Source organism: Acomys russatus, chromosome 26 (genome assembly GCF_903995435.1).
Source record: "Acomys russatus chromosome 26, mAcoRus1.1, whole genome shotgun sequence".
In the NCBI taxonomy this organism is placed as follows: domain Eukaryota; kingdom Metazoa; phylum Chordata; class Mammalia; order Rodentia; family Muridae; genus Acomys; species Acomys russatus.
This window is the reverse complement of record NC_067162.1, coordinates 34,048,773-34,119,063: the sequence shown is the minus strand read 5'-3', so window position 1 is coordinate 34,119,063 and position 70,291 is coordinate 34,048,773. Positions and strand designations below refer to the sequence as shown.

Sequence of the window (70,291 nt, the reverse complement as noted above, 5' to 3'; positions counted from 1 at the left end):
AAGTGAAATGAGAAATAGAAACTTGAAGTAGCTTGGGGGCAGATCTGAGGGAGGAAAGGGCTCTCGGGAAGGTGGCGGAAGGGTCTTGGGCTAAGTCCACGTCTTAGATTGCTTACATAGAAATAAGGCAAATATAAGTGAGCTGTTCTCATTGTTCTTTGAAAATGAGACCTTTGCGCTGTGCTGCCCTCTCAAGGTGAGGAGGAGTTCTGACCTGCCCTTTCCTGTGTAGCCAGAACTTGGGAGACCCCTGTGGCTTTGGAGCCCTTTAAGTCTGGTACTGAGAGTGCCCTGTATCTTCTCTCCAAACTAGTGACCTGCTAGCTAATTTCAGCTCCTCTTCTGGCCACACATTGTTTAGGGCAGGCGGTCTGCCCGCTTGAGAGTCTGAGCCTGTGCAGCGCTTTGATCAGGGCTCTGGACTGTCTGTTAGGACGATGGACTCTTGTGCCGTAGTCCTGGTCCTTAGGCCATTGAGACACAGTCATGGCTGCCCAGGCTGCTTTGTTGTCTAGGAGGTTGAGTGCTTCTTCTTGCAGTTGTTCATATTCTTAGGAACCTGAGGGACAGTGTGGGAGGTCACACACTGTGGTGTTTCCCAGGACTGAGCAGAAGTTTGCAGATCACATGAAGGAGAAGAGTGAGGCCAGCAGTGAGTTTGCAAAGAAGAAGTCAATCCTGGAGCAGAGACAGTACCTGCCTATCTTTGCCGTGCAGCAGGAGCTTCTCACCATCATCAGGTACTGTCCCCAGGCTCTGTGCCCAGTGCAGACCCCGCTGTCCCCTCTTCTGTGTCCCCACTGGCCATCACATCTAATGGGAAACGGAAATACTTTTTCCCCCTAGTGGATTGGCTTAGAGTATGCTGCATGAAGTAAGATGACGTTAGTTCCTTCAGTGCGTCCACTTCAGCTTGACTCTGCTCCTGACATTTCATGTGGTGGCCCCTTAAAAGGCTGGTTTCTGGTGAAATGCTCTCTGGTCAAGCTTGCTTCTTGGAGAGCTAGACTTCACTAGAGGCACCAAGGCTTTTTTGGGCTTCTTGGGGAATTTTCTCAAGACCGGCTTTCCACCCAGGCCGCTGAGTGCTCTGCGTGCTCTTCCTTGTAGAGATAACAGCATTGTGATCGTGGTTGGGGAGACAGGGAGCGGCAAGACCACTCAGCTGACCCAGTACCTGCATGAAGATGGCTACACAGACTATGGGATGATCGGGTGTACCCAGCCCCGCCGCGTGGCTGCCATGTCAGTGGCCAAGAGAGTCAGCGAAGAGATGGGGGGGAACCTTGGTGAAGAGGTGAGCGGCCATGAGGTCTGAGCCACGTAGCCTTGTCTTGATCACTTCTGCCACTTCTGCTACTTGTGCTGGAGGCTGTGGTCTGTAGGGGCTACTGAGTGAGTAGTGGCCATTTCTGAGCCGTGTCTCTGGCCCCCAGGTGGGTTATGCCATTCGCTTCGAAGACTGCACTTCTGAAAACACCTTGATCAAATACATGACTGACGGGATCCTGCTCCGCGAGTCCCTGCGGGAGGCTGATCTGGATCACTACAGTGCCATCATCATGGACGAGGCCCACGAGAGGTCCCTCAACACCGACGTGCTCTTTGGGCTGCTCCGGGAGGTAAGGGCAGTGGGGTCTATTCCTTCTGTGGTTGAGGGGCTTTGGGGGAGTCTTCCTCTGAACTCTCAGGTTGCCTGGTCAGTCCTGCTGGGGCCTTCACACTCAGCTGAGCGACTTGTGGTTCCTGCTGTAGGTCCATGACTTGTCTTTTGGATTATAAACCTAGCACACTGTTTGCCGGCTTCGCCTTCTGCTTTACCTGTGGGCATGAGCTGAGACTGGAGGCCTCAAGCCCACAGGAGCCCCTCTTGACCCCCTTCTCTTAGGTTGTGGCTCGCCGCTCAGACCTGAAACTCATTGTCACATCAGCTACTATGGATGCAGAAAAATTTGCTGCCTTTTTTGGCAATGTACCCATCTTCCACATCCCTGGGCGAACTTTTCCTGTTGACATCCTCTTTAGCAAGGTACAAAGCCTGTGTCCTTGATATCCTCTGATTAAAAGTCAGCTGGGGAGGATTTAGTCAGTGCCGTGAGGCAGATGGGCAGCCTACAGCTCAGGTGGACACAGAACTGTGCTCTCAGGAAGATTTGTGGCCCTGTTTTTAAAGTAAGGAGCCTGGGGAGACACCACTCTACTTGTGAGGGCCTTAGCCATCAGGTTCAGCCTGAGACTGGCATTCCTGGGTCCAGTGCTGCAGCTCAGTCAGGTGACAAAGCTGTGTCCTCTGGGGGATGCTGACTATGCTGCTGTTGTACCCCTCTCCTGGGGCTGCAGACCCCGCAGGAGGATTACGTGGAGGCCGCGGTGAAGCAATCGTTGCAGGTGCACCTGTCTGGGGCCCCTGGGGACATCCTTATCTTCATGCCTGGCCAAGAGGACATTGAGGTGCGTGCTATGGTCACACACTGGGGTGGATGGGTGAACCCTATGCATGAGAGCTTAGGGCTCCAGGGTCTCATAACTCCTCCCTGTGCCTTAGGTGACCTCTGACCAGATTGTGGAACACCTGGAGGAGCTAGAGAATGCGCCTGCCTTGGCTGTGCTGCCCATCTACTCCCAGTTGCCTTCTGACCTCCAGGCCAAAATCTTCCAGAAGGTACAATGGGGGAACTTCAGTTTGGGTGTCTCCTGGTGTCCCACAAAGGGGGCAAGAGGAGGGATGTTTCTTTCCTGGAAGAGCAGATGGGAAGTGGAGTCTTCTTGCCTCCCCAAAACTGACCTTTCCTCTGTGTGTCCTGATTGGCCCCAGGCTCCAGATGGCGTCCGGAAGTGTATCGTTGCTACCAACATTGCTGAGACATCTCTGACCGTTGACGGCATCATGTTTGTTATCGATTCTGGCTACTGCAAGTTAAAGGTAAGGGATGACACAGGAGGCAGGATTCTGGGTCTTCACCCAAAGTAAATTCAGCACAGAGCCTCTAAGTCAGGCCCTGGTCCCCTCTGTTCATTACATGAGAGTGGCAGAGGTATGCTGACATTTAGTGAGCACTGACTTTGTCACGTGTTTGATTCAGCCAACTAAATCCTGTGGTATTTGGTGGTATAGATGATTCCAGTAACTCCGTGGTACCCCCAGAGCTGGACTGATGTAGAAACCTCGGAGACTTCCTTGAGTCTCCTAGCTCCAAATCAATGGCCACCTGCATTGCTGAGTTCTTTCCTCTGTGGTGACTGGGTTTGCTTTGTCTCAGGGCTCTTTTCCTTTCCCCTGGCTCCGTCCTTAATCAGCTCTTTTGTGTCCCCTACTAGGTCTTCAACCCCAGGATTGGCATGGATGCTCTGCAGATTTACCCCATTAGCCAGGCCAATGCCAACCAGAGGTCAGGGAGAGCTGGCAGGACGGGCCCAGGTCAGTGTTTCAGGTAGGAGCCCCGTGCTAGCCTGCTGCTTAGGGCAGTGCTAGGACTTCCCACCACAGCAAGGTGGGGCTTGTCTGGTGCCATCCTCAGAGCCAAGGCTGGGTGCTGCCTCGCTGCCTCTCGATGGGGCTGCTGAGTGGAAGGAGTAGTCTTTCCAGGGAGTGCTGAGCTCTGAGGCAGCTCTGTAGAAAGGAACCTTCGGTAGACAGCAGCAGGGACAGCAGGCTGCCCTCCACACGGTGGGGCTGAGTAAAATGGTGAGGCTCTTTTACTTGCCCAATTATTCTTCTTCCTGTTCTTATAATGAAAAAAGAATGCATTCATTAGAAGTTCAGCACATACATACAGATGTTAAGACAGTTAAACCTTGCTGTAGTTTTAGTCTCAGGCACCCAGTTGCTTCCACAGGCATATTGGAGATTCTAGCAGAAGAGCCAGGGTTAGAAGAAAAGGGTTGAGCAGACAGAAGTGGGTGACTGAGGAAAGAAGTCTGTGGGGTGGTCCCTGCTGCTAGGGTGTGTTGGCTGTTGAGGCTTATACCGTGTGACTCTCGAGTGGTTTCTGCTGACTTTCTGTTGCATGGGCCCTGAGTAGCTAATCCACGGGAGAGGCTGGCAAGCCAGCACAGGGCAGGTGCAGCCCAGTCATTGGCTTCTCCCTGGCAGACTCTACACACAGAGTGCTTACAAGAACGAGCTCCTGACCACCACTGTGCCCGAGATCCAGAGGACCAACCTTGCCAACGTGGTACTGCTGCTCAAGTCCCTGGGGGTGCAGGACCTGCTGCAGTTCCACTTCATGGACCCGCCCCCGGAGGACAACATGCTCAACTCCATGTACCAGCTCTGGATCCTGGGAGCCCTGGATAACACAGGTGCCAGGAGCTGCGGAGGTCTCGAGTGACTGGCACCTTCCTTCTCGCTGCACTGTTCACTGCATTTCTGGCCTTTTCCTCCCCTCCTAGGTGGCCTCACTTCCACGGGGCGGCTGATGGTGGAGTTCCCACTGGACCCAGCTCTCTCCAAGATGCTCATCGTGTCCTGTGACATGGGCTGCAGCTCCGAGATCCTGCTCATCGTGTCCATGCTCTCGGTGCCTGCCATCTTCTACAGGCCCAAGGTGGGAGGCAGCGCCGGCTTCACTCTTCCCAGAGGGCTTTGGGCTCATTGGCAGGGGAGTGGGTCTGTCCTCTGCGTTAGGGGCACGTGATGGAGATTCTGTCTTTGCTGTCTTCTCATAGGCTGGTTGTGGGAGGTGGGAGGTTTAGGTCAGTGGGCCTCTTAGTGTTTTGGAAATTTGCAAGACCATCTTTGATCTCGTACTTTGGCTCTGCCTGCGACCTAACGTTTAGTTTATTAAAATTATTTTTATTCTGTATTGTTAGGCAGGTGTAGTGTGAGGATCCCTGGGATATGCCCTGTGGATCTGGTCTCTCCGTGCCTGTCTTTAAAGGTCCCTGTTTCTTTTCCTAGGGCAGAGAGGAGGAGAGTGATCAAATCCGGGAGAAGTTTGCTGTTCCAGAAAGTGATCATCTGACCTACCTGAATGTCTACCTGCAGTGGAAGAACAATAATTACTCCACCATCTGGTGCAATGACCACTTCATCCATGCCAAAGCCATGCGCAAGGTGGGTGGCAGCCCAGACGGCACAGTCGGAGGATGCGCGGTGTGGGGGCGGGGAGGGCTCCAGAAGGCACAGTCTGGAGAATGTGTGGTGTGGTAGAGAGGAGGGCTCCAGAGGGCACAGTCTGGAGGATGCGCGGTGTGGGGGCGGGGAGGGCTCCATCCTGTCTTTTCTGTATCCTGCTTTAGGTTCGGGAGGTACGGGCCCAGCTCAAGGATATCATGGTGCAACAGCGGATGAGCCTGGCCTCATGTGGCACTGACTGGGACATTGTTAGAAAGTGTATCTGTGCTGCCTATTTCCACCAGGCAGCCAAGCTCAAGGTGAGTCCAGGAGCCACAGAGCTCTGGCTCCTTTCTTCTTGTCACCTATGTGAAGGCAGAATCCTTTCTCATGCAGGCTTGTAGGTTTGGGCTTCCCCTAAACTGTGTCAAGACAGTGTTGTTGATGTGGCCACGTATTTTCTTTTCTAGGGGATCGGGGAGTATGTGAACATCCGCACAGGGATGCCCTGCCACTTACACCCCACCAGCTCCCTCTTTGGAATGGGCTACACCCCCGACTACATTGTGTATCACGAGTTGGTCATGACCACCAAGGTGAGTCCATCCAAGGAGTTTCCCATATTGAGGTCCATGGCTGGAGCCAGGCCTTTGCACATCTGTGCCTTGTATAGAGCTCTGGAGACTTGAGGCCCCTGTTCTTTCCGCTGGGCCTTTGAGGCTGCTTTCAGCTTGGGGTTTGGGTGGGGCGATTATGAAGTTAGCCTCACCATGCCAGAGGATTGCCCCTGCTGCCTGCTGGCAAGAGCAGCCCCTGCTAGTGCCATCAGAGGCCTTTTTGCATGGTGGGGCTTTCTTGTTGACTGCTGAGGGCATTCAGACATGGGATGTGGATGGCGAAGGGATGGCAACCCTAGTGTCCCTTGCATTTTCCAGCCTCACAGGCCTAGCAGTAGGACCTTCTCCTGTGGCTCCTCACTGTGGTCATGCTGGGAGGGTCATAACTCCCCAGTGACCTCTATCTGTTGCCTTTGTGCCCATAGGAGTACATGCAGTGTGTAACCGCTGTGGATGGAGAGTGGCTGGCGGAGCTGGGCCCAATGTTCTACAGTGTGAAGCAGGCAGGCAAATCTCGGCAGGTAAGGGTCCTTTCTGTCTAGGGAGATGTTGCTTGCTTGTGGGATTTACTTCTGCCTGCCATAAAAAGCTCGTCTTCATCGACTCCTCACTTCTCCCCATCTGTGGCAGCCATGCCCTGCCAGCCTGCCTGTCTGATGGCCTGCACTCCTCCAGCTGGTGGGCCGGCTGGGCCTTCTTTACCCTTTAAACTTAATTGAAACTTCAAACATTTGTAGAACTAGACAGTACTATAAAGAAGCCACTGCAATTAACTAAATCTCGCATGTTCCACAGTTGACATCAGTCTTGTTTTACCCACTCCCACTCATCCCTTGTCCTCTCAGAACACAACAGTGTGCCTCCCAAGGTGGTTATTTTACCCTGAGTACCTGATGACCTCAGGGACCTACTTCAGCAACATGACTTCTGGGCCAGTGTCACTTAAGTCTCCAGTTTTGATCCGTAGTTTTCCTCATCTCAGAGATAAGGTCTCACGATGGATTTACTTGAGTCAGGATGGGATGCTGCAGTGGTGGCTGTGTGTGTTCACACCTTTGTCCTGGGACAGGATCTCTTTTCTCTCTTTACGACATTGATTTATTGGAGCAATTGTCATCTGTCCTATGGACTGTTTCACTGTGCATTTGGCCAATTACTTCATTTAGTGGTGGTAACTTGCTCTCTGTCATGTATACGTCAGCAACTAAAGGCCTGCTGGGTTCTGGTTCAGCTGTGCTGCAAGGATGTGCATATGTGGCAACAGTTTTGATGAAGCTCAGATGCGTTCATGGTTCTGGTGGTGTCAGCTTGTCTCTTTCCGGTTCCTCTACCCATGACTCCATCTCACAGATTTGGTGTCTACTTTAATCTGTTATTTAGGGGTGCAAAATGTGCCTCTGCTTTTATATCCCCACTTTTTCCCATAATTCTCTCCGTACTGGGACAAACACAGCTTCCTTTCAGTCACATGGCAGTGTGATTTCTGTGTCCCTCCTGTCATGGTTGTTAACTTGGTTAGAGGACCGTATGCCCTGGGCTGTGGTTGTGGTTCAGTTCTAAACCACTAGCATGCCCTCAGTCTCCAGCATGGCCAGGAGGAAAAGGGAAGCCTTGATTTGGGGTTGCCTTGACAATTCTTAAGGTTAGGGAGATGGCTCAGAGGGTAACAGTGTGTGCTGTGTAAGCCCGATGACTGAAGTTCTGATCCTCAGCACCCACATAGGAACAGCTGGGAGTGGCCATGTGTGTCTGTAAGACAGGTGGGTCCTGGAAGCTCCACAGCCAGCCTAGCTGAGGGTGGGCCTAGGTGAGCTCAGGTCCAGGGGAGTAAGGTGGAAAAGAAGCAACTGCTACCACCCTCCCCCCAGCCACCCACACACGCGTGCACATGTGTACACACACACAGACATGCAGAGTGCGGAGGGCTGACTGGCTTAGACTAAATTATCCAGTGTCTAAGGTGCCCTTGGTGCTGGGTTCTTAGAGCTGGCCCCAGGCATAGATGCAGCCTCTGCAGCCCATTTGCCTTTCTCTAGGAGAATCGTCGAAGGGCTAAAGAAGAGGCATCTGCCATGGAGGAGGAGATGGCCTTGGCCGAGGAGCAGCTGCGCGCTCGGCGGCAGGAGCAGGAGAAGCGCAGCCCACTGGGCAGTGTCAGGTGAGGTCGTGGGGATGCACCCAGGGCCAGGCAGGTGCTAGGTTGGGGAAACTGGTGCGGAGATGGCTTTGTCCGGTGTGGTCCCACGTGGGTGGTAGTTGGACAACCTGGAGGTGCAGATGTCCACTGCAGTTCTTGGTCATCATCCTGTCGGTTCAGGCCTGAAGTGGGCTGGAGTCTTGGCCTGGGTCTTACAGCTTCATTGTTAGGCAAGGGGGTTGGAAAAAAAAATACCAGATAGAAGAGGGCCTTGGGCGTCTGTACCTGTTCTGGTGTAATGCATGGAGTCAGGTCCAATGTGACAACTAGGGCACAGTCCTCCAGTCCTCTGTGGGACTGTCATCATGTCTCATACAACAGCAAGATTATTCTTGAGATTTGGGGATTCCCACAGACTTGCTCCGGTTTCTGGTATGTTTCAGGAACCCAGGACACAGTTCAGTTAATAGTTTTTATATTACTGAAAAAGAAGTGGAGTTAGCCCAAGGGAAAGGTGTGTAGAAGGGTGAGCAGATCCTAATGTGAAGGCTCATTTGTCCTTGGGCACACTGACTTGTGACAGTATTACTCATAGGTTTTGCCAATCACACACAGTTAGTAAGCTTTGATGATCATAGCTTTTAACTGAGTTAAATGTCATAGACGCTGGTGTGGATGACTGAATCATTGCCTTGGTGTTGAGCTCAGCCTCTGGTCCTCTCCCTGGCCCTGCCCTTCATGGGTTTGGCTGTTGATACCACATGGCTCAGAGCCCCATCTCCCAGCACATGGCTGGTCGTTTTGGCTGGGCCAGCCAGATCCATCTCACTCAAGGCGAACATGAACTATTGGGAGTAGCAGAGAGGCCCTAGGAACTCGAACTGGGACAGAGTCTAGTGCAGTGCTTCGTCACACAGTTGGAGTGTGACCTGCTCAGCTAGGGCCACAAATGGAGTTGGTTAAAAAATCCATTGCTAACGTTCCTTAATAGATGTCAGAGTGGAATGACTGCCTTTCCTGGTCTCCTCAGTGGAGATGGGGAAACAGGGGAGCTGGTGTGCTGTGGCTGAGGTCCTGGAGCCTGGAGGCTGCTGTGCAGTGGGTCAGAAAGAGCCAAACCTCGAGCCCTTGGGGCCTGTTGGGCCCTGCTCTGGGAGAAGCGTTGTTTCTTACCTCCTTTTTCTGTGTGTCCAGGTCCACAAAGATCTACACTCCAGGGCGGAAAGAGCAGGGGGAGCCTATGACACCTCGTCGCACACCAGCTCGCTTTGGACTGTGAGCTGAGGCTGCCCAGGAGAGGACGCAGCCAGCTTGCCCTAAAGCCCTGGACAAAGGCTTTCCTCTGTGTGTTCATCCAGGCTGGGCCACAGGAAGTGCACTCCTGAAGTAGGGCCTGGCAGGAACAGAGGGCAGAGTGAATAAGAAAAGAAGCCTGCCTGGCAGCAGGGGTGGCTGGACCATCACACCCACACAACCTGTCCCCAGGGTGCTTAGCACATGAGTGACTTGCTGTGACTGACGCTTTTTAATCTTGTGTAAAGAAGCAAGGTAGAGGCAGTGACACTTGTAATTTCGTTATCACTTGGGATTTGGAAATAAATATATTATTTGTACAATGTGATTGCATTTTAAATTTTATTCTTTTACTGCCTTTCTCCCTACAATAAAGGCAGAAGAGGCAGAGCTCTTTTCTGTCTGTTCTTTGGTAGATTTTTCTAGAACCTTAGCTCTGTTCTGTGTACATTCTGCTGATGAGGTGGCTTTATATGGGCGCGAGTGTGTGTGAGTGTGCAAGCACACGGCCATGTGTGGAAGAGGCCAGAGGGTGATCTTAGATCTCCCCCTTAGTTGCTCTCCACCTCGTTTCATGAACTTGGAATTCAATTTTGCTAGACTGGTAGGCAGGCAAGCTGCAGGGATCCACCGTCTGCCCCTCCTGCACAGAGACTGAAGCCGCCATGCCTGGCTTTGTGGGTGCTGAGGGTCTGAACCCAGGTCTTCATTCTTGCAGTGAGCACTTCACCGGCTGAGCCACTCTCTTAGCTTTTAGGCAGGGATTCCTTGGGGTTGACTGAATGGGACGCAGTGTAGGTGTAGAGACTTGAGGATGGCTCAAAGCATCCAGCACAGGACAGCCAAGCTCTGTGAATGCCAGCTGTTTCTGAGGCTGGTGGGCAATGGTGAGCTTTTCATGGCCTGTTAGCTGGAGGGAGGGGAGCAGGGGCTCGGTGTGTGTGGCTTCTTTAAAGAGGTACAGGCTGTTTAGAGGCTGCTAACTGCTTGCTTGGGAAACCTAATCCTGGGTGGAAAGGCTAGGAGAGGGTGTCTGGACAGCCCAGAGAAGGGGACTGGGTAGAGGACCGATTTACAGGGTCAGTCTTAGGAGACTGGAATAGAATGAGGTTCTAATTGATAGTTTTATGACTAATAATAAGCTGAGACCATGGGCACAAACCGCTTTATATGCTCCTTGAGATGAGAAAACAGGATAGTATGAAAACTATGGGTCTAATGCAACTTAATTAAAAATAAGGAACAGCTGGCCAAGGACACACATGCCACAAGACAAATACAGCCTCCTGCTCCTGCAGGTCTCCCTGAAGGTGGGTGTTAAAGCCTGAGGTTTAGTCTGGACCTTCATCCACAGTTTTCATCTGAGTACAGATACTTTACGTTAGGGCAACCTTACACCAGTGCTTACTGGCTTCCTCTGGTAACAGATGATTCTCTTTCTAGTGGACAGTGATGTTCCTAAAAATGTCCTGTAGTTTCTGTTTAGACATACGATGCTGAAGTGAACTCAGATGCTTTGGACATGCCAGAGTAGGGCTCTGGCTGCCTGTGCAGTCTGTAAAAGAGCCCTGCCTGGGCTGACTAGTGCTTGGTTCTCAGTCATCTGAGTTTACCCTTTGAAGCTGAGCTAATTTTATATCTGCTATGAAATAAAGGGCTCTAATCTCATCTGCATATTGATATGCAATTTTTCCCAGTGCTTATTGTTGAAGGCTGTCCCTTTCCCCATTGAATGGTCTTGCTACCTTTGTCAAAAATCATGTGGCCTCATACCCAAAGGTGTTTGGGCTCTCTGCACACTTCCATCAGTCACTAGAGCTGTCTTCATGACGGGACCACTGTGTTTTGGCCTCTGAAGCTTTGCAGGCTCAAGGGATAAACGTACTTACTGTTCTTGTAGAGGACCCAGGCTTAATTCCCCAGCACCCACATGATGGCTCACAACCAGCTGTAGCTACACACACACACACACACACACACACACACACGGTGTATAGGAAAGATGTCCATACACAGTAAAGAAACATTTAACAAAGTTATAAAATCAGAGTATAAGTTCTTCAGCTTTATTCTTCCTTTTTATGATTGAGTTCCCCTGAAATTATGTGAATTTTTTCCATTACTGCAAAAGATATCGTTGGGATTTTGGTGGAAGTTGTACCAAATCTGTAAATCCATTTGGGTGATACGAACAGATTGATACTCGGTTTTTCTAGTCCACGAACATGGACTGTGTTTTATGTCTGTTTTAGCAATGTTGAACTGTCATTACATCAGTCTTACACCCTGTTAATAGAGTTTCTATTGCTGTGATAAAACACAGTGACCAAAAGCAACTTGAGGAAGAAAGGGTTTACTTCATTTTACGGCTTACAGTCTGTCATCCAGAGAAGCCAGGGCCGGGACCTGGAGGCAGGAGCCGATGCAGAGGCCATGGAGGGGTGTGCGTACTGGCTTGCTCCTCATGGCTTGCTTGGCTTGCTTTCTTAAAGAACCCAGGACCATCAGCCCAGGGGTGGCAGTGCCCACATCAGTCATCAAGAAAGTACCCAACAGGCTTGTCCACAGACTGATCATCTGGTGTGGCATTTTCTCAACTGAGGGTCCTTCTTCCAAAATGACTAGCTTGCATCAAGCTGATAGAAGAACTAGCCAGCACAGCCCTCTTGCCTAATTCAATTTTTTCTTTCTAGGTTGGCCTTGAACTTGTGGCCCCTCTACCTCGAGGCCTTCTGAATGACACCATGCCTGATATATTTGATTCTTTTGATTATATAGTAAATGGGATTATTTTTGTAATTTCTTTTCCAGACTGTTCTTTATTAGTATATAAAAATGTAACTGAGTTTTGTATTTATCCTGCTACTTTACTGAACTAGTTTATTATAGCAGTTTTTGTTGTTGTTGGTTTTTGTTTTGTTTTTTTCCAGACAGGGTTTCTCAATGTAGCTTTGGCTGTCCTGGTCTTGATTTGTAGATCAGGCTGTCCTTGAACTCACTGAGATCCACCCACCTCTGCCTCCCCGGTTAGGGTTAGGGTTAGGAGTGCTTCATTGTTTGTTTTTTGTTTTTGTTTTTGTTTTGAGACAGGGTCTAATGTGGCCCAGTCTGTTCTTAGACTTGCTATGTAATTAAAGATGACCTTGGGTTCCCAATCTTTTTCCTTTTGCCTCCTGGGTTCTGGGATTACAGGGGTGGGTTACATGTTTTATGCAGTGCTGGGGTTTGAACCCAGGGCCTTGCACATGCTCAACAAGCATTCTACTGAGCTACACCCCTGCACAGAGTTTTCTACATACAAAATATCAGAACAGAGGTAAGTGGTAGTCAACTCTCCACTCACCTTACTTAGGCAGGGTCTCCCTTGTTCTGCATGGTGCATACTCCAGGCTGGCCCATGAACTTTCTGGTGCCTCTTCCTCTCTCTGCTGGGATTACAGGGGCCGGGCGGGTTACCACATCCAGCTTTTTGACATGGGTTCTAGGGATGACATTCCGTTGTCTAGGTTTGTTCAGCGAGCACTTTAACCTGCTCTATCAGTCGCTGTTCTGTTCTGTGATAAAATGCTATTACCAGGGCAGCTTAAAGAGGAGTTTGTTTGAGGGTTAGACGACCATCATAGTGAGGTGGAAGCCTGGGCCGCAGGAACAGGAAGCTGAGGCTGGATCTTTACATGCAAACAGGAACAGGGTTATTAATTTTCAAGGCCCACCCCAAGTGACATATTTTCTCTAGTGAGGCTGTGTCTTCTAACCCTCCCCAAACACTGCCAAGTGTCCAAATATCTGAGCTATGGGGGCCATTCTGATTTAAACTGCACCTGCTGAGCCATCTCACTATTCTGATTTGGATATTCTTTTGTTGTTGTTTTTCTAGCACAGGGTTTCTCTGTGTAGCCCTGGCTGTCCTGGAACTCACTCTATAGACTAGGCTGGCTTCAAACTCAGAGATCTGCCTGTCTTTGCCTCCTGAGTGCTGGGATTAAAGGTGAGCACCACCATTGACCAGCTAATTTGGATATATCTTTTATTTCTGCTTCCTGCCTAAGCTTTCTGAATACAGTTACTAGTACTTAAAACAAGGGGTGAAAGTGGACATCCTTGCATTGTGGGTTTTTTGTTTGTTTTTGGTTTTTTTTTTCTTTTTGAGACTGGGTTTCTCTGTGTAGCCCTGGCCATGTGGGAACTCACTCTGTAGATGAGAGGGCTTCAAACTCACAGAAATCTGCTTGCCTTTGCCTCCTGAGTTTTGGGCTTACAAACATGTGTCACTGCCACTGCAGATATGAGCATGAAACTGTGGCTTTTTCATATGGAGCTTTTATTATGCAAAGGCAATTTTCTTCTAGCCCTACTTTGTTGTACTTTTTAAAAATGACAAAATGTATTGCCACAGCCATTTCTTTTTAGCATCAGAAATTAAATGGCTTTGTAGAAACCAACTTCTTGGTTATTTATTAAGAAACACTTACCTTCTCCCTCTTTCTTCTGCTTTCTCTAAGTCTATTCTCTCTGCCTACTTGGTCTTCCGCCTACCTGAACTTTGCACAGCTAGGTGACTAGGTGAAATAGTAAAACACTTCTCTCTCCTTGCTTCCCATAATTCAGTCCTGCTTTGATCTGATATAATCCCCTCCCCCCCAACAGAAAGTGAAAGACAGCTTTGAATAACTATGTGACATTCACAGTATCTAAAGGATGCAATTCTGGCTAACGTATCTGAAACCTCTTCATGAATTATGGAGATAAGCCTGCCTTTTTAGTAGACTGCACTGTGGACTTTTAAGGATACTGAACTTGGGTTTGAACAAAGGGGTCGTAGCTAAGACCAGGATGTATGGCTCATTGGCATTGGGTGTTTTTCTTTTTCAGTCTTACTTTTCTCTAGAAAATAAAGGCTACTCTAAAACAAGTGGGGGAGATGGACATCAAATGGCACGAGAGAAGTTTCCAGAGCTTCTCAGTGCCCCCCTTCCTAATGCATGCTGGAACGTAGCCACCCTGCACCCTGGCAAGGTTGAAGTGTCACAATTAGCAGCTAGGTTTCTTGGCCTTGATGTGGGCGGGGAGGGAGGTAAGAGTCCACAGGAATCATGGCCACCAGTGGGCTTCTTCCTTCCCCCATCCCATCCTCTCAGAAATGCAAGCTCTTCCATTTCTTTCTCTTATTTCACCCTGGTAGCTATTTGTCTCTATTTCCTATAGACTGGAAATATAAACTCCAGACATGTACTCAGCTTAACAAAATCCTACCACAATAAAGTAGTTTAACTGTCCTTGGAGTTTGTTATAATGGAATTTTACTTGTATTGCCCTGGCTGGAGAGAAAAGTAAACGAGTTAAAAGGAGGAATGTAATATGGCAGCCACGGAGGAAACAGATGGTCTTCTACCTTCCCCACTTGGAAAAGACATCACTTTTATTTGGGTCTTAGAATTATTTTCCTTTTGAGGGGGGGGCAGGGAAATGGTTTCTAGATTATTTTTTCTATTTAAAATTCCAGACAGAGACGTACGGGGGTGGGGAGGCACTAATTCCTTCTTGTTGGTTTAAAAACCTAACCCAGGTAACTCAGCAGCTTACTTTGGGAACACTATATCTCCTACGTTAGTAAAAAGACCAGCATGTTTTGGCGTGGAGAACACACAGATGAGCATGTTGCTGGGGATGGGCAGTGCAGAGACACCAGGCGTTCACGGAGGCTGTGTTGTTTGTGTCTTTATTTCAGAATCTGGGCCTGGAGGTGGGGGGAGTGGGGTACTACACAGCTCACTCCACTTCAGGAAGTAGACAAGACTCAACAAAGCATGAACATCTTGCAAACTAGGCAGGGGCCTTGGTGGATGACTGTAGGAGCTGGTTCCGGTGAAGAAAGAGGGACCGGAACTCGATGTCCTCTGCAAATGTGTAGAAAGGATGCTTAGGGCGGGAACCGGTTCTAACTATAGGAGGAGCCTGGGGGAACAGGGAAGAAACGAAAGCTTCAATCTGAGGAGAAATGAACGAGTGACTTCTTCTGGACCAGCCTCCTGGCTAAGGTGGCTGTGGTAGGGTGACATTTGGGGTCTCATGGAATAAAGAGGTGGTAGGAACAGTAGCTCAGGCCCAGGCTGAGTGGAGGGTTGGTGCACTCTTGTGGGATTTCCAGCCACATTAAAGAAGGAAGACATCCATTTTTTTCTTTCCCTCTTTTTCCTACACATCACAATGGGGCAGAGTCAGGGAAGGAGATAGGTCTGAGATATGAGGCACGTGGGTATCACCAACATTCTTAGATGTGAGGAACAGTAAGGATGTGGAAGGATGGCTCACTGGTCCAAGGTAAGCTAAGTGTGTGACTAAAGGTCTCTAGTAACCTGTTCTCTTCTTCCTTTATGAAGTCTAACCCAGTGGTCTTTAAAAAATGACATCACATTATTGCTGTTTTGGTTCATGGGACAAAGAAAGGAGACATTATGGTAGCAAAGAGCACGCGGCGCACGCACCCGAGCAGTGGGGCATCCCGATGTACTTGGTGATGTCCATTTTTGGTGTCAGGTCCTGGGATACCTCTCTCCAGCCCAGCGAACCACACAGCTTCCCGTTCTGGGCGGGCTCCAGTTTGCTTGGGCTCAGGACCTTGGCGCAGATCCTTGCGTTGCCACACTTCCGCTTCTTCTCTTCGATCTCACTCTTCAGCTTCTTGTTTTCCTGCTGCAGGTGGACCATTATGTTGTGGAGGTGGCTGTGGGAGGGAGAGGGCGGTGAGGGGGGATGGCTTGGTTGGCTTGGCTTCCTGTTGGGAAGAACTCGGGGGGTGTCACAGGTGAGGGGTGAGGAGGGCCCACCTTTTCAGAGCTGGGTTCTCATATATACCCTGTGTCCCATGGAAACAGCTCAGACCTGGGGGTGAGGAAGACCCAGGCAGAGGATCCCACTCGCCAGCTCCCGGCCGCTTGTCCATATTTTTGATGGGGACAATTAATGCTGCCTTGTCTGGGGCTCACGGAGGGAGTCAGTTTGAAAATGATGGAAATCGGATAGAAGAACCAGAGGCTGCTCTGGACAGCCTTCACTTTGGATGCTCATGGCGTTGTCTGGGAAACACCCTCAGCCAAAGCCAACAACCCTAGTTCTCTCTGCTTCCCTTTCTGAAGAGGAGAGAGAACAGGCTTTCTGACTCTGTTGAGAACCTGGCCATTTTTTTTCTCCCTGTTTTACAGAGGTGTTGGTAGAGCCAGGGGATACAGAGCAGAGGAAAGATAATGTGGCATCATCTCTATGGGCTAAGAGATGACACCTATTATCAACCTATGGGTTTCTCCTAACAAGGCTTGAGAGCACTGGGATGACAAGATTCTGTGGGGACAGGGGAAGACACTCAGCCTTCAGGGGCCTTTCCCTCCTCTTCTACAAATGGCTTCATCACTGCAGACAGACCTTGGCTCGATGCTTCAGCTTAGAATGTCTCTGGCTTCATAACAGTGTAAAAATGATATACACTCAATAGGAAACTACACTTTGAATTTTGATTTTTTTTCTTCTTCTCAGACTGGCAAGATGTGGCCCAGGCTTCTTAGGGGACACTGGGAAGTGTCAATGGACTTCAGCTTTCAGTTCAAGCACAGCCACTGCGCTGTAGCCACAGTGGGACTGAGCTGCCACATGTGGTAAATTAATGGGTATTAGACGCATGCTTGGCTGAATGATATTTTCAACTTATAGCGAGTTTATCCAGACATCACCCTACCTTAATTAAGTCAAGGAGTGCCTCTATTCTCAGCTCATGAGGTCTTAGGAAGATTAAGTAAGTCAGTGTGCGTAAAACACCTAGAATGGCTGGGCATGGTATCACACACGCCTGTAATCCCAGCACTCGGGAGGCAGAAGCAGGCGGATCTCTGTGAATTTGAAGCCAGCCTGGTCTACATAAAGCCTGGTATTATCTATTCCTTTCTATTTTCTTTGGCACTCTGGGCAATAAAGCATAGGGGCTTGCTCACACCATGCAAATATTCTACCACTGGACTATGTCCCTAGCTCTTTTTACAATTTTTAATATTTTGAGACAAGGACTCACTAAATTGACAGTCTAGCCTTGAACTAAATCTATAGCCCAGGCAGGCCTTGAACTTATGGTGGCCTGTGCCCCTGGGTATGGGGCTCTTGAGATTATGCCAAGTATTATTTTAGCTAAATCTTTTTATAAAATGTTTTTTCCCCCCATTAAGAAGTGTCATGGCCCCTTTTAGAAGCAGTCACGTGACAGGATGGATCCTTAGCCTCTTCTCTGGTCACATGTTTCGTCCACTTGCTCTCTGGAAATCTGCCCTCTTCTGTCCCCGTCCCCCAGTCCATGTGCCTCTGAGCAGGGTCTGGCATGGCCCTGTTCTCTGATCCTCTGTCAGCCTCTTCTATCAGTGGCCATGGTTTCTGATTCTCTGTGTCACAGTGGTCCTGCTCCCTCCTTCAGCTCGCTATCCAACTTAAGGAACTGTTTCAGGTCTCAGGGTCTGTCCGGATCTTTCCTTATTTTCTGGGTGGATGGGGGCTGGTCCCTATACGGGACATAGATTAGCCAGGGGTGGTTCCCAAGAGGCAACTGTGCAGGGAAGACAACTTACTCCTTTTCGCCAGTTAGCTTGGCGATGTATTTGACCTGTTCTCTCAGCTTGTTTCCAAGTTTCTCATTGGCAATCCTGTAATACAACACACAGGGGGAGAAGGCACTTCCCTACGTGGGCCGGGTGGGGGTAGGGGGAAGCTGCTTGTTGGGCAAGGGTCTCCTCAGCAGGGTTCTGCTGAGTCCTTGGCCCACATCACCTTGTCCCTAGGGGGAGAGCCTTGGGAGTCCTTGACAAGTAAAGACGCACATTCAGATGATGTATGCACCTTCAAGGGCATATGCACCGCCGGGGAAGAGGAAGCTTGTACCCCAGTGGTGAGTGCCTTGCATCTGACGCTACTCTGTTGCTATGTTGCAAGCTTTGCAGACCAGCCTGAAGGGGTGAGACCCCCCTCTGTCTGATTCCCAACCCTCGTGTGTCAGTGAGTTCTTGGGCAGGCATGTATGGTTAGGCACTGTGGTTCTCAGTTTGGCCTGGCCTTGGGACCTGCCCTACTTTTGTCTCGAATGCTTACTTCTGCTCCTTGGCCCATTGTTCCACGTTGCACATAATCTGGTCACTCTCCCGGTGGAGCCTGCAGGGCTCTTTGGCTGTCCTTGCAGGCAGGCAGCATGGCTTTGCATATGAGAGGAAAAATGAGACTATAAGGGGTGGGAACACTGACTGCTACCTCTCCCCTCCTCTCTCACACCCACCCCCAGTCTGGATTCTTCTTTCTGAGAAAATTAAAAAAAAAAAAAAAATCAACCCTGCCTAACCTGAGGCCAGGGCTGCCACACTCAGGACCTGCGCTTCTCACTGAGGTGACACCTCTGAGGGGGGACCATTCATGGCAGACACGGTAGACTGTACACTTACAGTAATGGTTCGTGGGCCAATGGCAGTGAAGCAACTTGTTCTAAAACAGTAATGTGCCGAGCCAGTATCACAGCAAAAGGAAGAAAGGAACCAGGAAGAGGTTTTTCATTTGAACAAGGGCCCTGTAGCCATCTAAGTCGTCCCAAGACTTCCTGCCATGAATGGCACCTCTCTGGTTGCTAGATACAGGGCATATCTAGAAGGCCACTTAACTAGCTCGATGGCAAAACCTGGCAGGGCATGCACAGGGGAGGGCGAACTAGGGGATGTGAGTGGTAACTGGTGTGCCCCAGTCTTTTGCTGAGGCAGGGCACTCATCTCTCTACAGCAACAAAACCACAGGGACGTAGGTGAGTTGAGAGGTGGCCAGGGACTATTCAGACTGCTTCCTGCAGAACAGCATGTGTGCATGTGTGTGTGTGTGTGTGTGTTCCTTGGTTCTGGCATTCCTAAAGACTGCCCAGTCAGGACGGGTGGAGAGGAAGTGACAGAATCCAAACAGTGTCCACCTCCTTCTCATCCGCAAGGAGGTTCTCTTTCAGGGTAGCCATTTCCTCCTGGAATTCCCGGAGCTGCGTCTCCTTAGCCGCCAGCATCTTGAGGTCATTTTGGTGCTGCTTCTGCCACTGCAGCACCTGGTTGCTCATCTCCTCCAGTTTCTTGTCAAAGGTGTGCACCTGCTCAGGAGTGCAAAGTGAGGGGGCGGGCAGGGGCGGGGCCAGGCAAGGTGGAGGGTGCCCTCTCTACCTACGCTGGAAGATTGGTCTGGGGACATTGGGGGTATGAGGGGGGTGTGTGCCTTTTATTTCCAGTGACCAGTAGAGGGCACCCCTGCTCTGATCTTCCTGCCTGCCTGTCATTCCAGATGCTGAGAAGGTGGGGCTGAGCCCAGCAGCCAAAGGGTATGGCTGAGTGCTAAAGAATTCTGCATGCAAAAGGTGACCTTGCGGACCTCTAAGAGGAAGGCAGTCCACACGCCGCCCTCCCTGCTCCCAGCCTCTCACCTCTAGCTCGCTCTGCTCGTGGAAGCCTTGCAGTTTTTTTAATTCTGCATTGAGCTTTTTCATCCTTTCCTCATAAGCCAGGATCTCATCTTCCAGCTGAGCTTTCCTCTCCTGGGTCTGTTGCAAGCTGCGCTGCAGGCTCTTTGTCTCGGAGGTGGCATGAGTGAGCTTCCAGCAAAGACAGAACGGATTAGAGTGGCCACCAGGGCCCTTGGCCTTCTCGGCTGAGTCTTTAGTACTGAAGGTTCCAGGCTTTCTCTGTCCTCTGCCTAGGGTGGTGCCCACGGGTTCCCTTGCCAGTGTTACCGAGGGGTGGGGAGGGACAGTGGTTGGACCTTTCATCACCCCGCTGCTGCCCCTTCCATTCCCTTTCTTTCTACTCTGATCCCAATGATCTGTAGACATGGTCACCAGAGATGGTGCTTGAAGTTCCCTGACAACCCAGACTGTGGGAAAGACCTTGTCCCTGAGTCACCTGTGAGGGCAAAGACTGGTTAGGTACCTCTGTCTCTGTCACCCACAACAGACACAAGGACAAGGACACACAAAGGGAAGTGAATATAGGCCTTCCTTGGGCGGACACCCCTGTCCAGGCAAGGGTTGAAAAGCACCAAGGCGTGCCAGTCGTATAAGGAATTGGCTCCCGCCCATTCACAGCCCCTGGACCTCTTTGAATACTTCCTGGGTGGAGAATTGGCATGGCCTCACCTTCTCCAGGGCTTGTGTCAGGTCGTCCTGGCAGACGCCTGACTTCCGCACAACCTCTTCGTAGGCTTCCTTGCTGACCATATTCTGGAGGCAGCTCTTTTCTTTCTGTACCGCCGAATCCAGCTGTGTCTGCAGGATCATGATGGAGTCCTTTTGGCGGGCTATCTTTAGGGAATAAGAACGTCACCGTCAGGGCTGTTCCTGGCCACAGGTGTATGACTGTAGGAGAGAGACTCTCTGCCATGAGCTGTGGAGTATCCAGGTTCACGCTCGCATCTTCATCCCCCTTACGGAATACAGAGCCCTCGCCAAGCTTCCCTGTATCTCTCCAGCCATATAGCCCATAATGGCTACCGTATCTCCAATATAAGAAGCACCGGGACATGCTAACTACACGAAATATGCTCCACAGATACAAAGCTCTCCCACATCTCACCCGCCTCTAACCACTCCTGTATACTCATTGCCAAGTGTAAGATGCAGAGGTGTTTTAAATATACTTCTGCTGGGGAGATAGCTCACTCCACACAGCGCTTATGAGGACTTGAGTGAGATTCCTAGAACCTGTTTTGAAAAAGATGGGTCTCGGGGCTGGGGAGATGGCTCAGTAAGGACTCGAGTTCAATTCCTAATACTCACATGGTGGCTTACAAACATCTGTAACTCCAGTCCTGGGGGATCTGATGCCTTCTCTGGCCTCTTGCAGGCATTGTATGTATATGGTACAGACATACATGTAAGCAAACCATATGTATACATATAAAAATTGCTGGGTATGGAAGTGTGCTCTTATAACTAATCCCAGTGCTGGGGAGGTTGAGGCAGGTGGATCCCTGGGATTCACATGCCAAACAGACTAGTCTATTTGTAGATTTCTAGGCCACTAAGAGACCTTGCTGAGAGAGAGAGAGAGAGAGAGAGAGAGAGAGAGAGAGAGAGAGAGAGAGGAGACATGAACTATAGCTGTCCTCTAGTCTCCACACGCACACATACATATCTACATGTCCATGTGCACCTGCACACACACCAACATGCAACCCAACACCAGGCTAGTAGATGTGACTCAGCATTTCACCTACCCAGCCCTGTCTGTATTTTAGTCACCTCTACGTCCTTGTTGGCCTTAGAGCACAACACAGAATAGTCACCCAATAGTCATATACTAAGCCTAAGTCTTTGGTTGAATGGAAAGTTACACTGTCTACTTAGAGATTCAAGTAGTGTACAGTGTAAGGGGGCCTACTGGACACAACCTTGGCAGAGGTATACTTAAAACAATTCCACATCTTCCACTTGGTAATGAGTATACTGAGGGGTTAAAGGTGGCTGTTGTGGAATCACACAATCTGGGTTGAGTTCCAGGTTCCTTCACTTGTTTCTCAGGCCCTCAGTTCTTCCTTCACAGGCCGGGAGCCTTTCAGCGCTTTTGTACGCTGTTTGTGATGACCAAATGAGATGATGCAGGAAAAAAAAAAGGGCTCTGTAATGGATCAGTCACCATACGGATGTGAATTATTAGACTCATCTCCTTGGATGTGAATTATTAGACTCATCTCCTTGCAGACTTTAAATCCAGGACAGAGATCTGTTGCTAAGTCAGAAGGCAGGAGAGGAAACTTAAGAATGTGTAGCCACTGAGTCATCCTTGCTTCCTTGCTTTGTCCCACAGTTGGCCCATCAGTTAATTCTCCCTAGTACCACTCTAGACTGGACATCCTCCTGACTGGCTTCCTCACAGCTATACTTACCCGCGTCCCCAACACACCTCCACACATTAGTGCAAGGTCCACATATCTTGTCCCTTTGAGGAAATTCTTTCAATAGCATCTCATTGTTCTTAAAATACAACTCAAAATTCCTTAACAGAGGTCTGTCCCTACTTATCTTTCCAATCTTATCATATACTGCTTTCTTTATCAGTACTTTCTAATTGCATTTGGTCTTGTTTCATTTCTTAGCTTATTTTAAGTATGTATAAAACTAGACTCAAACTAGAAACACAACAGTGAGCCAAAATTATGATTACTTTTATCATAGTATTGAGTTAAGAAGAAAGATGGTATCTTGACAGTAAAAATAGGCACTGACAGAAGTCAACACCTATACTGAGCAATGTATTAGTAACTGAGAAACTGAAGGAACTCCATAAAGGTAGCAATAAGCCCATAGGGCACATTGTACTGAAGCGGGTGTGTTGCATTAAGAACAAAGAAGATGCCTGCTACCGTTGCTGCCCATCACCACATACTGAAGATACTGTCCAATGTGACAAGGCAAGAAAAACAAAAATAACTATTACAAAGAGATATTCAGAAAACTGTGTTGTTTACAAATGATTTAAGTATCTACTAAAAATGATCCATAAAACAGACAATGTGGTGCATGCCTGTAATCCCAGCATGCAAGAGGGAGAGGTGGGGCAGCCTGGACTACATAGTGAGACCCTGCCTCAAAATAAAAGAGCTCATAAGCCTAGCGTACTAAAGGCCTTGGGTTTGATCCATAACATTGTATATACACATACACAAACACATACCTTGTGAAAATAAACTGAAAGATGATTACAATTTACAAGTAAGTTTACTAAGATGTTCAAACATAGAATTAATATATACAAATGGATGACATTTTAGATCAACATTAAAAAAAATTAAATACAGCAGAAACATGATACATCCAAATAAATGAAAAAGTTCTTAATGTATATTTCCTTGTTTTCAAATAGCAAAAAAAAAAAAAAAAAAAAAAAAAAAAAAAAAAAAATCAAATAAAATATGAGCTATTTTACAGAGTCAGCTTCTCAGTCCCCAGTGGCAAGATGTGGCTAGGGGTCATGCTACTGTCAGCTCAGACACATGACTTGTCTGTCACCATGGAGAGGCACAATGTGCTTCTGGGTAGTGCTCAGCTTAAGCACAGAATGGTCGTGTGATTTCAGACCTTTTTGTATTAGGAAAGATTAAAGGATGCCTGGGTTTTCACTCGTAGCTCAAGAGACTCGTCTTCTAAGTACTATATATATTTTTTTCTTGTCCAGAAGGATATAATACAGTCTGTTAGGGGGAAACCCATGTGTGCTGGGGAAAAAGGATCCACATTAGAGTTGGATGGCCCAGGCTCAAACACTGGTTTGTCCCGTCACTTACTAATTAGTGGCCCAGGGACTCGGCCTTTCTTTCCTTTGTAAATGGGGGATCACAGTGGCGTGTACTTTGGTAGAGTAAAGCAGATGAGGAAGGTAAAGAGCACAGTTCCTAGGAATACGCCGTGCCTAATGGAACCCGAGCTGGAATGAAATGACTCTCTCCTGGCACCAGTGGTGCTTTGCACTTAGTTTTGAGAACATTCTCTCTCAAGTGGCCCCAAACAACAAATTCATTGAGAGGCTTTTGTTTTGTTTTGTTTGTTTTGTTTCGTCTAATTTGTGTCACTGGTGGAAAATTCCAGGTAGTTTGGGTGGGGTTTCTCCCAAGCAGAAAAGAAACCTGTTTCTTAAGGAAGAATTGCCACGCCCCCCCCCACTCTCTTACATGCACACCAGGGTCTATAGCCACCTCCCACCCATTAAAAGGCAGAGGTGAGCTGCCAAGGACTCAGCATAGGTGTGGGAGAGGAGGACCGAGGCGAAAGTCTGCGGGGTTCCCTTCTTTGGGGGTGCTGTCTACTCACCTCTATGTTGAGGTCTTGGATGACTTTCTGGGAGTTGTTGTATTTGTTGATGGAGGACTGCAGGTGTGAAGTACAGCTGTTCAGCTCTGTCTGGAGGTTCTCCTTCTCCTCCTCCAGCTTTCTCGCGTGCTCCTTCGCCTGCTCTCCCAGCGAAAGGCAAAGCCCACCCGAGCCCCGAGAGCGGTTACTCGGTTACTCGGAGACTCCTCTCCTCCCCTCCTCCTCTGCCCCGTGGCTTCTCAGGTCTCCTCCCTCTCCTGCTGACTGGTTCCCTTCCCTCCATCCTCTGCTGAGCTCCGAGGGAGCTCCCCGGCTGTCTGCCACCCTCTTGGCCCTGGATCCAGCGGTCTCATCTTCCCAGGAGGGCTCTCTCACCATCTTTTCTTTCTTTTTTTCTTCCTGTCGCAAAGCCTCGATTTCTCCTTCCAGTGACTTTTCCTGCTCCTTGATCTTTTTCAGGTACTCCCGTTTCTCCTCCAGGAACCCTTTAACCTCCAGAAGTTCTTCTTCTAGCTTGTTTTTGGCTTTTGTTAGCTCCTTTTGCTGAAGAGGGGGAAAAAAAAAAAGAAAGAAAAAGGTTGGCTGGAGACTATACTATCATATTTGGGAAAAGAGATCCAGGAAACAACTGTGATGGTGATTTCCCCCTCCCAGCGTAGGCGGCGGGAACATTCACTTTAATGCTCCTCAACACCTTTTTGTTTCGTTTTGTTTAGCTAAACCAATTTATGGGTCCAGTTCCTATAATGTCAACCTTCCCAGCAACTCAACCAACTCTTCATACAAAAACCTCTTTGAATAAAGGGAATCTTAGAAGAGCACAAAAGGATCAGGGATCAAAGACTTTCAACTGATGGACAAGGGCAGCCTTTCAGTCATTGGAAGAGAGCAGCGGAGGCTGGGGAGCGAGGTCAGTAGGTGAGCATTTACTGAAGACAAATGGGTGAATGAGCCGGCTCTGAATGAGAGTGTCCCCTCACGAGCTCCTGCATGAGGAGCCTGCCTGGTCCACAGTTGTTGGCAATGTTTGGCTTAGGTTTAGGACATGCAGCTTTGCGGGAGGAAGAGTGTCACTAGGAATGGATTATTCCTGCTTTGTGCTTGTGTCTCAAAGTGAGACCTTGAAACATTTTGCCCCAGCCAGCATGCCTGCCAATCCTTCTGCACTCCCCACCCCCGGCCATGATGGACTTAAGCCCTCTGCAACATAAGGCCAAATAGACTCTTCCTTCTCTCAGTCTCCTTGGCCACGCTGTTACATGTTGCTGTTACAGCAACAAGAAAGAAACCAACACAACCTCCTGCGTCGTCCTCTGGCTCTTTTTAAACTTAACCCTTGAACATGCTTACTGCTGGTCACGGAATCTGGTCCTGAGTGACTGGCATAATAGTCTAATACAGGTGCTAGGAATGCACCAGACTGACCCATGTAGCTCCTTAGGGCAGGAGCGCTGGAGGCACCTTGCTCTCTTACCTTTTGTTCAGAAACCTTGGCAGCATCAAGCAACTCATTTATTTTTCTTTCATCTTCCTTCTGCGTCTTCTGAAGCAGTGACTTCTCCTTGTCCAGATCTGCAAGCCTCCGCTGGCCTTCATTGAGTTCTGAGGTCAGTTCCTCTATCCGTTTCCTGCAGTGAGGTGAGCACAGGAAGAGCTTCAGGGCCTCTGTTGATGGATGGTGGAGCTGGTCCCACCCTAGGGCATGCCATGTGATCCAGGGCTGGGCCTGGGGGTACCTGTTGCCTGTTTGTTCCTCTTCAATGGTCTTGTACTCCTTCTGCAGTCTCTTCAGCTGACCCTGCAGATCGTTGATGACGTCTGTCTTCTGCTGGTCCAGGAGAAGGCAGCTCTCGATTTTCCGATGAGCTTCTTGTAGGTTGCTTCCAGCCTGATGTGCTTCTTCCTTACACTTGGCCAGATTCTGATCTGAAGCAACCAAGGAGGGCTCCGTGTGAGAGGGAGCACACAGGGGGCTCAGTCGGGACTCACTAAAGACCAAACCTTTATTCTGCGACAGCATACTTCAGTTGCCACCCTGTCCTCACCTTTCATGACGACATCGGGAATTGTGCTAAACTGCCTACCTTCAACCACCCTTTAGCCATGGATCCCTTCCTGATTAAAATCAAACCGTCATAGAAACTGTTCAGCATCTCCTGTGGGACTCCTTCTGTCATTAGGGACAAATCCTAGTGCTCTGGTGAGCACTATCATAGAGAATTTGGAAAAGCTATGAATTGACTTTTTTTTTTCTTTTTTGATGCCAGGGGCCAAGCACATACAAAACACACGCTCTACCACTAAGTAACATCCTAGCCTGAGAACTCCGCATTGTTAAACTCATACTGCCCACGGACTCAGCTGTGATAACTGTGGACGGACTTGCGATGAGGGACAGAAGCAGACTCAGCCTTTGAAGGAGGAGGGACGTGTTCTAGGGAGGGGACTGTGGGAACAGATGTGCGGGGAAGGGAATGTGGAGGAATGTGTGGGTGAAGTCGATGAGAAGCAGAGCTGGGATGGAAACGGGGAAGGATGGTGGGCCGCAGCTGAGCAAGAAGGTGGGTCAGAGAGGGATCAGAAGATTGACAGCCCGAGAGGAGGGCTTAGACTTGCAGCAATAACCAAGAGGGCCATGTAAGGGAAAGAGCACACTAGGACACCGAAATGCATGTTGGTCATGGTGGTGTATTTTGGAGGCAGGGCCAGGGAGATCTCCAGAGGACCAACCTGGTCTAGTGAGTTCCAGGCCAGCCAAAGCTACAAGGTGTGACTCTGTCTCAAGCAAATAAACACACATACACACAAACAAACAGCGGTGCATTCAATTAGAGGAGACTTCCAGCAATATCCCCTGGGGGAAGAGGCCCTGCTGGGCTGTCACTGGGATTTTTATTTGTGTGTGTATGTATGTATGTATGTATGTATATATGTATGTATGTATGTATATATTTTTATTGGTTGAGTGTATTTCCTCACTCTACAGTATTCTGGTATACCATAAGAAAGATAGTGTCATTGAGGAAGCAATTATACATTTTGTAAGAAGGAGACAGGGAGATTTAAGAAAAAAAAAAAAAAAAAAAAAAAAAAAAAAAGAAAGAAGAGATTATTTCCCAGTTTTGGGAGAGCTGAGAGGAGCAGATGGGATGCTGATGGGCAGGACTGCTAACAGTTTCAAAGTTTCTGAGGAGGAAGAAGCTCATTAAGGGATGATTAGCTAACTAGAGAGGGTGGGGGCCGCAGCTGCAAGGATGGAGGACTTTGGTCAGAGCGTGGAGAAAAGGAGAGACTCAAGAGGTCTGGGTTGGACTGAGGCATGATGTCGACAGAGCTAAGGGCTGACTGTGGGTCCCTAGGTTGTCAGGACAGAGCTGGGGGGAGAGGAGCCAAGCTATGGATATTTTTTTTTATATTGATAGCCAATTCACTTAGCATAGAATGTGCCTTTTTGTTTGTTTGTTTGTTTCAAGACAAGGTTTCTCTGTGTAGCCTAGGCTGTCCTGGACTTGCTTTGTAGACTAGGCTGGCCTCAAACTCACATCAATGCGCCTGCCTCTTCCTCCTGAGTGCTGGGATTAAACGCGTGCACCACCATCCCCAGCTCAGAATGTACCTCTTTAGAGTGGCTAATGCAGTGGGTTTTAGTGAGCTCACACAGTTGTATAACAATCAAGTTAAGAACATTGTCATTGCTCCAAGTGCATGCACACACGCATGCATATACGCATGGCTTTAATCCCAGCACTCAGGAGGCAGAGGCAGGCAGATCTCTGTGAATTCGAGGCCAACCTGGTCTTCAAAGCAAGTTCCAGGAAGCCAGGGCTGTTACACAGAGAAACTCTGACTCAAAAAGCCAAAAAACCAAACACACACACACACACACACACACACACACACACACACACACACACACAAGACCCCCAAACGTTGCCATCATTATGAAGAAACCCTGACCCTGAGGCAAGAAGAGATTGGTGAGTGGAGAAAGCAGGCTCCTCCGAGACATAAAGACCAGGTCCCCAGCACATGCTACAGAACAGAATGTGTTTGGAAGGAAAGAGGAGGAGGTAGGGTTGAAAAGCAGAGAGGGAGAAACACAATGTGTGAAGGCCCTGTTGTCTCTGCTGCCCAGCTGGACTGGGGCATTCATTTCGTCTAAGGTGGCTGAGGGAGGAGAGCAAGAGGCCGCAGCAGGGGTTCAGAGGGCCCGTGAGTTTAGATGGGAGAGTTCAGGAGAGTTGAGGGAACTTCTGGGAGGTATACAAGATGAAGTCATGGGGTGTTGCTGAAGGCCTTAGGTGCTTCGGCCATTCGGAGAGATGGGGCTGGAAGTGTGGGGGGCGGGCAGTGTGAGCCTGGGGTCTCTCACCTGCCAGCTTCTGCTGCTCTTTGGCCTCCTCAAGACTTTCCTTCAGCGTCTGGATCTCGACCCGCAGCGCGTCGCACTTCGTTTTGGCTGCTTCCTGCCTGGCCTCGTGGAGATTCGCCTCGAAGTCTTTGGCCCCGCGCTGTAGCTTCTCCAGCTCCGTCTCTTTCTCCATGAGGGTGTTCTGCACTTGGGTCAGTTTCTTTTCCAGCTCATTCAGCCTCTCATCCTTGTCTTGGAGCAACTGAGGACAGCAGAGAAGAGGGATGCTGAGAGTGGCCTGAGCCACCGGCCACCGCGTAGTTAGAGGTTATACCGGCATGCCGCCGTCCTGGGATAGTGCAAGAACCTTCTACCTGTGCTTGAACACAGGCAGCTCTGGCTTGTAATGTGGAAGGTCCCCTCTGGCTACTGCAGGGAACCCGAAATGGTGCTCACAGCCAGAGCTGCCTGTGTTTAAAACCCTCTGCTGGCTTTGGCTTTACTTAGAAAAAAGGCCCAAGTCTTTTCATCTACGTCTCCGGAGGCTCGTGAACGGGTCCTACCTAGGCTACCTGTCTGGCTTGGCATCCAGGAACCCCAGCCCGTCTCAGCTTCAGCTAGCCTCCTGCACCCGGGAGGTCTTTGTGCTTGCTGTGCCCTCTGCCTGGACTGTTCTTCCTCAAGAGCCCTGCCTTCAGCTCTCTCTCGGTGTTAGGCACCATACTGCGGAACAAACCTGGGGATTCTGTCCCTGCATTCAAATCTCTGCTGAGTGTCACCTTACCAGAGAGGCCCTCTATTATGACCCTGTAGGAAGTTTGTCAGACTCTGCATCCCTCTATCAGGATTATGTGTTAATTTTTATACTCTCTTTGTATCTATCCCCCTGTGCACGACAATGAGCATGTCCCACGCTTTGTGGCCCGTGTCTCCATACGTAGAATGGAGTCTGGCAAGTTGTACACACAAGAGTGTGGAGTGAATGCTGGTGAAGCTGTGCATCTCTAGACTCTTTGCTTTTTTTTTTTTTTTTTTTTTTAATGCTCTACTTTTCTAGATGCTTCTATTTTGACTGGTGGATTTCAGCCTTATTTTAACAAAAGAGGTTTTAATGACTGGAAACCAGCTATACATTATTTTTAGTAGTGCTGAGGAACAGAGAGGGTTTGGATTGTGCTGACTATCAAGGCTTGCCCTGGTTTCACAAACTTTCCTGTTCTTGGCTCTGGTTGGTTCTAGGCTTTTTCAGGAACAAGTTTATAATAGTGACTACAGATCTCGCAGGACACAGCATGGCTGCACTAACATTTCACACTCTGTGGTTTATATAGTCAAAGGATATTTGTGAATGTGTGTGTGTGCGCGTGTGTGTGTGTGTGTGCGCGCGTGCGCGCGCACGCGTGTGTGTACATGTGTGAGATTTGTTTTTGACACAGGGAAGCATTTTAGAGCTTAGGCTGGCTTTCACCTTCTTTGTTCTGTTTCCCAGATGCTGGGATTACAGGCACGCACCACTGTGCTCAGCTTTATTCCCAGGTCTCACTTGCTTTTAGAAATACCGAAGAAGTTCTGTGAATGCTGCCCAGCCTGAGGAGCCCCTTGCTCTCACTGTACATGTGCCCACGAGACTTCCATAATAGCCACAGCAGACACAGAAGCTCCTTCCCCAAGGCCTGGCCTCACGCTCGCCCCATTGGCAGTCCCCCATCAGGACGCTGGGAGTGCTAGCTCACCTTGTCCTTCTTTAGGGCCAGATTCTGGGACTCTGTGCACTGCTGCTGCAGATCCTGTAGCCGGCGCTGCAGGACGGCAGCATCTTTGTCCTTCTTCTCCATGTGGGCTGATGTCTCCTCCCGCAGCCCATGGAGGTCCAGCTCTAGTTTCATCATGTCTAATACGGGTAAGACAACACGGCTCCCATCAGAGGCTGGTGCTTCCCTCCTACTCCCCAGCCATGGCTCATCCATCAGAGGCTGGTGGTTCCCTCCTACTCCCCAGCCATGGCTCATCCATCAGAGGCTGGTGCCCTGCCACTCCCCAGCCATGGCCCCCATCAGAGGCTGGTGCCCTCCCACTCCCCAGCCATGCCTTAAAAAATTTTTTTTATTTTATTTAATTTATTCAGATTACATCTCAATTGTTATCCCATCCCTTGTATCCTCCCTCCCTCCCAGTTTCACCCTATTCCCTTTCCCTATGTCTGTGACTGAGGGGGGACCTCTTCCCCCTCTAAATGATCATATGCTATCAAGTCTCATCTTGGTAGCCTGCTATCCTTCCTCTGAGTGCCACCAGGCCTCCCCATCAAGGGAAATTGGGATAGATGACAGGATGTCCTATTGGGTCTCTAGGTGAGAGAAGTATGGGAGAATGGGGAAATAGAAGGACCCAGAAGGTCCTTGAAACCTACAAGAAGAACATTAGGATGGGCAGATCTGCACATCCTAGGGGGTCCTGCTCAAACTACTGCACCAACCAAGGACAATACGTGCAGTAAACATCGAACCCCTACTCAGATCTAGCCAATTGACAGGACATTCTCCTGAGTGGAGAGCGGGGATTGGCTCTCTCTCACACGAACTCTGGTGCCCCACATTTGATCGCGGTCCTGTTTTACCCTTCGTGATGTTTTTCTTCTGCTCTGACACGGCTTCCAGCTCCATGCGCAGGTCCTTCACGAGGTTCTGGCACTCCTCCACGTGCAGGCACTGGCTGTCCTTCTGATCCTGCAGGTGCTTCAGGATCTAAGCATTAGAAGGAAGTCGAGGAGGGTAAGCGCACAAAGGAACCATTTTCCCTTCCTTTCATGCCTTCTATTTATTTAGTATACGTATGTAAGTGTGTGCAGGCAGGTGTTTGCACAAGTGTGTGTGTGATTCTGGGTGTCTTCCTCAGCCATTCCCTATATCATCACCATCACCATCATCATCATCATCATCATCATCATCATCATCATCATCATGAGACAGGACCTCTCACTGAATCTTACCCACTTGGCTAGCCTGGTTCCCAGGATCTGTCTCGGCTTCCCCAGCTCTGGGATGTCTGCATATAACTCCAAATCCAGTTTTTCATTCGAGTTCTGGGTAAAAAGCTCGGGGGGCCTATGCTTGCATAGCAAGCAACTTTACTGACTCAACTGTTTCCACAATCCCTGGAAGGGTGCCTTCTTAAAGACAAAATGTCCATAGTACAACCCCCTGGAGACAGACAGCACAGAAGAGGGTATCAGAGGCCGGGGAGGGCATGGGGAAAGACTGCTAGTGAGTGGCTTGAGAGCCTCAGGGCAGGTGAAAATATTCTAGACTTGGACAATAGTGACTGTTACCTAGCCTTAGGAATATACTAACCACCAAGGTGAGTCTTGTGGTTTTTATTACATCTCAATCTGACAGGGGAAGCTGGTCTTTAGCAGAGTGAGACAATGACAATGAGAGTGACCTACAGAAATGGCCAGAGGTTGATGAGGGCTATGGAAGGTACAACAGAGCAAAGTGAGCACAGAAGTGGAGGGCACCGGGTGTTGCAGACATGGTGTGTGTGGCTACTGTAAATAGGATGGTGGGTTGACCTCACATAGGAGCTTACTGAAGAAGGGGCAGGGGGAGGCATACGGAACTATCTGAGGGAGAGCTTTGACACAGAGAGACTCACTGGCCGAGGACCAGGAACTAGATGGAGAAGTGAGGGGAGAGTGGGGCGGAAGGAGGATGAAGAGCTCTGGCTCGTCCCATTGCGCTAGGCTCGGAGTTTCTCCAGATACTCTCTTCCATTTTGAAGCAGGCAATGGCCGCCCAGTGCCCAGGAGGCAGGGCATGGGGCTGAACTGCAGGCCATCCAGGGTGCTGAGGGATTTGTTATGTGACTTTGAAGTCAGTTAGAAGGAAAGCTACAGCCTGAAGTCAGAGAGGACAGCTGGGGAAACACAGGAAAGGACAAGGCTTACACACCTCTGGGAAGGTCTATGAGAGTGTCTTCAGAAAGGTTCAATTAGGACTGTGAATGTTGGGACTGGGGTCCTGGAGTGAATGAAAAGGAGAAAGCAAGCTGAGCCCCACCTTTCCTCTCTCTCTGCCTCCTGACCATGGATGCCATGTGACCAGCCTTCCTTTGTTCCTGCCACCAGGACTTCCTGCTTTGAGTGTCAGCCAAAATAAGTCTTTCTCTCTTGAGGTGTGTCTTGCCAGGTATTTGGTTACATAAATGAAAAGAGTGACATGCAGGTGTATTCTTTTTTTGGGGAGAAGCGGGCATCATGCCAAAGTGGCTATTGATGAGATGATGTTGTATCACTGTTGCCTCCTGGACCGAAACATTTCATCCTGCAGGGAGGCATCTTAAGACAGAAGGTGGACAGCTCAAAATAGCTTCAGGAAGTCACCAGGCCCCTCCCTGTCAGAGTAAGCAATAAAGCTGCTAAAAAGACTCAGAGCAGACAAGCTGCAAACACGACTCGGAGGCAAGACAAGCTGCCTGGAAGAAGCAGAAGGCACCCAAGATGTCTGGAAGAGGCGAAGACCAACTGAGTCACAGTTGCTCTCCAACCTGTTGCGCTGCCTGCAGGCTGTGCATGTGCTCCAGGTTGCCAGCTTTTGACAGCTGTCACCCGTACTGGGGTAGGCTTTGGTGATGCAGCTGCCATTGGGCCAATTCTGTTCCTATAAGTAACCCCAGTAAAACTTATTGGTTCACCAAGTTGGACTTTGGTGGTATCTGTGTTTTCTGTCATCGGTTCCCTATCTGGGGTGACTAGACCTAAGCCGTGTGACAAGAGCGGTCTTGTCACACAACAGATGCTGTTGTAGATCAGGATATGAACACCATCATTTCAACCCGTAGTGATGACGTTTGTAGTTTCAAAGATGACCTTTGAAGTTCAGTATCCATGCCACAGTCATCTGACTTCCTGGAACTGCAAAGTCCTGAAGAGTCCCCCAGCCCCGCTAGAGGTCCCCTGGGAGAACTTATGTGTTGTTTCTTTTCTCAGCTTCTCCTCTGCTTTTATTGCTGCATACCCCAGCTCCATCCGGGCCCATGCAGGCGTGCATCAATTCTCCACTGTATGCTGTCCAAGCTGGCGTTGCCATGGACCTCATGCTGAAGCATGGCAGACTGAAGAGCTCACCATGTTTTGACTCATCATGGTTCATCAAAACTTGCTGTTTGTTGACATGGCTTAACTGCTTGTTTGTTACTAGACTCAACCTGTGATACCGCTTTTATACACATTTCACGTGCTGCATGCATGTGACTTTGTGCGTGGTGAAGTACAGATGAGTGCCAGTGCCCACGGAAGCTGTACTCCTACAGCTGGAGTTACTGGAGGTTATGAGCCGTCTGGTATGGGTGCAGGGAATTGACCTTGGGCTCTTTGCTGCTCTTAACTAATGAGTCATTTCTTTAGGCCAACTCTGCTTTGAAGTTACAGACTTAGAAAGAAAAAGAGTTTGTACTGATAAATTTCTTTCATATTTGGTTTTTCAACTCTAGGCAGAGTCTAGAAGTTTTTTTGTTTTTTGTTTTTTAAAGAGTCTTTCTGAGTCTATGAAGCCAACAGGAGTACTGTCTTGCTTGGATGTAACCTCAGAAGTGGATTAAGAGGTAGGTGCATCCTACAATCTACTTAATGCTGCCATAGTCTCTGGGGCGGGGGCACATTATGCAGAGTTTCCTTCTGGCAAGACTGGGCAAGGTTACATAAATACAGAACACTTACAAACTATAGTATCAAAATAAAAAAGACAACCAGGGAAAGCCGGAAGCCAGCTCTCTCGGTGTAAGCCCACAGAAGCAAAGGAAGCCCACCTTTTTGATGTCCTCACAGTCTTCTGAGGAGGTAGGGGGATGCCTGTGGGTGGCTGTGTAGGAAGCAAAGTCAGCTTGTAATTTTATCAAAGCCTCCTCACGCTCTAGAACCTGTAAGAGATCACGGGCCAGTCAGGGTGAGCGGTCAGTAACATGCAGTGGTTCCCTCTCTACAGCATAGGTTTGTGTGTAATTAGATGACTCAGTGTGCTCGGCATGTGGGGTGGAAAAGGGATTTTGCTTTTAATATTTTATCAGGTTCTCTAAGTCAGAAGAGCTTCAGATTTGAGGCTTTCTGAACTCCCATGCTATATGAAGCAGGCTTTTGGGAGGCTATGGGAAACTTGTTCCTAATTTACCAGAGGTCAAGAATTAGCGTTTGATTCCCTTAGAAAGTTTTTTTTTTAAATGGAGTGGACAAAAATATGAAAAAAAAAAAAAAACCCAAAAACAAAACAAAAAAACTTAAAGACCATGTAATTTGTGTTCTCTGTATCTCTTTAGAATATTGAACTTGATACCACAGATGCCACAAAAGTATGAACAAGAGGCAGGGACAAGTTTACGTGCGATTCGAGGAGTCTCGGTTGAAGAGATTAGGTTAAGTGACTCCCCCTCTTCCTTCCTCATGGCTCTATGTGGAGTCTGGTAGACAATGTTCTAAAGTGAGGCACGTACCAGAGAGTTGCTGCAGGCCAGTTTATTCCGGAGCTCCTGGATTAGGTCGTCCTGCTCAGAAACCTTTTTCCAAACTTCAGACAGGCGCTTCAGGGTCTCCTGATGCTCTTGAATCACGCATGGGGAGGTGTAGATGCGCACCTTCGAGTGGTCACCCTTGCTCTCAGGCTCCTGCCACATTTACAGATAATGAATTGGTTTTGCTCGGAATTTGTGAGTCACCTTCTGAGTCCTACTAGGCTCATGTTCTAAAAGTCTATGCTCCCCTTTGGTGAGCAGAATGTCCTTAACAAAAGAAAAAAAAAAATACCAGCCAGCGAGGACTCAAGATGAAAGTCCCCAACGGTTCTCAGGACTGTGACTCAGGCCCCTCCCTGGTGACACCCTCTGTTCTAAGCATGTTCTGTGTGCACATCTGGACAGTTCTATAGTCCGACTTGTTTCCTTTTATAACCAAGGGTGCCGCTGCACGCTACTGTAATGACCATCCTCACTTGGCAACTTGCTGAGGTTATTTTCCATGCGGTTATTTGTAGTGCTGCTGTATTCTCTCCTCTTCTTCTTTCCACTCTCTCCTGTCTCTCTCATCTCTCTCTGTCTTTCTCTCTCTCTCTCTCTTTGTATATATGTGTGTGTGTGTGTCTCTGTGTGTCTGTGTACATGCACATATATGCATGTGTGTGTGTATGTGTGTGTCTCTGTGTGTCTGTGTACATGCACATATTTGCATGTATGTGTTCATGTGTGTGGAGACCAGAGGTTACTTCTGGGTGTCTTCTTCAACCATTCTCTGGTTTATGTTTTGAGACAGCTTCCTATTGAACCTGCAGCTCACTGATTGGCTGGACTGCCTGTCCAACAAGCCCCAGGAGTTCTCCTATCTCTATCCCCTCAATGTTGGGTTACAAGAGTTCTCTCTAGCTCGGCTCTTGGCAGTCAAACCTGGGTCATCAAGCTTGCAGGCTGAGTACTTTACTAAGCTGTCTCCCCCAGGCTATCCTCTTCATAAAACTGGCTTCAAATTATAACAAATATTTGTGTCTGACTTCTCTCTAAAAAAAAAAAAAAAAAAAAAAAACCCTTGACCTTGCAGGCACATGTATATTTCTCTCTGACTACCACCTCTTGTCCTGTACCCTCTCCAGCTTCTAGAGAGGACAAACAGTGCACATCCTTCCAGAACTTTTATCTCTACACTTACATTATAAAAGGATCTATATAGTAATGGGTTATGTTGTATTCATAAAACATAAAAATGGATTTTAAAACTTAAGACGTCCTAGAGATTTGCTCAATGTACCTATGCTTCCATTCTATCCTGTCCTTTCAAATTGTTTTTAAGATGCATTTATCCAGTTTTTTTCTTTTTTTGGTTGAGAGGCATAATAGAGTATTTGTAGTTCTTTCCTAAAATGAAGCCGAATTGAAAACTTTCGCACATCAATCTTTGAGCACCTTTTGGCAAGTGTGTAGATGAAATTCCTAGAATTGGGACTGTAGTTTATGGCCCAAAACAAAATAGATACGATATACCTTTGAGCAAGCTATAGCACTAGTACTGGACACTGTCATCAAGATTTTGTGTGTGTGTGTGTGTATGTGTGTGTGTGTGTGTGTGTGTGAATATGCATGCAAGTGTGTGTGGAGGCTAGGGGAAACCTTCAGCAGGTACCTTTAGGGGTACTTTTCCCCTCCTTTGAGACAGGGTCACTCAGTGTCCTGGGACTCACCAGTTAGGCTAGAGTGGCTTGTCAGTGAGACAGGGCTCTTCCCATCTCTGATTCCAGGGATCACAGGCCTGCACCACCACACTCAACATCTGGGAGATGGCCTGGCAGCTTGTCTTTCACTCTTTGTCTAGCCCAGCTTTGCTCCTTTGTCTCCTGCAGGTTCCTTAGCTCCCGGCTGAGGAATGTGACTGAGGTCCTACCTGATTGATGATTCCGCTGAGCTCCCCCTCCAGCATCTTCACTTGGCACTCCAGCAGCTCGATGTTGCTAAGGGAAGTCTGGTACTTGTCCCTGTAGAGGCTTAAGCTCCTTTCTAGGGAGATGATCTTGTCCCCCGCCAAGGCAAGCTGCTCCTGAGCCAGATGGAGCTTGTCCCCAGTGTTCTTAGTATGATTCCCCATTTCCTCCTCGAAGAGAATGACCTGTTAGTGTAGGAGGGGACCACACTGAGGCCATGCATGCAGCCAACAAGGAAGGGAAGGACGTGACTGTGAGAGGTCCATAGCGAGCACATCTAAACTAGAAGCCTAAATGAACAGTGTGAGGAGCACGGCACACTGGGTCTAAGGGCATTAGCATTTAGTAGCAGGTTGTGAGCGGCTGGAGTACCACACAGGCTGTCTTCAGCGCCTTCTGTATCTTCTCCCACTCTCGCCGACATTTGTTAGGCACAGAATAGACACCTGATGATTATTAGGAATAAGCTTGAGCCTCACTGAAAGGACTTGGGATGGCCGCGTCCTTTCTTTCCTCGCATTCTTTTAGAGGTCTCATCTCACTGAAAGGACTTGGAATGGCCCCGTCCTTTCTTTCCTTGCATTCTTTTAGAAATCTCATCTCACTGAAAGAACTTGGGATGGCCGCGTCCTTTCTTTCCTCGCATTCTTTTAGAGATCTCATTTGGAAAGCCGAGTCCCATACCCATGCAGATTCATGTCAGCAAATTCCCAAGAGATAGTGAAGGGCTGTGGTCCTTAGTTCCTCTGAGATCTGTATGATCCTCTGACAGGTGCCTCTAGGATGCTCACGAGCATCCCACTGGGTAAGGATGAGCTATACGTATATGGGAGACAGCCTCACCTCTCTCGTAATGTTGTGGAGACTAGATTTTTTAATTAGCGACCGACTGTACATAGCTGAGTGTGCTAAACTGCATGTCGAGTTACAGTGTTCAAGGAGTCAAGAGTCACCATGGAAGGCTTTCTGTTGTTTCAAACTGTCCAAATCTGACAGGAACTGGCCCATTTTAATTAAGCTGGTTAAACTAACTGCCTCTCATCTGAGATTCCTTTTGGGAAAGGATCATTTAGCTTAAGATGTCTCCTATCTTAGGGAGAGAGGGGCATTTGATATCTGTGTATTACCGCAGAAGAAGTTCATCCTCCTTACATTCCCGCAGCACTCACTGCTTTTAAACACATGTGTGTGTGTGCAGGCACACGCGCGCGTCTATATGCAGTGTGTGTTTACAGTCAGCTCTATGGATACCTACTTACGCTGTTTGCACACAGCCTGTTGCAACTATAAGAACTTTCGGCTGCTTGCCCTTTCAACCAGAGGGGAAAAATAAGGAAGCTGAGACATGTGGGAGAGTGAGCACCCCAGGACTCACCAGTAGTTGGGGTGGGTTAGAAGCTACACTCTGAGGAATGCTCCATAGTATCTTCCAGAGCCCCTAGGGCTTGAACTCCCCACTGCCCAGAGCAAGTAATCCACCCCCTTAGGGACTTGCCCTTCGTTGACCACAACCTCTGCATGCTTCCTGGAACTACTTCCGGGATTCAGTACATGACTGCGCTCATGTGCTCACCTCAGGGTCTACTGTTGTCAGAACCCAGCCTTGGATAGGGCTACGGTGCTTCTGTGTTGATGGCATCAAGACGGGTGCGCAGAATGTTTAGAATAAAATTTGCAATGCTTTCTCCGTTTGAGGCTTGGTGACTGCTGCTTGCCCGCTCCCGTACCTATCCTCTCTTTCTTAGCTGCTAGACATTTATTTGATTTTGACGGTGGGCATCAATATGTCTCCCTAAACATGACATTTCTTGGCTTCCTAGGAACTAGCTCTAAGCATGTGGTTGTGTGTGTGTGTGTGTGTGTGTGTGTGTGTGTGTGTATGTGTGCGTGCATGTGTGTGCATTCGTGTGTGTAACTTTCGACAAGTGTCCTTAAAAAGAAAGCAGGCGCTTGCTTCCCATCTTCACTTTCATGTGGGTTGTTTGGTATAAGGATGTGACCGCTGGAGTTGTGACAGCCACCTCCCGTGACCCAGGGAATGGATGTCCTGAATGGATGTGGTGATAGAGCTAAAAGACAGACGTTAGGTCCCTGGTGACACACCTAGCTGTCATAACAGCAGCAGCTCACCCGTGCCTGACCATCGTTAATAGCTCTTTCTGCTCCTTGTTGCTAAGTAGCCTCCCGGCCACCTCCATGGTTCCTTTATCCAAGCTGGACTCTTGCTTAGGGTGAACTAAGCAGCCTGTTTGAACACTGGAGAGCTTTGTTAAACCACAGCTGAAGCTCACAGACTTTCCCCAAGTGACATTTTGTGGGATGACCTTTCGTCCCTCCTCTCCCAATCGTTCTCAGCACACTCTTTCTAGGCTATACTGTGCCCTTTCAAGAGTTTTCTGTGCTCTCTCCAAGGTCCTCTTTAAAGTCCCCGGAGTTAGTCTTTAAGTAAAAACACCGTCTAAAATACTCCTCGGAGTTTTTGTTAAGCCTGAAAGGAGAAACTATGCAGGTAAGGACACCCATGAGTCCGCCTGCCCTATTACACAGAACTATGGTGCTAAGGCTGTCTGTGTCCCTTCTGCCAGCCCGTCTTAGTTCTGTGGGTCTTTGGAATTTACTTGGGATTTCATTGGCATGCCATTCTTTGCTTTAAAAAAACACTGCCCTGGAGCAGCAATATAAGTGAATGTCCAAATTCATTTAAAACTAAGTCTCTCAGCTCTAACACTCCAGCTTGAAGAAACAATATGGCACTTGGTGACCACTCAGACCAGCGGCTGGGCATTCTACCAACTGTGCAGGTGCCAGGGAAGCTGGACTTCCTAAAAATAGATGATTTAATGGGCCTTTTACTTTTTTCCCCAGCTCTGAGAGACCTGGAGCCTTTTGCATTTTAACAGCCATAACAATATGTCCTCTCATACCACACGTGTGCACACGAACCCCACACCCTGCACACACTAACACTGGTTCTCTCAACCTAGTCATGCTGGTCCATTTAGTTTCCTTTTGCCAACCTTCAGGCGGGCGTCATGAACTGAAGAGGGGAGGGCTCTTGAGCCTGCTCAAGGTGGTGCAAGGTCCTATCTTTGGAATGCTTGCCTGCTGCTAGCCAGCCTGAGTGCTGGAGGTACAAAGGGCCCCTGGGGCATGTTAAAGGTTAAATCTCACGGTACCTCATCTTCCTTAAGTTTGCAGTGATGGTGAAGAAGGACGAGGTCAGAAGTCTGCTTTTCCAGGATCGACTGGTACTGCACAAGGGAGCAGTAGGAAGTCTGCAGCTCCTGGGTGCGGAACTCCAGCTCCTGCTGAAGGGCCATGAGCTTCTTCTTTAGTTGTTGGAGTTGCATCAGGTGACACTGCTTAGTGGTCCTGAAGTCTATCTGGGTCTCCTTGAATGGTAACTTCTGGGCCTGCTTCTTGTTCTATAGCACAGGCAGGATGTACAGAACAGGGTTAGCAGGCCACAGGGATGCAGTCCTTCTTTGTATTTTGTTTGTTTGTTTGTTTTTGCATTAGTTCAATCATTTCTACCCAGCCTTCCACCCTTTGATGTTTTCACCCCCAGAGAGAAATTTCTAGGCATTTCACTGCATTCCTGAAGCACCATGTCACCTCCTATTCCTCCTCTGCAAGAAGGAATCTAAAGAAGAAAAGATGGTTCTTTTAAAAATTGGAAAATTTCAGTTATGCATTTGTGCGGGTGGGTGGGTATGCGCCTACCATGGTCTGTATGTGGAGGTCAGAGGGCAACTTTGGAGAGTTGATTTTCCTCCATCTACCATGTGAGTCTTGGTGACTCAGGTTATCAAGAGTGGTGGCAAACCTCTTTACTCACGGAGCCATCTCACTGCCCTGCACCCCCAATCCAGAAGGAAAACAACCATACATAGAAAGGACAGAGAGATGTAGTCAATGCTGTGCATATATATTACCAACACATATAAAGATGGCAAGCTTGACCTGGGAGGAAGTACAGCTTTCATCAATGGTTCAGCTTTCATCAATGGTTCTTGAGCTGAATTTAGTTACTATAAATACTCAAGTAACTGAGCACTGGAAATGCTGGGTTCTGGGGCTTCTGAAGTGCTGGAGGGCGAAAGGCAGAGACAGTGCTCACATTGGAGCACCTACTGTCTCTTCTGAAGAAAGCTGTGATGTGGTAGACGGTGTGTGTGTGTGTGTGTGTGTGTGCATGTGTGTGTGCATGGGTGTACACATGTGTATGTGCATGCACGTGCACCCCTCCCCCCACTACACAGTCTTCCTGAATGGCTTCTGGATCCTTCACTAAGCACATCCTCTATTCCAAACTCTCTGCAAGCAGGACACTTCCTGATTTACTTTTTTCCCAGGAAAATTCAAGTTTTGCATTGGTGCCCCTCTCTCTCTTTATATATATTTTTTTATCCTCATCGACTGTGACAATGACTTGTGAAGGAGAGGTGGGTAAACAGGCAGCCTGGTGGCTGGCGGACCTTAGCTTCCATCTCTCCACTCATTCTTCAACGTTCTGTTCACAGCCCTCTCTTCTTGCTGGGTTTGCTAACCTGCCCTTGCATCAGGATTGTAGACCTACCTGGCAAATCCCTGGATGTGGTGTTTCTTATTTTGCCTGCACTTATTTCTGTGTATAATACATTCTGCTTGTATTATAAATTCTCACAGAGTAATGACTTGTCTGTTTCTACAGGGTATAAATTAGAGATTTATTCTTAGCCATGTATTTGGATAAAAGGAATGAAAGGCTGGCCTAAGAAATTTTGTTGACTCTAGAACTTGACCTGATGGCCTTGGTCACACTAATAGAATTCATTTAACAAAACAGCATTCAGACATATTTCAGAACATTTTCTTTTTTATTTTTACTTTTTCGTATATGAATACTGTATTTTCATCATTTCCACCCCATTATCTTCCCTTATAGCTTTTCCCATGCGTCCCTATTCCCTCTCAAATTCATGATGTGTTATTCTTTAGATATTATTAACTCTATATCTATTATCTATCTATCTATCTATCTATCATCTACCTACCTTCCTATCCATTTGACCTACTGAATCCATTTAGCATTGCTTGTAAGTGTTTAGGGCTGAGTATGTGAGATTGTACAACTTGTCAGGGGTCTTGACTACAGAGATAGTTGACACTCTTCTTCCTCCTCCTCCTCCTCCTCAGCAGCCCTTGATTGCCTGTAGCAATCCTTTAGGAGAGGGGGTTGTGAAATTTCCCTCATCCGTGTTGGCATGTCGACTGGTGCTGTCACTCTACAGGTCTTGCTCAAGCAGCCATACTGTTGAGGACTCACAGGTGCAGCTTCCTGGTCTTGTCCTGGTCACCTGTCTCTTCCCGTCTTTCTACCCACTCTTCTGTGTAGGAGTAGGGATTGTACTATAGATACCTAACACTTGGAGTTGGGCACCCTACAGTCTGTGTCATAGAAATTAGGGCAGGTCCTTTTTGGTTCAAATTCAGCCCTGGTCCAGGACTAGGGCCCTTTGTTTTCTGTAGTTTGCCAAGTCGTGGATCTCTGTAATAGTTACTATCGGCTGGAAAAAGAAGCTTCTCTGATGAGGGATGAGCTCCACTCTGGTCTGTGGGCAGAGGGATAAGTATTTAGAATACAGCTAGACATGATATTGGCATAGAAAATGGCAGTAGAAGGCTCTTCTCTAGGGTCTATGACATCTAGTCACAGGTGGTTGGCAAGGTCGGCAGTACCAGGCATGAGATTTCCTCCCACTGAGTGAGCTGAGGTTCAACTAGACAGCTGTTGGCTACCTACAAGATAACAGTGCCACCACTGCACCATTGAAGAGACCTTGCTGGGCTGGCAGTTGTTGTGGTTTGTAGGCTTTTGGGAGCTTTGTAGCATTACTGATCACTTCTCCTTTGGCAGCTCACATGGTGACCTTCCAGTGTTGCTCTGCCAGACAGTTCTCAGAAGGCTTCCAGATCATCTCAGTTCCTCCAATTCCTGTGTTCGAAAGTATGTGGTATTTTCAGCACTAGGATCTTAAAAACCACTTGCTAATCGAATAAACTGGCGAGGGCTGATGGGCAAGGCAGTAGTAAGCAGAAATCCGCATGCAGCCTAGGGCGATGCTGGGCTGTCTTCCTATGTTCAGATATGTTTCTTTATGTGTAGCTTGTGCCTTGTAAAGGGAGGCAGCCAGACTGGTGTACAGGACCTTAACAGAAACCACTGTGCATGTGCACTGAGCATGAGCCTGGTCCAAGGCTAGAGTCACACAGCACTGGGGGCAGATCTGTGGTGTCATTCTAAGCTGCAGCTTCCTCTCCATAATGATTTCCAAGCCTGCCTTGGACTTTGTAGGGAGAAAGACTGACTCAGAGGAGGGAAAAAGAGCTGGTGGCCCTCACTTACTTCCCCCATGTAGCACTGTGGTGTGCTCACCAACAGGGTTTTACCTTCAGGTTCCTCCCAGAACCAAGAGCCATGACAGTAACTATACTTTTTTTCAGTCTCTTGGACTTACTCAAGGCATTAAAGAATGAACATTTCTATCATTTTATTGAAGTTTAATAATTTCTAAATGATAAAATCCCTGCCATTGTTAAATATGCAGTTTGAGCATTGCATTATAGTTATAGAATTATGAGTGGGCTGTGGAGAGGGCTCAGTTAGTGAAGTGCTCTGGCCAAGCCCCCGGAAGCCACATAAAAGTCAAGCGTTGTCATCAGGGTCCATAGTGAGAGCACTGGATATGTGGGAGAGAGTTGAGACAGGTGGCGATAGGCAGGTGCTCAAACTCGCTGGCCAGCCAGTCTAGCCAGTCAGTGGCCTCTGGATTCAGTGAAGGCCCTGACTCAAGGGATAAAGGAATAGTAGAAGATATCTCATGTGGTCCCTACATGTATGTAGATATATGCACATGTGTATTCTGCATGCACACACACATGGATAACACATACATATACATACACACACATGAGAAACCGAGAGACTGGGAGAGATGAGAGAAAGACAGACACAGAGACAAAGGAGATAAGAGTAGAGTGCTTTGTGCACAAAAGCACAAAGAGCAAAACAAAGCAGACAGGAGGATGAGGCAGGCAGGGTGGAGTAGTTTATCATTTCAGAATAAAAGCCCTTATGGGACGCTCATAGAGAGGGTGGGTTGTGTCCGGATGGGAAGGAGTGCAAAGGAACCAAGCAGTAAGGATGTCCCAGAGACAGATGATAGCAAGTCTAGAGAGGAAAAGGTGCAAATCTGCCTAGTGGTATTTGAGATCCCTGGAGACGCTCCAGCTACTGCTCAGCTGAAGCAGAGAAAGTAAAGGCAGAGAAGTGATGCCAGATAAGGTGAAAAGAAAAAGAAAAAGACACCAGGCCCTGTAAGGTAAGGAGGCCATCAGGAAGTCCTTTGCTTCGTTCAAGAGATGACAACCCACTGGAAAGTACTGTGAAGGGAGTTAGACACTCTATCATAGAGTTTATGAAGGACATGTGACAAGTTCTACTGAAGGTCAACTAGAAGGCAGGAGCAGAGCAAGCACACAGGAGGCGGCTGTTTGATGAAGCCAGGCAAGGGGGGGGGGAGGAGAGAGAGAGACAGACAGACAGAGAGACAGAGAGACAGAGAGAGAGGAGAGGGGGTGTGGGATAAGATCACAGCAGTAAAGTTATGAGAAGCTGTTGGGTTCTAGACCTACCCTGAAAACTGAGCCTCCAGAATTCACTGCTGAGTTACAGTTAGCCTGTGCAGGAATCATGGCCACCCAAGACAGAGTGCTTTTAACAGGGGAGCCTGAGTCATGGGAGAGGTGGAGTTTGAATGAAACTTAGTTGAGACCCTACAGAAAGAAAGCCTAAGTGAAAAGGCTGGTGAGAGCAGAGATAAGGTAAAAACTCGGCCCAGCTCAGAACCAGAAAGACAGATGCTGCCTGTGCAAAGCCTCTCTCACCCGCATGCCTCAGAATTGAGAAGATGGACAAGAAGCGGGCAACTACCAGCATCAGCAACAGAAATGTTCAGCACAGACAAGTTGAATGTTTGGACCAAGAAACCCATGAATGCAGCTACAGGGGAGGTGATGAGACTTCTAGCCAAGTGAAGATGAAATGTGCATTCATAGCATGTTGCTGTAATTGTCTATGTATGCATATGTGCACTTTCAGTCTTCCCAGGCCAAAGATGTTGCTGTCCTCACAACTCATCTGTAAGTGAGGTTTGGGCATGCATGTACATGCATGAGAATGTCTGTGTGTGTGTGTGTGTGTCCTCCATCCCTTTCTCCTTTCTCTGCTCTCCTCTCTCCTCCTCCTCCTCCTCCTTCTTCTTCTTCTTCTTCTTCTCTCTCTCTCTCTCTCTCTCTCTCTCTCTCTCTCTCTCTCTCTCTCTCTCTTTCTGTCTCTGTCTCTATCTCTCTCTGTCTCTCTCTCTCTCCCCCTCCCCCTTCCCCCTCACACACAGGCACATAAATGTGTATACAGAGAAGTCTCCAAGAGCTCAAATCCACTTGTCTATACAGATAAGGGGACTAGTAGGAGCTATAAAGGAAACAAAGCTATTATAGCTTAATACTTAGCTAAAGGGAGGTGTAAACATTTTGGGTTAGGGTTGATTTGAGGGACTTGTTTCAGTGAAGAAAAGACCCCTAAGTCTCCTATTACTTTTGCTCAAATCACTTCTCTCTCTCCTCCTCCTCCTTCTTCCTCCCTCTCTCCTCTCTCTCTCTCTCTCTCTCTCTCTCTCTCTCTCTCTCTCTCTCTCTTTCTTTCTCAACTTTTTTGAAGGCAGATGGATTGCAGAGGGTTTAAGACTTTGGATCCACTGTGTATCAGGATTTGCATCTGCCTCTCCGCCACTGGACACGGAGGCCCCAGCTGAAACCCAGCTACCGCCTCCTCGTGTATACTCCTTCATCGCACTTCCCTTTTCTTATGTCTCCACTTTTCACTGTCCAAACGAATGAGAAAAACACTCTGTGTTTGAAAGAAGCAAAACTGTCTTTCAGGCTTTTCCTCCCTGTACCTGGGGATGCCAGGAAAATTCAGAGTCACTCGTTGGCCTCCTGTGGGTATAGAATGCCTTTTCCTGCATGCTGTGTATGAAGCCCCACACCCTGGCAGCAATATTAATGAACTACAAATCATGTCTCTTCCTCACAGGTCATGTGGAATAGTTCTGGATTTTACTTTAGTTTGGGGTAACACAACGGGGCAGCCATATAATGGGGGTGTTTTGAACTCTTGCTGTATGTAACAGAGATAACATCTGGACGGATGTAGCTGATTAGGAAGGTCCAAGAACTGTTTAAATCCTCAGAGAAATTGGGACTTCATAAGATGGGACTTTTATACATTTGCATAGTATAGATATCTATGGGTTCGGAGAAACCAAAATGTAAAGACTATGAGAAATGTCTAAATAGTTCAGACCTATTAAATTTCTACTTATTTCTCCTTATATATTTAAAAGTTTATTTTTCTTAACTTTTAAAAAGAGATTTATTTATTTTATGTATGTGGGTTTTCTGTCTTCATGCACACTAGAAGAGGGCATCAGATTCTACTATAGATGGTTGTGAGCCACCATGTGGTTGCTGGGACTTGAACTCAGGACCTCTGGAAGAGCAGCCAGTGCTCTTAACTGCTGAGCCATCTCTTCAGCTCTTTTCTTAACTCTTGATAAATGTAAATCATGCATGATAGGTTAAATTCATATCTTACTTATATGTGTGCCAAAAGACAGATTCAGAAACTCACCACTACTCTTTCTTTTCTTTTCTTTTTCTTTTTTTTTTTTTTTTGAGACAGGGTTTCTCTGTGTAGCCTTGGCTGTCCTGGACTCACTTTGTAGACCAGGCTGGCCTCGAATATACAGTGATCCACCTGCCTCTGGCTCCCAAGTGCTGGGATTAAAGGCGTGCATCACCACCTCCCGGGCCTACTGTTTCTATATCATGTGTGTTCACATATGTTTGTGTGTGTACATGGGGGTGTGCATACATGTGGGGTCAGAGGTTGACATCAGTTGTCTTCCTCAATTTTTAGAAACAAGGTCTCTTACTGGATCTGGAGCTTACTGTTTCCACTAAACTAGCTCTGAGCTTTAGGAATTTGCCATTTCCCCCAACACCCCCTCCTCCTGTGCCTGACCCCCAGTGCTAGGCTCACAGATGTGTGTCACTGCACCCAGCTTTAACCTGGGTCCTGGGATGTGAATTCAGGCCTTCATGCTTGCATTTTACTCATTGGCCATCTCCTAGGCCCAGTCTACCTTCCATTAAAGTGTTTTTTTTCCCCCTAGTGAAGATATACAAATATTCTTCCTTGGCTTTTAATTTGGAATCTGGAAGAAAAAAACCCAAGTAGATTAGAAGTGCTCTTATAGAAATAATACCAGCACTCTAGGTGACTTCTCAGTGTGGGATGTGATCCTGGAGGCCATCTGGTCTACCAGATTTCTCAGCTAGGTTTCTGCCCTGCTATCAGCCACCTGAGATCTCTGGCTGCCCGTAGGAACCCATTCCCATATTTAGTCAACCTTTCAGCCCCACTGTGGTCAAAGAGATTATAGCTATTGCTCCCACCTTGCCTATGAGGCTACTTGATCACAGAAGGAAATTAATTGGCCTGGCGTGATTCATTTTTTTGAAAAGTCACATTGGTTTCCACCCAATACTTTGTGCTTTTAAAGTTGATGCTAATTGATTGATGTTAAGTTCTATATTTTCCCTGATATTGAAGTGAAGCTGACAAGTCTATAATTACCAGGATTGTCCTTTTTCCCTTTTAAAAAAAGATGAGCACTTCATTTACCCTTTTTCAGTCTACAGGGACTTTCTTTATCCTCTTGAGCTCTCAAAAATAATCACTAGCAGCTATGTAATAACACCTGCCAATTCCTTAAGCACTCTTGGAAGAATGGCATCAGGCCCTGCTGATTTGCCTAGAGCTGGCTTTTCAGAATACCTTTTAACCATTTATTCCCTCTTCAGGCTTGTACGTTCTGCTGTCAAAGGTTGGCATTGTTCCGAGAGCTGTGTCCCTGATGGTTTCTTTTATCCATTTAAGAACATGGATCTTCTCTGTCTTCTTCCGAGTCATTGTTGTGAACTTCTCCCCCTGTCTTTGAGGTGTTGAGTGAGATAGTTCCATGGAGCGCCAGGCTAACCTCCATCACTAGAGAGGCTCGTCTGTTACTTCTTATGTCATCTATAAACTACGTGCACTTTTCGTGTTGAATGCAGAAGAGCGGCATGCTCAGCAACAGGCATTTCATTAAAATGAATGTTTGTGGTTTAGACAGTCTACATGGGGCCCATTAAAAAAATCTACCTGGAATGATTTTTCTGTTCACAGGCAAATTCAAAAATAGGACAATCAAACCAAGAAATTAATGCTGGTGGGTTATCAGGAATGACACTAGATACTGTTTTTTGAGTTTTACATATATTCCCATTAGTTTTTATTTTCTGTTCTAGGATCCAATTCAGGACCTCACCTTGCATTTAGCAAAATCATTAAAATTGCTTTCATTACCAACGGTTTAAAATGATGCCTTATGATAATGTTCACCACGGTTTTACTGATTTGTAGATAGTCAACTTATTATCTTTGCTTGAAAGGACAACATTTGTTTTATATATTTTATACTAAATATAGTGCCCTCCATACATCTCCAAAATTAGTGCAACAATAAGAATCCCAGTACATGGGTATGCTCGCTATGTCCCCACCAATGAATAAAACCTGGTAAATGGCTATTAAGGCTTTTCTTTTTCAGCTGTGTGTGTGTGTACGTTTCCAAGTATGCATGCCTATGTGCATTTGTGTGGTGGTTAGGCATTGATGTCAGACATCTTCCTCAATTGCTGTCTGCCTTATTTTTGGAGGACTAGGCTTTCCCTAACAGGTATCTTTCCTATTCAGCTTGACTGCCAGGCTAGCAAGGCTCAGGCGGCCCTAGTGCTGAGGTTATAGGCTACAGCTTTTTATATGCCACTCTTTTTTATAGGAATTCTGAGGATTCAGACTCAGGCCCTCAGGCTTGTGTAACACGCACTTAGCCTACTGAGCCATATTTCCAGCTTCTTGCTTGTTTTTAGAGATGTGTCTTGCTGTGTAACTCAGGGTAGCCTAGAACTTGCTATGTAGGCCAGGATGGTCTGAGTCTGGTAATGCCCCTGCCTCAAGTTTCCTGGCTCTGGGATTTCAGCTGTGTACCACAATACCCATAGTGTTATTTTAATATGTCTGTTGTTCTTTTTCTCCTTTCACTTTGTCACTCGTTGGCTAAAGTGAGGGGGGTAAAGGTACAAGTTGAAGGAGGTGGTCAGGCAAGCACCCAGAAGTTCTGCACCCTGGGCACCCTACTTAAGTAATCCTTTATCTTACAAATGTTATTTTAAATTGTACTTTTGTAAATGTGTGGGTGTGGGTGTCTGAGTGTGGGTTTGTGCAGATGAATGCAATATATGTGGAGCTCAGAAGAGGGCGTCAGGGACCCCGGAGCTGGAGTTCTGAGAGGTCGTGTGCTGCCCAGCACTGGGAATCAACTCAGGTCTTGGGCCTTCTGCAAGGGCAGTCTGCTCTTAATGGCGGAGTCATCTCCCCAGAACCTCATTGTCTTTATCACAGTCTCTGCTTGTTCCTGGGTTTTGGAGTCTATAGTTTTTGATTTGCAGGGCTGTGCACTTTCTCTTCCACCACCCACCTCTCTCCTTCTGTTTCTTTCGTTATGCATAACATCTGATATAATATTTTGCTTTTCTCTCTTAAATGTGGTCCTCAGTCATGACCGCCTGCCTCTTTCCCCAGCTCCTCCTCAGTAGTAGCGAAAATTCCAGAAAGCCTGGTGTTTCTCCTTTGTCAACACAGTACATTTCCTGTGGAAGGCAGGTCTTAAAGGGGTTTTGAGGAGATGAGTGTAGGTCTGAGTGTAATTGTGTATTTGTATGCATAGTCTGCAATTTAAATTTTGTGCTAAGTGCTAGGGGAAAAAAAAAGAGCTTGTTTTAAAGCTTGTCTCAAGCTGTTAGACCTTCTTCTGGGCAATTAGAATAATAAAATGCAATTTAATGCCGTTCTCCTTCTAAGTTGCCAGATACATTTATAAACCGCATGGCTTTCTCTGACTGGGGCGTTAAGTAAACTCATGATAGCCATAGTGGAAATATCCTAAAATGTTAATATTTAGAAAGAAAGAAATTATGATCATCTTCTTGAGATTGATTTAGGAAAACCAGTGGTTTTTTTTCCCTCTTTGTTTCTTCCTGAGGAAAGAGTGGCAAGGTCAGTAAGACATAGGGGAACTGCTCCGTTGGTAGCACCTTTAGGCAGCTGCAGAGAACAGTATGTGGTTTATATTGGCAAACGGCGAGTCCTGGGAACATGCTAACGGACAGTGAAGACAGACCAGGTCCTTGGGCACCAGAAACATGTGGCACCTACACAGCAGCTGAGGGTCTAACCCAGGAATTCAGCAAGGACCTGTGCAACCACCAACGACTTTATGTTTACACGGCACTCAGTTTATAAACAGAAAACATGACTGCAGTGAGGGATTCCCAACAAACAGCCATTCCATCCACTTCCCCAATTTGCATCAATAAATTTAAAGGACTGGTTTACACACGTCAGGTTTAGAGTTCCTAAGAGAAAGAGAACCTGAGGTTGAAGGGAAATTGCTCAGTTGGTGAACTGCCAAGACCCATAGATAGGATAGTGTCAATCCGAAGTCAGTTTTGCGAGGGACAGCCATGCTGTGAGGTCAGTCTGCCCTTTCCACAGCCAAGTAGGACTGCCGAATGACTTGCCTGCGCTGTGAAATCAGGTCCTGTAACAAGGCACTGAGTGCCATGTGGTGTACGGGGAGGTGGTAAGGGGAAACTCAGACAAGTTGGGGACTGAGAGAGGGAAGAGTGAAAAGCAGATGAAGCTGGTGATGACTGGTCCACTGGGCTTAGGCCCATTGAGAAATTCTGGGAGAGAGCAAAGAGCCAGCCTTGAGCAAATAATCTGGACTAAGGGGCAAGGAGTGTGGCTATTTGACCCATCTTCTCCCTATCTGTTATTGGTGGAGGACTCTCTGGCACTTTAGCCTATCGAATGACTGGATTCCAGCCTTCAAAAGAACAGCTCCCTGGCTGGAAGGGGAAGGGGTGGCTTTAAGAGTGTCTGTCATATTCTTGCACAGAGATGCCTCCGAGCAGGCGCAGTGGCTCTCATTGCCATGGCTAACTTGGGAGTTTGTCTAAGGCCCATCCTTATATCACTGTGATCTAGTATTTCCAGGACCAGCTAACTCCAGATAAAGAAAAAGATAATTCTCAATATCTCAATAATGTTGGAGATAGCTAGACCGAAAGAAATCCCAAAGATAGGAGTAACTTCTTTGGTGTCAGAGTATGAGAGGTAAATGCAGCTCTGTCACCGAGTGACCACAGCGGTCAAGGGAGCAGAGGCAGGCAGCACTGCCCGGTGCCTTACGTGGCTGTTACTCATGATGGCTTCCTCCACACACAGCTGGTTCTCTTTCAAGGTCTTCCCCTGTCTCTTGCAGACATCGTGGAGATTCTTGATGTCGAGTTGCAGGTTCAAGAGCTTGCTGTTCAGGCTGTTCACTTCTCTGTCTCTCTCCCCGGCCTAGGAAGCCAGAAAAACAAAAGCATCAATTAGGAATGATGAAGGAAAATGCGTGCTTTCCTTCACTTAATGGGTTGACAGGGCGCTGAATCTGCGGGAAATTTGTTCATTGAGCCTCTGCTGTTATTACTCATCTTGGGTAACATTTACACAGGATCCATTTGTGAGGTGTCTGAGTGCCCTGCATTATTCAGACAATTACTTATTTATATTAATTAATCTTCGCCACGCTGCTGCTGGTGCATCAGACAATCCCCCTGTTTTTCAAGAGGAAGTCAGTGCCTAGAATGATTCCAGGCACCCAGAGAACTGTCTATAAATATTAATGGTTCTGCCACTGATGAAATAAACATATCGAGATGTCAAATGAACTTGTCAAGACTACAGTGAATTAGTGATAGAGTTGACGAGGGATTCTGAAGTCTCTTAACTTTCTCTCTATCCATTAAACAATCCCCTCTTGCCTATAAACCTAGTGATTTTCTTTACAGGGTTTCACCAAATGGGAGCAAAAGAGAAAGCCCTGGCCTGATCAGTAGGATCCTGTCTTTGATTAGGAGGTAGAAGGGTTAGCTAATTGTTGCTAGGTTGGAATGGAAAGTAGCGACTGAGATCAAAACAAACTGTGTAGAGCGTAATGACTTGGGTGGGGAGGGAGTTGGACACAAAACGATGGCAGATGGGTGGGCTCTCCAACACTTCATGGTACCACTTTCCAGTGTGGGTGGTGATAATGTGAGCGGAATTTAGCAGGAAGCATCCCATGAACCTCTGCGCGACTTCATCCCTATCACCGTGCTGCTCTTTTGTCACATTCACGAAGAAAGAAGGAAGAAGAGAAAAACTCTCCCACATAAAGCAGCAAGGGGGCGAGGTTCTGTTCACGCAAAGCTCTCTGGGTGATCCTGCAGGAGACCGCAGGCTGTAGTTACATCTCAGAGTCGATCTTGCTTAGTGGGAATGAAAGCCGAGCCGTCCAGCTGCACACCAGGGATGTAGTGGCCAAAGACTGCACCACGGGATGTGGGCTGCCAAGCGCTTCCAGCTTTCGGTTGTTATAGGTGAAGTGACCTCAGCGGCCTTAGAACAACCCGTTTTAAGAGAAATTCAGGGAAGGACACACAGTAATGGGGAGGGATGTTAGCTACCTCCCCAAAGCCTCGGTTAGGAGAGCCAGGAGCCGATGTTCTTCTTGACTGTGGAGTGAGAGGGTCCCATCACCCGATCACGCTGACTTGCCTTCTGAAATGCAGAAACTACATAACACATATTCCCATGGGAACGGGAGAGCTGAGATGGACATAGTGAGTCAGGCAGTAGTGGACATCTCTTTAGGAGACCTTTGACTATGGCCAAGGTGGGCCAGAGGACAGTGTGAGACCCGGAACCACAATGTCAGAGTGCCCGGAATCCAGAAGGTTCCCAGAAGCACTGCTGTCTCAGCTGATTCACTTCTTCACTTCCATTTAGTACCTGCAGTTTTTTTTTCTCTCCCACTTTACAGTTTAATTAGGTTAACGGCATGGCTCTGTCATTAAAAGGATTTCATTATCTCAAAACTCTCCCTCCTCCTTTCTAGCTCCCATCCCTCACTCCTCACTTTCAGAAAAATAACAGTGGATGTCAACTGCCCCAAGCATGTAATTACCATTAAGACAATTACCAGGGACTCTCTTAAGAGACTATGTGTAGAGTGGCTTAAAAAATTGACATATAGTCACTGCTTTCTAACTTGAAAACAAAATCCATGATCCCAATAGGGAGCAGTGGCTTCATCCTAATACGTTTGATGTCTTTCTCATGGCTGTGGTACAAGGGATAGTGTGGGCCCTCACAGGAGAGTTGGATGCTCAGGACCCCCTCGTCTCTGGCTACAGAATCATTTGTATCATCTGTGAGGAAGGTGACAACTCCACGCTTGCCCTACAGAAGAGTCTGAGGATGTTATGCATGCCTGTCTAGATGCTGACCTTGTTTTAAGGTGAGGATCACATTCGGTGGGGATGCTCTGAAAGAGGCCAAGCCCACTGGGGGCTCATGAATACAAAGCCAGTGAGACAGAACTTGAGTTTTCCCAAGTTAACATTTGAACGCAACCCTGTCAAGCTAGTGAAATATCCTCTCTGCTCAGGTTGGGCTCCCCGTTGAGCAGAAAGCCTAATGGAACCCCAGTCTTTACTACTTCAGGGCTGGGCCTTCAACGTCACTTAATTTGTATATTTAGGAACAGCTTGGAGTCTCTAAGGAAATGTCTCCATTCATAAAACAAGAGGTCTGGAGAAATCATCTTCCTTTGAAGGTTCCCTAAGCCAGTTAAATAACAAATGTGTTTTGCTACATGTCAGATGAAATTTGCCTCTAAAGCAGAAATGTAACCATTCACTCCTAAACAGCAAATCATTGCAGTTTAGAGGTATCCAAGAAAGAGTGAAGGCGCACTTAGTACCGTGAGATTCTCCTCAGCATCTACTTTTAATGCAGTTAGCTCTAAGAAGGGGCTGTGCTGAGAAACTCAGGAAAGGTGAAGTTTTCCTGGGGCCCAAGTAAATCTAATTTCTTTCTAATACCTCGCTCAAGACATTAGCTGTGACCTATTTATAATCCTATGTACTTTATGGAGAATGAATTCCAGGCAGATGCCTTCAGAGTATCAATATGCATTAGGTATAGATTTAATCTGACATCTCATCAGTCATAGCTCTGTAACCAGTACTAGGGGTAGGAGATGAACCAAGAGTTGGAATGTTGACGTTGGGACACAGTATGATACTGTCCTGGATCTGAGAGTTGGTAGTGATGGCTGACATAGCGAGCCAGTGCTAGAGTTTGTTTCATTTTGATAAGCTGTGGACTTGGATACCCAGTTTTATTGATATAAGATTTGAACCTGGCCACTCTTCCCAGAAGCACATGATATTGGGCAAGCTACCAAATCTATAGGCAAAATAGTGAGTGTTAATACTGCAGTTACTTCCATGATCATGGTAATTATTGGGAAATAAGCTATTTAGTGAGAGTGGATCTGCATTGGTGAAGTGGGCCTTCTGCCTTCTTAAACATATCTTTCAAGGTGGGAAGACACTTTGCTCTGAGTTTTAAGTTTCCTGTTTATTCCCAGGGAGAGCTTATGACTCAGCAGCAGCTAAAGGGTTGAGAACATCTAATATTCAAAACGGTGGCACTGTCAGGCTTTGGGGACTTGGACAAGAAGGCTTGGGAAAATCAGAGTTGTAGTTTCTCAGGTAACTTTGGAGTCAAATGGCAACACAACTGTCTCTGGGAAAATATCTGTCCGAGGATGAAGATAAATCTTCAACAAATAATAATAGACAACTACTTTTAACCTTCGCCAATGCCACAGGCACTGGGCAGATACCAGATTATGGCTAGAGTTACACTCTCAACACAAGTCCAAGTATTTAAGATGGAAAAAAGCAGAAAACTGGGGACTGGTGAGGTCACGACACTGGCTGCCGAGCCTCGTGAGCTGAGTTTGAGATCAGGGACCCAACATGGTGGAAAGCTGTTTTCTGGCCTCCATCTTGCCCCTATAAATAGATAAATGTAACAAGATTTTTACAAAATCGGGAAGCCTTAAAAACTAATGTTGCTGCAGGAATTTTTGTATTTTACTTGTGATCGAGCTTACAGTTACTGACAGCAATTCCAAACACTAGCCCTCATGCTGCTGACTGGGGACTCCTGAAGTCTGAAGTTGACTTCCATAGAAACACTGCAGTGTTTGCATTACTTTTGATGGGAATTAACGGACAGTCATTCAAAGTTATGCCTTGTGAGCACAGATTTTAGAAACTGCTCTACTCACACAGCAAAGACTATGGATGCATTACTATTATAAATCCAGTGACACTGGCACACTGGGCAAGCAGGTACTTTAAGACACACGTGGGATATGGCAGATATTGGCCACCTGTGGAGCGCAGCTGCTTTTTGTTAGCACTTCAGTGGTTCCCTCTTACTTTGGGCTATCATGCCCTGAGGGATCGTTCTGTTAGGGCAGGTTCCACAAGAACAGGGGTCTCTATTTCACCTTTTGAACCTCCAGCTCCTAGAACAATGCCTGGCACACTGAAGGTATTCCAAAGACATATGTTAAGTGAAAAAAAAAAAAAAAGCCGAGAAAAGTTATACGAGAGCCTTGTTCCCAGTAGAACTAGCAGTGAGTCCCATATGACAGCAGTAATCTAGCAGGAAAGCAGCGGAGATGTATGTTTTAGAAGCGGCTTACTTCTTGGCATAGAAGCCACGTGAGCATCTCTACACTTATCCCAATGGACCTTTTCCTACCGCTTATGGAACGATGAAGGACTATATACATAGAAGTTGGTCAGTTCTTTATTATACAGAGCAGAAAACTCCAATTTATAGATCCTACCAGATTTTTAAAAATATGCTGGCAACAATAGAAAATCTTCTTGCACCTAGCACCTGATAATCTACCTAGCAATCATTTAAAATATGTGCTCATCTCCTATATGTCTAAGGTGAGGTGAAGGAGGCTCAGAGAGAGTGGGCAACATGGCCATTCTGCTGTTGGATGTGGACCCAGAGCTGCTGAGGCTTGAATCTGGGCTCTTAAATCTGTGCCCTGATATCTGCTCTGCCCATGGTATTTTATGATGCTTATACCTGGAAACTGTAGGCATATGGGGCTTAAGGGAAATCCCCTTCAACAAAGGCTCACCTTCACATATGTAGGATGTTGGGAGCCTTACCTCATTTTTCAGTTCCTTGGCAGTTCGCAATTCTCCTTTAAGCTTTATCATTTTTGGGAGCTTTGTTATAGACCTGAAAAAGTCCAAGTGTTTAAGATGGAAAAAGGTATAAACGAGTCTAGCCCTTTAAGGATTTCCCCAACTGGCTCTATGCCCTCAGCAGGGGAGTTGGAAAAATCTCCTGAACTGTTAACCATACCCTACTTTCCTATCCATCTGTTTGTGTTTCCACATGTGCTAAAACCTTTGTAAGGGAGGCAGGACCATAGTTTTACATCCTTCCCAGAGAACCACTATGTGGTAGATTAAAAAGCTCCTAAGTTCACTCTTCTAGGGAAGAAAAAGAACTGAGTTAAGCTTTCTCTCTTGACTTCCATGGGTCAGATATAGTGGAGACTTTGATTTTTAATGAACCAGAGAGGATGTATATGACTATTCCCATAGTAACATGGGTTGGGGGACAAGAACTCCCAATATCTCTGTCACCTAGAGGAGGAAACTGAGGCCCAGAGAGGTTAGGTCACTTACCCAAGGTCATACACACCCTCTTACTCCATGAAGCCTGCCCACTCATTTTTTTCACTATGAATGTGAAATGCCCAATGATACGAGTTTTTTTTTTTTTTTAAAGCATCAGCTTGCCATTGTGGGTACTATAAAGTTAGAAATCTTGTAAAGTGCTGAGAATTATCTAGATTAAGAAGCTTCCAATGAAACCAAAGATGGCTGCCCATGTAATGGTGTGTAAGCACAGGGTGATGCATTTGAGGTCATAATGCACTGAACTTACCAAAATAATCTAACTCATTATGTTCTTAACTATAGGACTAGAGGGAACTTCCACCAGGCACTCACCTGCAGAATGGTTCCAAAATTGAGAAGCCACCAAATACTCATTCTTTGTAATAAGCTACATCCCCCATCCCTAATATAAGCCAAGAAGAAAGAATGGTTATGAAGTACGGAATTTGGAATGTTTTATGGAGTTGTATTCTGATTTTCTGCATTCTGGGCTCTCTTACATCTTCAGGCACAGAAATGCACCATGGGAATGAGACATTACTCAGTCTTACCTGGTAGGGCTAGGTGGCTTCACACTAACAAATTGCACATCTCAGCGGCTTAAAACTGGGAAAGATTATTTTTCACTCATGTCCTTTGTGAATCACCTGGAACTCTGCCCTTCATTGTCCTTACTCAGCTCCTTATTCTCCTCAGTTAGTGGAACCTCTATTATCTAGTGTGTGGTCTATTACCATGACAACGGACAGGGAACATGGTGAAGCACATCCTGGTCCACAGAGTAGAAGGGAAGCACTTCACTTCTGCTCACATTTCACTGGTCCAAACAAACTACAAAGTCACACCCAATGTCCTTTGTTCTCCAAAGGGAATATTAGTGAACATTACAAATAATTTCCACACCAGGCAAATCAAAAGGATTAAAAGTAGTGTAGAATCCAAGAATGAGGAACAGGCCCGTGGGCTACCAAAGCTTTGAAACCTAGTTCAAAGCCATGTGAATCCTGTCCCGTGGGAAGGCCTCGTCTCTTTGAGTCCTCATCTCTGCCTCTGGGGACGAAGAGGCTGTAGTAAGTGACCTTCATGGTCTGTGCTAGCTCTTGTTTCACTATGCTGTTCTACCTTGAGAACCCATCTTTATTTGGTAAGAACTATAAAGCCTGTGTATCACACACTAAAAATATGCCCTCGAGAGTGGCATTTCTCTTCAGGAATGTCCACTGGGTCATTGGCAGATGAAGCTCAAAATCTTACCTAAAAGGCAGGGGGAATAAAGCCTCACAAAAATAAATTTCTAGATTCTGATGGTTTCAGAGTATTTCAAAGGAAAGTTAGAAGGTGTGGGTTTCATTATTCACATGAAATACACTGGACTATAGCAAGTGAAACTAAGAGGAAAACCCTAATGGAATGTTGTCTCACAAGGAAACACACAGGATCCTTTTGGGTCATTATTAGCACTAGCAGTGGTGGGCAACTTGCAAGTACTTATGGCTGAAAAAGAAAGAAGGGCTGTGTGATACGTTTTAGAGGCACTTGACAGTAATGTTTGCCAGGTAGATAGGAGAGAGAGCATGAAGGAGGGTTCAGAACCAGCCATAAACAATCATCAGGTTGTTTTTTTCCCGAGACAGGGTTTCTCTGTGTAGCCTTAGCTGTCCTGGACTTACTCTGCAGATCAGGCTGGCCTCGAACTCACAGAGATACATATGCCTGCCTCCGCCTTCCTAATGCTGGGATTAAAGGTGTGCGCCACCACCTCCTAGCTAAACAAACAATCATCTGGAACCCCCACAATGCTCTTTCTGAGGATGACTGACAAGCACTTTATGCAGAAGGAAACTCCTCCTGGGAGGAGGGACAGGGTAGTCTACCAGATCTCTGGTTACTGCTTTTTCGGACCTTACACTTCTTCAATGTCATCCTCCTCTCAAGGCCCTGGCTGCACATCTCTGTCTCTTGCATCTCTTGAATTCACTACTTCTTCCTGCCTCATCTGTCACATTCACCAGGAAACTGTTTTTGCATTTTCAAAGTCTTGCAGTCTGTTTTTCAAATAGCATTTTTCTTGGTGACAGCTGTGCCAGGCAGGGGGCGGCGGGGGGGGGGGGGGGGGGGAGATTAACAGTCTAAATAAAAACTTAGAGGTCCATGGAGATGGACTAGTATGTAAAAGCAGTTGTCACGCAAGCCTGATGATTGGTCCCTAGAACCCACTTCAAGAAAACAGCTGGGTATAGCAACACACATCTGCAGCTCCAGCAGGTGAGAGAGGGGCGCAGGAGAATCAGCTGGAAGCTTCTGAGGCAGGATGCTGCCTGGCGGACATAAGAGAAACCTTGTCTCAAAAAGTGGAAGGTGAGACCTGACCAAACACACAGGCTGCCCTCTCTCCACACACGCGCCTTGGCATGCGCATGTGTACATATGCACACCCACACTCACAACATGCAAAACGAATAAAAACTTAGAGATTCTAGTGATGCTTTTGCTCCTCCTCAGCCCTTCCCCAGAGCACTAATATATACATTGAAGAAACAAGACTACCTCCCACTTGGGTGTCAGCTATGAACTCAGGTGTGCAAGGGGAAAAAAACTAGTTTTCATTACTCAGCCTCATTATTATGCCCATTTCCACCACACAACAGAAACTTAGTTGTGCTTAAATTCTTGGGTTCCGGAATCATGGGGAGGGGGGCTTCCGGCTTATGGCCACAGTCACTTCTCTAGCTAGAGTGTGCTGTGCTGTCTTTGTCCTGGCCAGCATGGTATATCTACTGTATTTTCCTTGCCTGCAGGCTTTGAGTCACCTGGTACTGTCTCACTCTTGGAGGATCATCTTGTGTGATTTTGACATACATATATTTGACCTATATATGCCATATATATATAAAATGGGCTTTCTTGGCTCTGCTTTTCTCACTCTGTCCCACCCAAACTGTGTTTCCCCCTGAAGGTATGTAGGATCTAGTCTCTCACTTACATCAAAGGGCTCAACTCCTCTTAGGGTCCACTGCTTCCGTCCACGTTTGCCTCACTTTGTATCTCTCACTAGGTTCCCATCATCTTGTCTTTGCTTTGACTCACGTATACACTGTTTTTCTTAGATCAGAGAGGGCTCAGAGGGCCACTGCTCGGCTTTGGGAAGTGGAAGGAAAAAGTGAGCAGATGAGCAAGTTTGATGAAACACAGGTATGTATCAGGTGGGCTTCGAACTCACTACATCATCCAGGCTGGCTGTGAGTGTGCAGTTGGCCAGCCGCTACCTATGAGTGCTAGCAGTACACATGTGCACAACCCCACAGGCCTGGCTCCTCTTTCTGACCTGAACAGAACAGATCGAGGACTTATTTTTCCCCAGTTAAAAATGTCTTTCTGGATTTTCAGAGAAACAGGTGCTATTTAATTTAAAGTGAAAACAAGCTGCAGGGGTTGCTCAGAATTCGATTTACTTACACTCAGCTCTAAGTGGTCATATTACGTTTTACAATTTTCCCCAGCATTGTATGTCCTAACAATGAAATAAATCTGATGAATCTCAGACACGTTAATTACATTAATGGATGACAGGATGCTCAAAGTCTTCTTGAGTTTAAAAATATGTGACCTCCGTACATGGACTGAGATATCCCTCATGCAAGGATTTTCTTTTTCTGCCCAAAATGTATGGAAGGAGTCATGGTATGTGAAGCCTCATTTCTTTGGTTTTAAACCCAGTGATAAAAGAGACAACCCTTACTCTTTGAGGGTGTGTCTGATGGGGAGAGAGTGGAGCCACAGGAGCAGCTGATGCAGAAGTAGGTCTCGCTAGGGTGTGAGGTCGTGTAGTGTAACACAGGGAAGAGGACCCCAATACCAAAGTCCAGTGACTCTGCAGAAGGAGATGTTGGGATTGAAGGAAGAAAGGAGGCGTCTGAAGCAAAAAATAAGGGTTTAAGGATTTGTCAGGACCATCCGTCCTAGGTTAAAACCTCCTATTTCCTTCAGTACATTTCACAAAGTCTGTTAGTCACCTGTTCCAGTATCCACTCTCTTATCTCCCTTAGTAACAGAACCTTAATTTTATTAAATGTCTATGTACTTACTCCAAAACTACATCTCCCAGCCTGTCTCTTGGGTAGGTGCCACTATGCATTTAACTTTTGGCCAACGAAAGGTGAGCATTAGGAGGACTTCTAGGACATCTTAAAGAGGAAGTGCACACCTCTGTCTCTTCTCCCCTTTCTGGTTGCCTGTGATGCTGTCGCAATGACTGGCTCTCCAGCAGCCACTTGCAACGTGAGGAGTTGTTGACAGAGACAGCGGCTTTGGTCTTGTTTAACTAACTGCTATCCTTTTGAATGCTTCATGCTATTGAATTTAATGTGAATGGACAAAATCACCATTGTTCACGTTCCTCTTGGAGAACTCTCTCTAACAATCCACTGTTTCTAGCACCATTGCTAGCTTTAAAATGCATTCTGGACTGGCTGCTGGGGAGAGACTGTTCAGTAGGTAAGAGGGCTGCAGGGGACCTGGGTTCTGGTCTCAGAATGCACACAGTAAGTAGCTCAAGCTCCGGGGGCTCCAATGCCCTCTTCTGGCCTCTGCTTGTACTGCATGTACATGGCGAAAATCATAGAAGCAATGTAGGCATAGACCTAAGATAAAAACAAGCTCTAAGTGGGGCGTGGTGGTGCACGTCTGTAATCCCAGCACTTGGGGAGGCAGAGGCAGGTGGATCTCTATGAGTCTGAGGCCAGGCTGGTCTACAAAGTGAGTCCAGGGCAGCCAAGGCTATGCTACATACACAGAGAAACCTTGTCTGGAAAAATCACCCCCCTCCAACCTCCCCCCCCCCAAACCCAACCAACCAACCAACCACAAACAAAAAACGAACAAACAAACAAACACCAAATTCTAAGATGCACAGAGGACTGCACATTGTTTATACTGTAGACAAGTCTTTGGCACCAGTACATGACCTTTTCCCCTCCCTCCTCTCCTCCTAGTCCCTCCTCCCACCTCCCTTCTGCCCCTCCCCCACCCACTCCTCCTGCTTCTCTTCAGAAAAGGGCAGGCTGCCCGTGGATATCACCAAACACAGCAAGGTGCAGTAAGACTAGGCACCTCCCTGTATTAAGGCTGGATGAGGCAACCTAGTATATGGAAAAGGGTCCCAAAAGCAGTCAAGAGTCAGAGATAGCCCCTCCTCCCACTGTTAGGAGTTCCCCAAGAAGATCAAGCTACACAACTGTAACCTATGTGCAGGGGTTCTAGGTTAGTTCCATGCAGGCTCCCTGTCAGCTCAGTCTCTGTGGGCCTTTATGAGCCCAGGTTAGTTGATTCCCTGGGTTTTCTTGGGTTCCCTGGCTCCTATAATCCTTCCTTCCTCTAGGAGGATTCCCACAGCACCACCTATATGTTTGGTTGTGGGTTTCTGCATCTGTTTCCATCAGTTGCTGGATGAAGCCTCTCTGATGATAATTGGGCTAGGCTATACCAATCTACGAGTATAGCAGAATATCGTTAAGAATCATTTCACCAACTTTTTTTTTTTTTGGTCAGTTATGTTTGGTTCTATCTTAGGTCTCTGGGCTATCCAGCCTCTGGGTCCTGGCCCTCTGGGCAATGTTTAGGGGTGGGCGCCTTCTTGTGGCATGGGTCTCAAGCTGGACCAGTCATCAGTTGGCCACTTACGTTTTCGGCAACACCTTTACCCCAGCACATCTTGTAGGCAGGACAAAAAGTATGTCAAAGGTTTTGTGGCTGGGTTGGTGTCCTACCCCCTACTAGAACCCTTGCCTTGCTACAGGAGATGGTCAGTTCAGGCTCCATATGTCCTGTTGTTAGGAGTCTTAGCTAGAGTCACTCTTGTAGATTCCTGGGTGTTTCAGTTGCCCTAGGTTTCTAACTCATCCCAGAGATGCCCCCAAGAAGCTAAAAAGCTTCTGTAAGGCAAAGGACGCTATCAATAGGACAAAAATGGCAGCCCACAGAATGGGAAAAGATCTTCGCCAACCACACAACTGACAGAGGGCTAATTTTCAAAATATGTAAAGAACTCAAGAAACCAGCCAACAAGAAATCAAATAATCCAACTGAAAAAAAAAAATGGGGTCCAGACTAAACAGACAATTTTCATAGAGGAATCTCAAATAGCCAGGAAGAACTTACAGGAATGTTCAACAGTCTTAGGCACCAGGGAAATGGAAATCAAAATGACTCTGAGATCCCATTTTACACCTGTCAGAATGGCTAAGACAAGCTCATGCTGTCGAGGATGAGGATGTGGATCAGGGGAACACTCTCCACTGCTGATAGGAGTGCAAACTTGCACAGCCACTTTGGAAATCAATGTCAGTTTCTCAGAACATTGGGAATAGATTTACCTTAAGACCCAGCTATACCACTCCTGGGTATTTACCCAAAGGATGCCCCACCATACCACAAGGACACTTGCTCAACTGTGTTCATAGCAGCTTTATTCATAATAGCCAGAAACTGGAAACAACCTAGATGTCCCTCAACTGAAGAATGGATAAAGAAAATGTGGTACATTTACACAATGGAGTATTACTCAGCTGTTAAAAAATAATATCATGAAATTTGTAGGCAAATAAATGGAACTAGAAAAAGTCATCTTGAGTGAGGTCACCCAGACCTAGAAAGACAAACATGGTATACACTCACTTGTAAGTGAATATTAGCTGTAAAGTAAAAGACAACGGTACAATCCACAGACCCAGAGAAGCTGGGTGACAAGGAGGGCTCAAGGTAGGGGTGCATGGATCTCACTGAGAAGGGGAAATGGAATAATAGACATTGTGGGTGGTCAGGGAGTGGGGGATGGGAACAGGAAGGACCAGATAAGGGGAGGATGGAGGGAGAGAGTATTGGGATAGAGATTTTCTTGAGTGAGTCCCCTTCCCTCTTACTTGACCTGGTTTCTCTTGAGCCACTGTTCTTTGCTTTCACTTTCTCCTTCTGCCCTTGATGCACGGAGTAGGGGACAGGGTGAGGGGGACCTACAGGCTCAGGGTTCCCATTGCCACCATCTTCATTCTCAGACCATACGGCCATGCTTTCTTTTTGGATGTACATTGTGCTGCATATCTTCGTTGCCATGACCACTGACCAGCGAGAAGGAAAGCCCTGCCTCCTCCCTGCTTTGCATCTCTCTTTATGAGATGCGTACGTTCTGCCTGTTGAGAATCACATTCTTTCGCAAACCAACTAGGCCGACACTGCAGTCATCCTTCTCACAGCTATGTGTCTGGAAGCTTCTGTGGGCCACACACTGTTCTAAATGTAAGATGACAGTTAACTCTCAAAGTGGCCTTCCCAGGTATGTGAGCCTCTCCCAGTCACAGAATGTGACCATCTTTGAACGTGACCACTATGGATGAAGGTGTTTTGGTATTTTCTATCTACCTAGGTGGCCTGCTCTAGTGAGAGAACAGGAACATACAGACCTTTTTGAACTAATTTTAGATTTTCAGAAAAGTTGCAAAGATAGCCACTTTGGATTATTTTAATGTGACAAGTGAACCAGATAGTTTTGAAGAGTATTAGCCAGTTAATTTACAGAATGATGCTCAATTTGGATTTCTCTCTCTCTCTCTCTCTCTTTTTTTTTTTTTTTCTCCTCCCTGCTTAGACCAAGGCTGTGCGTTCTGGGCATGTATGTCACAAGCCATTTTAGTGAGCCGTATTAGTCATTCGTGATGTTAACACGTGTCATCCTGATGATCTTAACCCCGCGTCACCACCTTCTCCTGGTTTTCCTTACGGTAAACTCACTTTAATGAATGTACATCTGTTTGTCCTCCAATTTTATCCATCATTATTTTTATTATTATTTTTTTAGCAAGATCGATTTCTCTTGCAGTAACGATCACTGTGTTATTCTTTTTGTCTTTTTTTTTTTTTTTTTTTTTTTTGCATGCACATGTGTGTTTTTAGGAGTGGAGATGCACATGTGTGTGGGTGCTTCTGGAGGCCAGAGGTTGATGTCGAGTGCCTTCCTTGATTGCACTCCACTTTTATCTACTGAGGCAGGATGGCTTGCTGAGCCCAGAGCTCACCAATTAGGCACTTGTCCTGTGGGTCCCCTGTTCCCATCTGTGTAGTGCTGGGATTACAGGCTGTCATGCCTGCATGGCTTCTGCGCGGATACCGGCAAGTGGTTTCTCCATTGGCTATCGCCCCTGCCCCATTACTGTGGTGTTCTAGTAGAGATTGTTTTTCTATTTCTATCCTTCCTTTTACATTTACTTAATGGGATGCTTCTGGAAGGAAGGGTTGCTCCTTGTTCTTCTTTACTTATGTTGGTATGAGCCCACGGATGTCTATCTGAGGAGACAGAATCTAACACTATAGTTTTGCCGCCCAACTATTCCTACTTGCCCCGTTGGAACTCCTTTCACGTTGGCTACTAACCAACCTTTCACCATGCCCCATCATTTCTGCAGCACAGCCCTACTCTCTAGGGCCACAGCGTGCGTCCTCCAGCCTCATGTCGCATACTCCCGTCGTCCCCTCCTCCCACTCGCTTCCTTCTGGGGCCGGGGGTCACGTGTTCACTCCGTTCATGTGACAGCAGCCTCATTAACTTCTTTCACATGTCAGCATCTCTACTTGGAGACCACCGGGATAGAAATAACCATCTCACAGGATGGGACCAGAATGACAAGAAAACATGGCTGGCGCCATATCTTAAGTTTCTGAATGGGTTCCTTTTCTTCCCTTTCTTTCCTTTTTGCCTTCCCGAGGATAGAATTTGTTTCTTGCTTTGCCTTCACCTGCCTTCAGCCTGTATTATACAAGATTCCTATTTTGAGGAAGGGTTTTCCAAATCTTCCTCTTTTCTCCCTCTCATCTTAGCCATTTTCTATCTTCTCCTAGTTTTCAATCAGTTCATAGACAAAGACAGGGACCATTGGGGGCAGGTGTGATAGCACCGACTGGCACATTCCCACATGCTTGCTCTCTGGCAGGAAAGGGTTAAATACTTTGTGATAACTTCAGCCCTGAACTGCCAAATCTCTTAGGTTCAGCTCAGCAATCAAACTGCATAACCTAATAGAGCCCCCGGTGCTACGGCAAGCACAAGACACTGATTTATATTTTAATATCAGTAATTTCCACAAGAGCAACATTTCTGAGTGTCATTTTACAATTTCTGTCAAATGCCAGCTCGGTTTTTCTTAATTCTGTTTATTGTGTCTGAATTTGCAACCTCATCGGCAATGCAGATTCTTGGCTCCCAGGAGAGAGCGAGCTTTCATATTTCTCTGCAATGGGAGGGCTGGGGCTGGGGGACAGGAATGGGTCTATAAAAGAACTGGAAATATAAATGAAGCACTGCTTATTAAGAAGTGATTGTAGAGTACAGTTAGCTTAAAAAAAAAAAGCAGGATTGAACAAGCTAAAAAAAAAAAAAAAAAAAAAGACATACACAGAGAGAGACAGACAGAGAGAAAGAGAGACAGACAGAGAGAGAGAGAGAGAGAGAGAGAGAGAGAGAGAGAGAGAGAGAGAGAGAGAGAGAAAGTCTTTGAGACCCACAATCTATCATCCTCCCAGAACCAGGAACTGTGTGCATACTGCCACATGGAAAAGAGAGGCTGGTCCCAGGAAAGCAGGGTGTCTGGCCCTGTTTCCTAAGAAGTGGTTGCTGTGGCCATTGGCAATGCAGTGGGTTGTGAAGGGCTTTGGGATCCCCAAAGATCAAAGGGACAGAGCTACATAAATGCCAGATGTTGCCAGTAGGAAGAGGGAGCCTGGGTCTCTCCTGGATTCTTTGAACATCTAATAAAAGAACAAAGCTGGTGCAGCTGGCACAAACCTCACCTTCCGGTCGGTGTGCTTAGGGGGGCCCGGGGCTTCACGAGGCTGCCTGCTGCCCACGCACTCTCTTGGCATGCCAGCAGCACCCACCAGCTCCTGTCGGACCCACGCCTCTAGTCTCTGCATTAGTACTTTCCCACATATGTCACTGTGACTTCCGGTAAAGACTCAACAGATAGCCTAAAACCTAGCTAGTTTAACTGGCTATCTCCTTCTATTGTCACAGGAAACCAGTAAGAGTCAGATCTGAGGCTCTCTCCATGAATGGAAGTGTTTTTAGCGACCAGAATCCTTCTTTCTAAAGACTCACCTCCTGTGGGTCATTTAGAGCCCAGAGCCTGGTGTATGTTAAGACTGAATGCATTTTTACCATCATCCTTCATTTTCACACGTTTGAAATCCAACAGTGCGTCTCATTGCCAAACCTCTGGCAGAAGCCGTGTTGAGTTTCTCAGTGGAGCTATCGACCACATTGACTGAAGCCGCAGCAACGTGTTTCTCCCCATCCAAAAGGGTAAAAATAACAGGAACAAGTTGTCGGAAATGAAATTTCAATTCATCCACGCCCTTTCTACACTTCTGCTGCGACTCCCAAGCAGGGATCGATAGTGTTTAGACAGCCAAGGAGATTTTTTCCCCTCTTAAAGCACCAGATCAATAGTAAAAAAAAAAAAAAAAAAAAAAAAAAAAAAAACCTTGCCGTCCTCTGTATGTGTTGTAGTAATGTGAACAAATCAGAGGCCTTCGGCTAAAGTGATTGACTGAAGGCGGCGGCAGTCCACGCTTCGTAACCGAGAGCGCCTCAACACACAGGTGGTGATGAGGAATGCAACCCCGGCACTTCCAGGGTTCCATAACAAGGAGGCTTCAAAGGGAATTCCTGGACCCAAAACGAATGGAAAAAACGAACAAACAGACTCCTGTGCGTCGCAGCATTTGGGTAAGATGTCTTTAAGGGCTAGAGTGCACTGCAAGGATTCGTGGCCCATGGCCACTGTACTCACTGGGGCACAGCTTGGATCCTGAGCACGGCTAGGGACACTTCTTCCTGTCCTTTGCTTCTTTAAGCTGAAGTTCCTGGCTGCCTGTCTTTTATCCCATCTCCTTCCATAGTGCTGTCCACTTTTCACCTGTCACCTCTAGCAGACTCGGCGTACTGTACTGCATTTCTGTTTTACCCATGGTGTCTCTCGCTGGTGTCTGGCCCTGTTTCCTAAGAAGTGGTTGCTGTGGCCATTGGCAATCGCTGATGTCCTGACGGCATGTTTTCTTCCCTCATCTTTTTAATCCTATTATTCACGAGAGAGAGAAATTTGGTCAAAGCTCAATTCTGATTTTCCTCAAGTGGTTTAGTCACAAGCAGCCTTTTCCTATTATGAAAATGTCTGTATTTGATTGCATCCCCCCCCACGCCGCGTCCTCCCCAAATAAAGACAACGCAGCACCCAGATACGAACATGAGCTAAGCTGAGATCAGAATTTGGTATTTCAGTTTCAAGAACTGGGGAGCCAATAGATCAGAACCCTAACTATGGCACTTCTGGGAAGCTGAAGACTTCTGAGGTGGACCATGACTAAAAATAAATCCTTAATTTCACTTAGAAAAACCAATCCAGACACTCAAAGCCTTACACATAGCTTGCCCTCTTTTGTAGGGGGGAAAAAAAAAAAGCAAAATGAAACAACACCAACAACAAAACAAAATAAAACACACAAAAAAACAAACAAACAAAAAACAGAAAAAAATCTAACCCCAAACCAAAAAAACCCACCAACTCTCCCAAGTTGTAAAAGCCAAACCTGGACGCTGTGAACATATGAGTGACAGACTTCATTATGGAAGGCTTGCTATTCCTACCAGGGGACACTGTGCCAATGTCTATAATGAATTAAGATTTTATTGGAAACAAAATTCTGTCTGAGTCTAACGCAGAACCATACACAGAGCTAGCACAACGGCAGGTGTTAGGTATTTTTAAAAAGCATTTATTTCCTTATTTTTCTTTCCCCTGAAGTGAGGACAATTGAAGCCATGGCCTCATGCATAATGTGGCGGCTTGACTAGGAACGGCCCCCACAGACTCAAGTGTTTGAATGCTTGGCCCCTAGGGAGAGTTGTCACTGTGGGGGGCAGGCGTTGAGGTCTCATATGTTCCAGAATGGTACACAGTCCCCTTTTGCTGCCTGCAGATCCAGCTGTAGAGCTCTCATCTCCTTCTCCAGCACCAGGTCCGCCTGCACGCCACCATGCCAGTAATGGACTTAACCTCCAAAACTGTAAGCCAGCCCCAATGAAATGTTTGCTTTGTAAGAGTTACTGTGGCCAGGGCGCCTCTTCACAGCAATAGGAACCCTAACTAAGACACATCCTAAGCAAGTGCTTTGCCACTGACACCACCCCGTATCCCAAAACCGGCGTGTTATCATCACTTTTGATACTATAGTTTCTTTTACTAGAGTTAAATATTTGTTTATAATCATGAAGCAAAGGGATTTTTTTTTCTTACCAGCTTTGCTCTAGACCAAAGCTTAGACTCACTTTTTTGCTTGGCACAAGTCAGGAGTCATGTCATGGACTTTTGTTGTCCATAGGGGTACATATCCAAAGTGCCCCCAAGAAAAGAGAACTGCAGTCTAGTCGCTTCAAAAGCCGAGATGTTAGGCAGTGGTTGCGGAAAATGCCTTCCTTGGAGGTTGTATCTAAAGATAGAAAGGAGCTGGTGTTGGCTCTGCTTTTTTTTTAACAATTAAGCGTTATTATACAACCCAACTAGCTTACACAAAAGGGAAAAAAGGTTAAAGGGAAACAAGAGTGAACCTTCTGGTATCTGTTCGACGGGACGGGTCCCTAGGTGTCTCTGGCCTGCTCTCTGGTCTGGCCTGTTCGCTGATCCTCTTCCTGATCCATGTGCACTCAAGTCCGGTCTGAACCTGCTGCTTCTTTCTGTCCTCTCCACCTGCCTGTCTCTCACGTGCAAGGGCCAGTCTCCCTCTCCCGTTGAGGGTCAATTAGAAACACAGTAGTCCAGGTGGAGTCCCCAGGTCGCTTCCTGAATTCCAGGCCCAGGATGGCTCCACCCAGTCTATCTCAAGGTTAATTTCAGGGAGTATCCGTGGTGTGTCCAAGGGCAAATCCCACCAAGACTGCTTACACTCCTTCCCACAAGCTGGCTGGGTGTGGTGACGCTGGGAGGTGAAACAAGATTGTGAGATCAAGGTCACGGTGGGCTACAGCAAGACCTTGTATCAAACTACACCAAGCCAAATCACAAGCCAAAGTCAGAGAAACAGGTTAAAATATTAATTCATTCAGCAATTCATAAGTTCTGAGAGCCCAGTACGTATCAGGGAAGTGGAAATGTACAGTTAACAAACACAACTTCAAGAAAAACTGGCATCTGCGGGGGGGGGGGGGGGGGGGGGGGAGGGAGCTCACATTCCTCCTGCAGGTGACCTCACACAGAACACTGCACTATAACCACTAGCTTTTCTCTCTGGTTCTTATTCCTCTGTGTGTATGTGTGTGTGTGTGTGTGTGTGTGTGTGTGTGTGTGTGTGTGTGTGTGTGTGTGTGTGTTCATGTCAGTGTGCCTATGTGTATGTGTGCAGAAGCCAGAGGACTACTCTAGGTGTCATTACTCAGGAGCTGTCAACTTGTTTCTAAGGTGGATTTTCATTGGCCTGGGGGTTACTGATTCAGCTGGGCTGTCAGTCCAGGGAATACCAGAGATCAAACTGTCTCTGCATCCTTAGGGCTGCAGTTACAAGCATACACTGTCATCCTTGACTTCTTAAAATGTGGGTTCTGGGGCGAGAATTTAGGTCTTCGTCCTTGC

At 47.1% G+C, this 70,291-nt stretch overlaps 2 protein-coding genes across 2 annotated transcripts in view; one reads left to right on the top strand and one right to left on the bottom strand.

Moving 5' to 3' along the window:
* The window catches only part of Dhx38 (DEAH-box helicase 38), an 18,000-nt gene extending 8,763 nt beyond the window's left edge, over window positions 1-9,237 (top strand). The window contains exons 12-27 of the mRNA XM_051168645.1: window positions 603-740; window positions 1,111-1,297; window positions 1,437-1,622; window positions 1,889-2,029; window positions 2,341-2,451; window positions 2,546-2,662; window positions 2,816-2,923; window positions 3,319-3,431; window positions 4,094-4,302; window positions 4,393-4,547; window positions 4,901-5,056; window positions 5,242-5,376; window positions 5,527-5,652; window positions 6,099-6,194; window positions 7,710-7,831; window positions 9,005-9,237. Of these exons, the coding sequence (XP_051024602.1) occupies window positions 603-740; window positions 1,111-1,297; window positions 1,437-1,622; window positions 1,889-2,029; window positions 2,341-2,451; window positions 2,546-2,662; window positions 2,816-2,923; window positions 3,319-3,431; window positions 4,094-4,302; window positions 4,393-4,547; window positions 4,901-5,056; window positions 5,242-5,376; window positions 5,527-5,652; window positions 6,099-6,194; window positions 7,710-7,831; window positions 9,005-9,089 (2,185 nt within the window). The 3' untranslated portion in view covers window positions 9,090-9,237. The remainder of the gene's footprint in view (window positions 1-602; window positions 741-1,110; window positions 1,298-1,436; window positions 1,623-1,888; window positions 2,030-2,340; window positions 2,452-2,545; window positions 2,663-2,815; window positions 2,924-3,318; window positions 3,432-4,093; window positions 4,303-4,392; window positions 4,548-4,900; window positions 5,057-5,241; window positions 5,377-5,526; window positions 5,653-6,098; window positions 6,195-7,709; window positions 7,832-9,004) is intronic.
* Window positions 9,238-15,518: 6,281 nt separating this feature from the next.
* On the bottom strand, window positions 15,519-56,170 carry Pmfbp1 (polyamine modulated factor 1 binding protein 1). The gene is made up of 19 exons (XM_051168893.1): window positions 56,103-56,170; window positions 51,211-51,366; window positions 39,926-40,174; window positions 36,713-36,934; window positions 34,783-34,953; window positions 34,105-34,215; window positions 30,917-31,043; window positions 30,033-30,190; window positions 28,321-28,561; window positions 25,685-25,874; window positions 25,423-25,576; window positions 24,324-24,491; window positions 23,949-24,086; window positions 20,280-20,444; window positions 19,572-19,739; window positions 19,077-19,244; window positions 18,224-18,324; window positions 17,707-17,781; window positions 15,519-15,827 (listed from the first exon to the last, which is right to left on the bottom strand). The coding sequence occupies exons 1-19, from the start codon at window positions 56,151-56,153 to the stop codon at window positions 15,557-15,559; spliced, it is 3,084 nt and encodes a 1,027-aa protein (XP_051024850.1). The 5' UTR covers window positions 56,154-56,170; the 3' UTR covers window positions 15,519-15,556.
* Window positions 56,171-70,291: the final 14,121 nt, after the last annotated feature.

Bases quoted from the DNA above. Each gene is read 5' to 3' on its own strand.
- Pmfbp1 (XM_051168893.1), bottom strand. From the start codon at position 56,153: ATGATAAAGCTTAAAGGAGAATTGCGAACTGCCAAGGAACTGAAAAAT. The intron at 34,954-36,712 runs GTAGGACCTCAG...TAAATGTGGCAG, and splicing joins TCAGCGGAATCATCAATCAG to GAGCCTGAGAGCAAGGGTGA. The intron at 28,562-30,032 runs GTGAGCTAGCAC...TGCTGTCCTCAG, and splicing joins TGGCCCTAAAGAAGGACAAG to TTGCTCCAAGACAAGGATGA.